This window comes from Oryzias latipes, chromosome 13, assembly GCF_002234675.1.
Source record: "Oryzias latipes chromosome 13, ASM223467v1".
NCBI classification, from domain to species: Eukaryota; Metazoa; Chordata; class Actinopteri; order Beloniformes; family Adrianichthyidae; genus Oryzias; species Oryzias latipes.
This window is the reverse complement of record NC_019871.2, coordinates 14,391,143-14,452,090: the sequence shown is the minus strand read 5'-3', so window position 1 is coordinate 14,452,090 and position 60,948 is coordinate 14,391,143. Positions and strand designations below refer to the sequence as shown.

Genomic DNA, 60,948 nt, shown 5'->3' with positions numbered 1-60,948 from the left:
AGTTCTCACATTTCGTGCCCTTGGACGCCTGCAGGCACATGTCTGTTAAAAAGAGAGGGCTTGTGGGTGTCATGGGACCAGACTAAAAGTATGTGTAATTATCAAATAAATCTGTGTGGGTGAATGAAAAGTCATTTAATGCAAGACATTTCTCAACAGATGAATTATTAGGGTTAAACTTTTGAAAAGACGTTAACAGGAGTGGGATTTATGTGGGTTGATGGTGTGAATGGAAACTGCACTGACATCTAGCAAATCCGTATGGATATGCCAAAAAGACACCTCCACCCCCCAAAACGAAATACCACTTTTTTGACTTTTAGACAGCTATCCAGACATAAACAGACATTGAGCTTCCCATCTGGAATGTTGTGGGTTGAAGTGTCTGTGGGTGTAAGTAGTTTAGGAAAGCATTTGGAAACATCCTGTAAATTAACATAGTTATTATTTTTTTTTTTGGTCAAAGAAGCAAACCCTGAAGCCATAAAGGCCGGCTGTGAGTCACTGGACCTGGCTGACAGATGTACTGAAGCAGAGTCCCAAGAGGTTTGTGGCGTACTTGTGCCCTAGTCTAACATCTAAGCAGAAGAAATACCGGACATATAAAATTATTAATAGCCTTTTTGCAGCTGTCTGGAAACTGCAAAAATGAAACAAAAAAAAAAAAGAGTTCTTATTTCACACAACAAACCATAGAGAGATTGACAGAATGATGTGACTAATTTTGCTGCGGTGAAAAGCACGTCTCTCCCGTACCTTTTGGTCACTTGGCAATTGAGATGCTGTTTTGTGTTTTAGGCTTAGCTTTCAGTATTGAATGTCATCAAAACTGGGGTTTTCTGTGGCAGAAAGTGGACACTCCTTTTTGGTTCTTCTCTATGAATGTGCAGAATGAAAAATAGACAGCAGACAGAGCATGAAGTTTGCCTATTTTATTTTATTTTATTATCTCGCAGTATATTATAAAAATGTAGCATGCACCAAAAACTGGAGTACAATCAATGTCAAATGTAGAGTAGGCAAAAGTATGTCTGCCAACAGTGCAAAAGTAAATGATAAAGCAAATTCAGACACCTGAGTGTATATGAATACATTCTAAATATAATAACACTCTCAACAGCATAGACTTCTGACACAAAAATGTCAAAGTTGAGCATTTGATTTGCTGAGAATTGTGTTTTTAATGTTAATGAATAAATTTTAGATAAATAATTTACATGCACACATTCAATAGCTTGTTATACGGATACATGAACAGTGCAAAAGTCAAACTAGCATATCTTTCAGAATTCAGGTACTCAGATACTTTGCTCACTGGTTGCAGTTTAGCTGATGAGAAACTTTAACTTCAAATATTCTCTTTGATAGAGACTTTCACAGTGGAAAATATTTTGTTTACTTTCAAACTGTCGTTCATTGCATCATTCAATTTTTCTAGCATTATTTTACTAACTGTCCCTCCTCTGAATGTGTTCCAACCATCTCAGTCAACTTCCCTGCATTTATCTCCAAAACATCTAACATAGGCTGTTTCTCTGATGTCTTGATTCCTGCTGTATCCACCCTTATCACTTCCAAAGAGAACCTCAACATCTTCAGCTCTGCTACCTGAAAAGGGCTGTGAAAATCATCATAGACTCCAGACACCCAGAATGCAGACTCTTCCCCCTCCTATCTTCTGGGAGGCGTTACAGGAGCCTCCTAGCTAAAACCATCCCCACAGCTCTCACACTCCTCAACTCTGTCTCCTGACACCTGAACCACATAACACTCATGGACTGAACACACGCACAATAGTAAAATAAAAAGCGAATATTGGACTGTTGCCTGGTGCAAACACAATAATAACGCATGGACTGAATTACCACTTACACTACCTGTATTTTATCCGTTGAATTTGAAATCTTCAATCTAATGAACACTTGTTCATATTTGGATGGATGTAAACTTTATTACGTTATACTCTTGAAATATGAAATGGCAATAAAGTTGACTCTAATTCTATTCTATTCAACTCCAGCTCTGCTTCTTGTCTCTTTCTCAGACCCACTCCCGGTCTGTAAACCTGTGTTGTGTTTGTGTTGAGAACTAACATTTTTGTTAAAAAGAGCTTCACTTATTTTAGATTTTACCAGACTCTGGTAACATCTCTGGTAACATAGAGTCTTTACCAGACTCTAAAGATTCATCATCATGTATGTTACTTACAAACACAGAACTATACAACAATATAGAGCTAAATAAAAAAAAATCCCTGTGCAAAGTGGAAAATGGATTGCAATCCTCTATCCCTTTTTTGTTGGCAAGTATACAGTGTACATTTTGAGCTGATCTTAAAACATACTGATGAGACAGAGATGGATAGAGTAGCACCACGAGGACTGTGCCAAGTGTTATGACCAATAAAGTGATGTTAGCATAGTTATCTGAGTACACAGTAGCATGTGTTTTAAAACTGAATGATCTGGTATGTTGAGACAGATCAGCAAGCAGGCGTCAGTTACTGAGAACATTTGGACAAAATGAAATAGAGAGACTGCTGCAACAACTTATGGTTGAAATCAGTGAAGACGTGGGTATTGTTCAAGAAGTACCACTTTCCTAGGGTTAATTTAAGAATGCTGCACATCTTTTCAGTTTTCATGATGTAGGGCTCCACATGATGGCGTACTGTTGCTTTCTCCCCATGGATTTCCAGCACATTGCTGAAAACTGTGCGGTTCTTGAACACACTTTGCACGGTTCCAAAGAAAACTTCAAATAAACAAATGCAGAGAAGTCATTTAGACAAACTTTAATCTGATCACATAATACATAAATCGAAGACTTACTCTGCTTGCAAAGTTGTGCTTTGTTCAGATTGTTAATCGACAGAAGGGTAGATTCTGTAAAATAATAAAATATGCATTATTGCCCAAATCAAGATAAATAACTGCAAATACTGCTAAATGAAAATGAATTAACCAAACATTCAGATATATGATATTTATTGTATTTAAATTATCTACACTCACTGGCCACTTTATTTGGCACACCTGTCCAAGTAGCTAACGCAAATTTCTAATCAGCCAATCACATGGCAGCAACTGGTCAAGACAACCTGCTGCAATTCAAACCTAGCATCAGAATGGGGGAAAAATAAGTGACTTTGAACTTGGCATAGTTGTTGGTACCAGACGGGCAGGTCTGAGTATTATCGAAACTGCTGATCTACTTGGATTTTCACCCAATACCCAATACCATCTCCAAAAGAGAACATTTCCAGTGAGCGGCAGTTCTGTGGGCAAAAAGTCCTTGTTGATGCCGGAGATCAAAGGAGAACAGCCAGACTGATTCCAGCTGATAGAAATGCAACAGCAACTCAAATGGTTACAACTGAGGTCTGCAGAAGAGCATCTCTGAATACACAACACATCCACCCTGTAAGGCAGATGGGCTACAGCAGCAGAAAACCACACCACGTTTCACTCCTGTCAGCTAAGAACAGGAATCTGAGGCTAGGATTCATACAGGTTCGCCAAAACTGAACAGTGGAATATTTGAAAAATGTTGTCTGGTCTGCTGAGTTTCCATTTCTGTGGCCACATTCAGTCAGACTTTAGCGTCAACAACATGAAAGGACGGATCCATTCCTCTCTGATGAATGTTTCCAGTAACTTGTTGAATCTATGCCACCAAGGATTAAGGTAGTTCTTCAAGGCAAAAGGGGGTCCAACCTGGTACCAGCAAGGTGAACCTAATAAAGTGGCTGATGAGTGTATGGACTTAATAAAATCTTTAACAATTATAAGAAATTCTGATAATTGAACAGATGTGAAGTAGCTGTTTATAAATTAAGTCAGTTAGGAATTTAAAAGTTAAGATAATCAAAAATATTGCTTTGAAACTTCGATTTCAGTTTTTTCTCCTTTGCAACAGATTGGATGAAAAAAAACAAGAAAAGTTCTGTAAGAGATAAATTGGGGCAATTTTAGCTGCACCTCAAACTCTGATAGACTTCCAGCATTTTTTGAAAACAATATTAAAGTGTAGTCTTGTAATAAGACCATTTTGTTTTACCACTTAAAAAAGACATTTGTCTTGACTTTACCTTCCATCTAGCATCCCTTAACAAAAAAAAACAAGATTCATGAAACTAAATGGACTTTACTGACCTGCTGAGTCAGCATGCTGACCTAGACAAAGTCTTCCCCTGCAGCATGACCAAAGAGAAGTGTTGTAATAGTGGTGACCACAGCATTTGAAATCATCTCCAGCAGAGTAAACCACCGCTTTGTATTCACTTGAGCAGCAAACCTCCTGTGTATGGAGTAAAAATCAATTGTTTAGCCTAGTACAACCGATTACGAATGTATTTATGTTGGTTGCTATTAATTTTCACACAAATATATACCTTCTGGTTTTGAAGAAGGGATCCACAGCACTGGGTGTTACTGCTTTGTTCATTTGTCAGGTTGTACAAAGTTCCTCCACAGCATTTCTTCAGTGGGTCAGAAATATTGAAGGCTTTCTTCCCACAGCAGTGAAAACCTTCTTTGGGGCAGCTGGGTAGTAAATAAACATGGACACAATAGTTATCAGCGATGTGAAGAGGTCAAGTGAGGCATAATTTTATGCGTTTACTCTTTCTGCACCAACCCTAACCATCAGAACAACATGATAGGAAGCAGATACTTTTGCTTGTAACAGTGGGTGTGTTTATATGCAATCAGGAGATTGAAAATTCCTTTTGCTGTCTTGACTTGAACCAGAAACAATACCCGTTTCATAGCCGGGGTTGGGGGTTAGGGAGTTCTGGTTTTGTGAGGCAAATTTCTGCCAGGAATATCAGTTTCTCTTTACATGAGGTTTGTTGACAAGCAGAACTCAACTTTTGAGAGAGGATTAACTGAAAGAAAAGGGCAATGGTGTCCCTCGAGTGTCTGTGTTACGTTGAATCGAGTCGAGTCGGAGCTGTGATGGTTGGTTTGTTTCTCCTTTTATCCCCTCTTGATCCTCAGCAGTCTTATACTGTTGGGTTTTGTTATTCTAGTTTGGGGTTGGACCTTGGTAGTCTTTATTTGCGGGCTCTGTTTATTTCTTTTCATTAGTTAGATTCTGTTAAGCAGTCTTAGCAGGGAGCTTCTGACTCCAACCATCAAAGTGTTTGGGTCAGTTGTCTCCCTGACTTATTTCATGTCTGGCCAAGTCTCCAATCCCTCTGTTTTGTTTTTTGTTGGAACCAGCACAGTCATTTTTTTTTCTTAAACAGGACACAGGTTCTGTCTTCCACTTCATAAAGTGTTCCTTAAGTTAGTGGTATCCATTTTTCATATGTCATAGCTCCTTTGTGCTTTATTTATTTTTTCCCCCCTAGACTGGGACAGTTTTGCCTGCCGGGGCCGTAACAGTCTGCGAGGTCATAGAGCTGTGGTGACCCGATTGCTGCTGAATACATAAACTGAGAAGATGCATACTTTCTCCAGGTTCGTCAGCTAAACTGCTAAATTGCTTATCAAACAAGCAAAGAAGTTCCCCCTTAATAAAATGTAAAATTAGTCGCTCTATTTAATAAAAACGTGTTTATAGTCTGGTTTCAAATTACTTTTTCCCCCTCTGTGACAAGAAATACTATCTATAACTACACAGAGAGCAAGCAATTTAGAATTTTGAGTAACTGAGTTTTACTTTGTAGTTGAAGTATTTCAATTTAGCTTTCTAAATGCCAAGGATAGGGTCTTGATTGACAGATAACTGATGTCAGGCTGAATTTTTTTCTTTTTTTTCTTTTCGCTTTCCCCAGCTTTTCAAGAAAAGTCATCATAGAGCTGAATAAGTGGCTTCAAATTGGCCCAACGCCATTCAACTGGTCGTGTGTCCTCATAGTTTATTTTAACACAGCCGATGGTGTGAACCTATAAACTGGAACTATCAACTGAACTAATTACTATTTTACTTGGTTATTTTTGAATGTAAATTTAAAAATAATACCCCCCCCCCCCACTTCTTTTTTCCTGCAACTGTTTCTTAAACGTATATTTCAATTTGTTGACATGGATGTTTCTTGTGTGGACGGAACTTTTGAGCCTAGAGAGTTTATCTGAAGAAAACAGTTTCATTGGGCTTTACTGAAATAGAAACGTTTTACAGTGTGATCCTGATCCACCCCCACTTCATATTTTTTCCTGGTTTAGTCTCTCACCAGTGATTAAGTTCCACCTTTTACACCACTGAGCACAGTATGATTTTGTTTCTTCTTTAATGATCCCCCATTAAAGAGTCAGCTTCCAAGATGGATTAATTTTTTTCTGAGTTTTACTGCTTCTTCCTTTTCTGAAATTCTGTTTCCTATGCCAATAGCTGCTGCCCTCTGTTGGTCAAAGTGATTCCCTGAGGCAGGACTGACCAACCCTGGTCTTCAAGATCTAGCCCCTTCCTGTTTTACAGCTCTCCCTGTACTTCCTACTGGTTACCTGGGTCAGGTGTATTCAAAGAATCTGGTTGATAAAACACCTGATTCCGGTAATGATAATAATAAATTGAAATTAAAATAATTTAAAAATTATTTGTATGGCACATTTGGAGATAAAAATCACAAAGTACTTCACAGTAAAACACTATAATGCACAGTGAAACTTGGTAATCATTATAAGGAGCAACACAGAAAAAAGCAATAAAAGAATCTTAAAAAAGTAGAAAGATCCTTGTTTCAGGAAAAAAAAATGTCTTAGTTTCTGTTTTGCAAGAAAAATAATCTTATCAAGAAAGGTTTTTCAATTTCTCAATCCTCTACATCCCTTTCAGGGTATCAGTGTTGCTGGAGCCTGTCTCGGTTACTGTTGGGCTAAGGCGGGGTACCTGAACAGGTCACCAATGCGTCTTAGGGTGCACAAGCACTCCCACATGCACACCTGGGGGCAATAAGGTAACCAATCAACCAACAAAGCATTGCTTTGGACTGTGTGAGGAAGCTGGAATGCCCGGAGAAATCCCATGCATGCATGGGGAGAACATGCAAACTTCAAACAGAAAGATCCCTGCTGGGATTTGAAACAGGGCCTTCTCGCTGTGAGGTGCCACAAAAGCAAAATAATATAAAACTTTTTTTCTTAAAATTAAGAGTTCTATTAAGAGTTTTATTTTCCCACTGGTAGAGATTTTTTGCTTATCAAAAGAAAAACTAATGAAGGGAAGGGAGAACTATAGAAAATATGCAGTATGGTAGATCTTGGGGACCATAATTGGCAACCCTGCTCTGGCTTGCTTGTCCTCAAAGAAGCTCCAATACAATTATTAGTTTTTATAAATCACATAAGGGCCTTTTAACAAATTCTGTCTCAGTCTATTGAGGTTTTCAGTAAAAAAAAAAAATTATTTCAGCAACATATTTCTAACCTTCCTTTTGAATGGAGATGTTGATGACTTGCTAATGCTACCAAAAAGTTGTTCCTGTTTTTAAAAATACAGACCTATCCATCCAGCATGCACTTCATCGGTGCAAGACTCAAACGGCAGAAATGTGTTGGGGCAAGTGAAAAATAAAAAAACATGGACTGTCTAGAAAATAAAGCCTTAGGGAAATCACGTGTGCAGACTATTCCACAGAGCCAACAGATGTGACTCCACGCTCTGGCTACATTGATGAACTTTTTGTATTGTTCGATGGTCTGGATGATGCCTTGACAAATCTGTTATGTGGCATACATGAGCTCATCTGGAGCCAATACCAATAAATATTCATTTTGCCCAATCGCTTCCACTGTAACTGACTGGCTGCACTAATGTTTACATAAATGCTTTGTTATATTACTTCTTTAAAGAGCACAAGTGCATTCTGTGTTTTTGGAAATTTAATTGTCTTTGTTTGTTGACCTGACACCTAACAGGGTCCTAATTCAATATTCTAACAGTGCATTAATGTTAAGGAAAAAATGCAGATTCCAAGGCAATCTGCAAAACAACCTCAAGGAATCAACATCAACGTTGACAAAAATCCTCCATAGTAAAATCCCCCAAAGTCAAAGCTGTAAAAACAGTTACACAATATTGCAAAGTAGTTGATACTGTTTTTTTCCTGGCAACCTTACCAATAGAAGTTTAGCTTGGGAAAAGACAATAAAGCTGATATTGTACAAAACAGTAACTTTTCTTACACAGCTATTGAAATCAAGTTTAAAAAGTCAGTATTTCAACAACTTAGTGCTTTAAAGGTCCAAATAAACAACAATAACCTGACTTGAGCCTCAGACAACATGTTAACACATGAAGAGAGAATGTTTCTTTCAAGGGTTCAGCCAAATAGGTCTTGGCACAGTTATTGGGTGTTTCAGAAAAAGAGAGAAAAGGAAAGCTTTTCCAGATGCTTGCGTGGGTTCTTTCCCAATTGCTTTTGTGTTCTCTGCTTCTATATGAAGGTATTAATGTTCCAAAATGGACGAGCTTGTAGATTTGATTTGAGAACTTGTAATACAGAATGTGAATACTTGTGCAAAAAAAATCTGCATCTGTGTGTAAAAATCTTCTGCTGTGAACTGACAAATTTCCATTTGCATGTGTTCATTTAGAGTTACAACTTCAAATCTGTGATTACAACTGCTCAAATGTGCTTCTGCGTGTGCTCGAATCTGCTGGCGCAAATCTGTATTACAAGTTCTCAAATCAAATCTACAAGCTCGTCCATTTTGGAACATTAATACCTTCATACTTCTACTCTCCAAGGGGAATATGTGAGCAGAAAGCTTGACGTCACCAAAGGGTCATGTGATGTGATCCACCCTGGGACCTGACATGGGTAAAATAATAAATATTCCGTTCCCACAAAATAAAAAAATTTGTGGATGGATGGATGGATGGATAAATTGATAAATTAATGGATGGATGAATGGATAGATGGATGGTAATGAAAATTAAATAACTTTGTTAACTTACCGTCTGAGGTGGTTCTGTTGGTTAACGACAAAATACAAAATTATGAAATTACATAAATAATATTTCAAAACAAGCAAAAGGTATATTAAATTAGACCTGTTCAATACGTCAATGCATATATATGGCATCATCTTTGTTTGATAGAACTTGTAATTAAAGAGAAATATGCTAAGTCAACAATCAAATCGTTACTTTAAAGAAGGTTTCTTACCTTGAGTGACCCACCTATGAACATACAGATGAACAGTTTTAGGTGAAAAGGCAATTTATGCACAAGTGCACAAAATAGGGGTTGACTGGATATATACAGAGGCCTATTTTCACATGAACAGTCCACCCCCATAACTAAGTAGGGACATTCTCTTGAATTCCTGCAGCTCTGCAGAAACTATGTCCTAGATAACGACACAGGTTTTTTGCTTTTGGCTAAAAACAGCATAATCAAAATTAAAAGACCACTAGGAACTCTTTTGCAAGAGATCAAAAGTTGATTGGAGTGGGACTTTAAAAACACCAAAAACATATATTTCGGTCTGGGTCTATAATCAGGTTGCTGGGGGTTTTAAAATTCAACTCAGTTTTTTAATGCAGTTGATTTTCATAGTGACAAACAGATTCACTTCACTCACCACATGGTTCAGTCTTGGAATTACTCCCTATAGGCACAGAAATGTTTACAACAAAGTCAATATTCTTTCATAACTTATCTGTTGTCAATACAATAGTCTGTTGACACACAATCTTGGGGCTGACCTGTAATATTTTGCACTTGAAGGTCTTCGGAGCATCTCTGAGTCCTTTTGTTGTACTGAGTGCGACCACAACACAAGTGGTCTTCAGACATTTTTTTCAGAATTGTCTTGTTACTAGTCGGACCACAGCACAGCTCCGTTGTCTTATTATACAGACCTGTGGAAAAGAGGGAACTCTTAAAGCCACAAGTGTAAGTGACCACGCAACCACCGCTCTAATCATATTTTTTATCTATTGTAAAAGCGTTCCCAGTGGTCTTTAAATATGCCGTATTTTGCCCAAAAACTTAAGCAATATTGGAGCTATCCAGCCATACAGCTTTGAGCCACATGTCAGCTCAGACGAGGAAAACAAAGACCTGCAGTACATGAATCTATTTGTCTGCAAGTGGATGCATCTGAACAGAGAGGAGCAGGAAACTTGTGGCCCACCAACTGTAGCACTTGTGTCACTGCTACAGGCTTTTTCCATCTAGAATTCTTCGTCTGCTGGTGATTCACAATGATTTCAAAATAAAAATTCTTTAAAAAAAACGCAATTTATCCTTTATTTCTTTTTACATACGTCTGTCATCATAGGAAAAATGCCACAAGAACATGTTAAGAACACACTCCAAGGAAAATTGTGTTTTGGTGTTTTTAACATGTTCTTCTAGCATTTTTCTCATGATAAAGGACACATAAAATAATTTAAGATTAAAACTGCATTTATGAGTATTTCCTAATTTTAAATCATGATGGATCAGGAGCAGAGGGAAACCTGTGGTTTGAAAAAGCTCAGGTTTATGATGCAGCAGCTAAATGGGCGGGCCAACGTCTCCCTGCTCCGCTCCATTCTGATGCATCTTGCAGACAAACAGATCTATGAATGTCTTTGTTTTCGTCGTCCGAGCTGACATCAGGCTCAAAACTGTAAGGCTGGATAGCTCCAATATTGCTCAGCATTTTGTTGAACTGGTAATGTTAGCTTGGGGTTGTATGGGGCTGTAAGATAGCAGGAGAGAGTGTAAACAAAGGATTGACTGGATATATACAGAGGCCTACTTTTACATGAACAGTCCACCCCCACAACTCAGAGGGCAACTTCTCATGAACTCCCGCAGCTCTGCAGAAACTATGTCCTAGATAACGACACAGGTTTTTTGCTTTTGGCTAAAAACAGCATAATCAAAATTAAAAGACCACTAGGAACTCTTTTGCAAGAGATCAAAAGTTGATCGGAGTGGGACTTTAAAAACACCAAAAACATATATTTCGGTCTGGGCCTATAAGCAGGCTGCTGGGGTTTTTGAAATTTAACTCAGTTTTTTAATGCAGTTGATTTTCATAGTGACAAACAGATTCACTTCACTCACCACATGGTTCAGTCTCGGAATTACTCCCTATAGGCACAGAAATATTTACAACAAAGTCAATATTCTTTCATAACTTATCTGTTGTCAATACAATAGTCTGTTGACACACAATTTTGGGGCTGACCTGTAATATTTTGCACTTGAAGGTCTTCGGAGCATCTCTGAGTCCTTTTGTGGTACTGATTGCGACCACAACACAAGTGGTCTTCAGACATTTTTTTCAGAATTGTCTTGTTACTAGTCGGACCACAGCACAGCTCCGTTGTCTTATTATACACACCTGTGGAAAAGAGGGAACTCTTAAAGCCACAAGTGTAAGTGACCACGCAACCACCGCTCTAATCATATTTTTTATCTATTGTAAAAGCGTTCCCAGTGGTCTTTAAATATGCCGTATTTTGCCCAAAAACCTAAGCAATATTGGAGCTATCCAGCCGTACAGCTTTGAGCCACATGTCAGCTCAGACGAGGAAAACAAAGACCTGCAGTACGTGAATCTATTTGTCTGCAAGTGGATGCATCTGAATAGAGAGGAGCAGGAAACTTGTGGCCCACCAACTGTAGCACTTGTGTCACTGCTACAGGCTTTTTCCATCTAGAATTCTTCGTCTGCTGGTGATTCACAATGATTTCAAAATAAAAATTCTTTAAAAAAAACGCAATTTATCCTTTATTTCTTTTTACATACGTCTGTCATCATAGGAAAAATGCCACAAGAACATGTTAAGAACACACTCCAAGGAAAATTGTGTTTTGGTGTTTTTAACATGTTCTTCTAGCATTTTTCTCATGATAAAGGACACATAAAATAATTTAAGATTAAAACTGCATTCATGAGTATTTCTTATTTTTAAATCATGATGGATCAGGAGCAGAGGGAAACCTGTGGTTTGAAAAAGCTCAGGTTTATGATGCAGCAGCTAAATGGGCGGGCCAACGTCTCCCTGCTCCGCTCCATTCTGATGCATCTACCTGCAGACAAACAGATCTATGAATGTCTTTGTTTTCGTCGTCCGAGCTGACATCAGGCTCAAAACTGTAAGGCTGGATAGCTCCAATATTGCTCAGCATTTTGTTGAACTGGTAATGTTAGCTTGGGGTTGTATGGGGCTGTAAGATAGCAGGAGAGAGTGTAAACAAAGGATTGACTGGATATATACAGAGGCCTACTTTTACATGAACAGTCCACCCCCACAACTCAGAGGGCAACTTCTCATGAACTCCCGCAGCTCTGCAGAAACTATGTCCTAGATAACGACACAGGTTTTTTGCTTTTGGCTAAAAACAGCATAATCAAAATTAAAAGACCACTAGGAACTCTTTTGCAAGAGATCAAAAGTTGATCGGAGTGGGACTTTAAAAACACCAAAAACATATATTTCGGTCTGGGCCTATAAGCAGGCTGCTGGGGTTTTTGAAATTTAACTCAGTTTTTTAATGCAGTTGATTTTCATAGTGACAAACAGATTCACTTCACTCACCACATGGTTCAGTCTCGGAATTACTCCCTATAGGCACAGAAATATTTACAACAAAGTCAATATTCTTTCATAACTTATCTGTTGTCAATACAATAGTCTGTTGACACACAATTTTGGGGCTGACCTGTAATATTTTGCACTTGAAGGTCTTCGGAGCATCTCTGAGTCCTTTTGTGGTACTGATTGCGACCACAACACAAGTGGTCTTCAGACATTTTTTTCAGAATTGTCTTGTTACTAGTCGGACCACAGCACAGCTCCGTTGTCTTATTATACACACCTGTGGAAAAGAGGGAACTCTTAAAGCCACAAGTGTAAGTGACCACGCAACCACCGCTCTAATCATATTTTTTATCTATTGTAAAAGCGTTCCCAGTGGTCTTTAAATATGCCGTATTTTGCCCAAAAACCTAAGCAATATTGGAGCTATCCAGCCGTACAGCTTTGAGCCACATGTCAGCTCAGACGAGGAAAACAAAGACCTGCAGTACGTGAATCTATTTGTCTGCAAGTGGATGCATCTGAATAGAGAGGAGCAGGAAACTTGTGGCCCACCAACTGTAGCACTTGTGTCACTGCTACAGGCTTTTTCCATCTAGAATTCTTCGTCTGCTGGTGATTCACAATGATTTCAAAATAAAAATTCTTTAAAAAAAACGCAATTTATCCTTTATTTCTTTTTACATACGTCTGTCATCATAGGAAAAATGCCACAAGAACATGTTAAGAACACACTCCAAGGAAAATTGTGTTTTGGTGTTTTTAACATGTTCTTCTAGCATTTTTCTCATGATAAAGGACACATAAAATAATTTAAGATTAAAACTGCATTCATGAGTATTTCTTATTTTTAAATCATGATGGATCAGGAGCAGAGGGAAACCTGTGGTTTGAAAAAGCTCAGGTTTATGATGCAGCAGCTAAATGGGCGGGCCAACGTCTCCCTGCTCCGCTCCATTCTGATGCATCTACCTGCAGACAAACAGATCTATGAATGTCTTTGTTTTCGTCGTCCGAGCTGACATCAGGCTCAAAACTGTAAGGCTGGATAGCTCCAATATTGCTCAGCATTTTGTTGAACTGGTAATGTTAGCTTGGGGTTGTATGGGGCTGTAAGATAGCAGGAGAGAGTGTAAACAAAGGATTGACTGGATATATACAGAGGCCTACTTTTACATGAACAGTCCACCCCCACAACTCAGAGGGCAACTTCTCATGAACTCCCGCAGCTCTGCAGAAACTATGTCCTAGATAACGACACAGGTTTTTTGCTTTTGGCTAAAAACAGCATAATCAAAATTAAAAGACCACTAGGAACTCTTTTGCAAGAGATCAAAAGTTGATCGGAGTGGGACTTTAAAAACACCAAAAACATATATTTCGGTCTGGGCCTATAAGCAGGCTGCTGGGGTTTTTGAAATTTAACTCAGTTTTTTAATGCAGTTGATTTTCATAGTGACAAACAGATTCACTTCACTCACCACATGGTTCAGTCTCGGAATTACTCCCTATAGGCACAGAAATATTTACAACAAAGTCAATATTCTTTCATAACTTATCTGTTGTCAATACAATAGTCTGTTGACACACAATTTTGGGGCTGACCTGTAATATTTTGCACTTGAAGGTCTTCGGAGCATCTCTGAGTCCTTTTGTGGTACTGATTGCGACCACAACACAAGTGGTCTTCAGACATTTTTTTCAGAATTGTCTTGTTACTAGTCGGACCACAGCACAGCTCCGTTGTCTTATTATACACACCTGTGGAAAAGAGGGAACTCTTAAAGCCACAAGTGTAAGTGACCACGCAACCACCGCTCTAATCATATTTTTTATCTATTGTAAAAGCGTTCCCAGTGGTCTTTAAATATGCCGTATTTTGCCCAAAAACCTAAGCAATATTGGAGCTATCCAGCCGTACAGCTTTGAGCCACATGTCAGCTCAGACGAGGAAAACAAAGACCTGCAGTACGTGAATCTATTTGTCTGCAAGTGGATGCATCTGAATAGAGAGGAGCAGGAAACTTGTGGCCCACCAACTGTAGCACTTGTGTCACTGCTACAGGCTTTTTCCATCTAGAATTCTTCGTCTGCTGGTGATTCACAATGATTTCAAAATAAAAATTCTTTAAAAAAAACGCAATTTATCCTTTATTTCTTTTTACATACGTCTGTCATCATAGGAAAAATGCCACAAGAACATGTTAAGAACACACTCCAAGGAAAATTGTGTTTTGGTGTTTTTAACATGTTCTTCTAGCATTTTTCTCATGATAAAGGACACATAAAATAATTTAAGATTAAAACTGCATTTATGAGTATTTCCTAATTTTAAATCATGATGGATCAGGAGCAGAGGGAAACCTGTGGTTTGAAAAAGCTCAGGTTTATGATAAAGCAGCTAAATGGGCGGGCCAACGTCTCCCTGCTCCGCTCCATTCTGATGCATCTACCTGCAGACAAACAGATCTATGAATGTCTTTGTTTTCGTCGTCCGAGCTGACATCAGGCTCAAAACTGTAAGGCTGGATAGCTCCAATATTGCTCAGCATTTTGTTGAACTGGTAATGTTAGCTTGGGGTTGTATGGGGCTGTAAGATAGCAGGAGAGAGTGTAAACAAAGGATTGACTGGATATATACAGAGGCCTACTTTTACATGAACAGTCCACCCCCACAACTCAGAGGGCAACTTCTCATGAACTCCCGCAGCTCTGCAGAAACTATGTCCTAGATAACGACACAGGTTTTTTGCTTTTGGCTAAAAACAGCATAATCAAAATTAAAAGACCACTAGGAACTCTTTTGCAAGAGATCAAAAGTTGATCGGAGTGGGACTTTAAAAACACCAAAAACATATATTTCGGTCTGGGCCTATAAGCAGGCTGCTGGGGTTTTTGAAATTTAACTCAGTTTTTTAATGCAGTTGATTTTCATAGTGACAAACAGATTCACTTCACTCACCACATGGTTCAGTCTCGGAATTACTCCCTATAGGCACAGAAATATTTACAACAAAGTCAATATTCTTTCATAACTTATCTGTTGTCAATACAATAGTCTGTTGACACACAATTTTGGGGCTGACCTGTAATATTTTGCACTTGAAGGTCTTCGGAGCATCTCTGAGTCCTTTTGTGGTACTGATTGCGACCACAACACAAGTGGTCTTCAGACATTTTTTTCAGAATTGTCTTGTTACTAGTCGGACCACAGCACAGCTCCGTTGTCTTATTATACACACCTGTGGAAAAGAGGGAACTCTTAAAGCCACAAGTGTAAGTGACCACGCAACCACCGCTCTAATCATATTTTTTATCTATTGTAAAAGCGTTCCCAGTGGTCTTTAAATATGCCGTATTTTGCCCAAAAACCTAAGCAATATTGGAGCTATCCAGCCGTACAGCTTTGAGCCACATGTCAGCTCAGACGAGGAAAACAAAGACCTGCAGTACGTGAATCTATTTGTCTGCAAGTGGATGCATCTGAATAGAGAGGAGCAGGAAACTTGTGGCCCACCAACTGTAGCACTTGTGTCACTGCTACAGGCTTTTTCCATCTAGAATTCTTCGTCTGCTGGTGATTCACAATGATTTCAAAATAAAAATTCTTTAAAAAAAACGCAATTTATCCTTTATTTCTTTTTACATACGTCTGTCATCATAGGAAAAATGCCACAAGAACATGTTAAGAACACACTCCAAGGAAAATTGTGTTTTGGTGTTTTTAACATGTTCTTCTAGCATTTTTCTCATGATAAAGGACACATAAAATAATTTAAGATTAAAACTGCATTCATGAGTATTTCTTATTTTTAAATCATGATGGATCAGGAGCAGAGGGAAACCTGTGGTTTGAAAAAGCTCAGGTTTATGATGCAGCAGCTAAATGGGCGGGCCAACGTCTCCCTGCTCCGCTCCATTCTGATGCATCTACCTGCAGACAAACAGATCTATGAATGTCTTTGTTTTCGTCGTCCGAGCTGACATCAGGCTCAAAACTGTAAGGCTGGATAGCTCCAATATTGCTCAGCATTTTGTTGAACTGGTAATGTTAGCTTGGGGTTGTATGGGGCTGTAAGATAGCAGGAGAGAGTGTAAACAAAGGATTGACTGGATATATACAGAGGCCTACTTTTACATGAACAGTCCACCCCCACAACTCAGAGGGCAACTTCTCATGAACTCCCGCAGCTCTGCAGAAACTATGTCCTAGATAACGACACAGGTTTTTTGCTTTTGGCTAAAAACAGCATAATCAAAATTAAAAGACCACTAGGAACTCTTTTGCAAGAGATCAAAAGTTGATCGGAGTGGGACTTTAAAAACACCAAAAACATATATTTCGGTCTGGGCCTATAAGCAGGCTGCTGGGGTTTTTGAAATTTAACTCAGTTTTTTAATGCAGTTGATTTTCATAGTGACAAACAGATTCACTTCACTCACCACATGGTTCAGTCTCGGAATTACTCCCTATAGGCACAGAAATATTTACAACAAAGTCAATATTCTTTCATAACTTATCTGTTGTCAATACAATAGTCTGTTGACACACAATTTTGGGGCTGACCTGTAATATTTTGCACTTGAAGGTCTTCGGAGCATCTCTGAGTCCTTTTGTGGTACTGATTGCGACCACAACACAAGTGGTCTTCAGACATTTTTTTCAGAATTGTCTTGTTACTAGTCGGACCACAGCACAGCTCCGTTGTCTTATTATACACACCTGTGGAAAAGAGGGAACTCTTAAAGCCACAAGTGTAAGTGACCACGCAACCACCGCTCTAATCATATTTTTTATCTATTGTAAAAGCGTTCCCAGTGGTCTTTAAATATGCCGTATTTTGCCCAAAAACCTAAGCAATATTGGAGCTATCCAGCCGTACAGCTTTGAGCCACATGTCAGCTCAGACGAGGAAAACAAAGACCTGCAGTACGTGAATCTATTTGTCTGCAAGTGGATGCATCTGAATAGAGAGGAGCAGGAAACTTGTGGCCCACCAACTGTAGCACTTGTGTCACTGCTACAGGCTTTTTCCATCTAGAATTCTTCGTCTGCTGGTGATTCACAATGATTTCAAAATAAAAATTCTTTAAAAAAAACGCAATTTATCCTTTATTTCTTTTTACATACGTCTGTCATCATAGGAAAAATGCCACAAGAACATGTTAAGAACACACTCCAAGGAAAATTGTGTTTTGGTGTTTTTAACATGTTCTTCTAGCATTTTTCTCATGATAAAGGACACATAAAATAATTTAAGATTAAAACTGCATTTATGAGTATTTCCTAATTTTAAATCATGATGGATCAGGAGCAGAGGGAAACCTGTGGTTTGAAAAAGCTCAGGTTTATGATAAAGCAGCTAAATGGGCGGGCCAACGTCTCCCTGCTCCGCTCCATTCTGATGCATCTACCTGCAGACAAACAGATCTATGAATGTCTTTGTTTTCGTCGTCCGAGCTGACATCAGGCTCAAAACTGTAAGGCTGGATAGCTCCAATATTGCTCAGCATTTTGTTGAACTGGTAATGTTAGCTTGGGGTTGTATGGGGCTGTAAGATAGCAGGAGAGAGTGTAAACAAAGGATTGACTGGATATATACAGAGGCCTACTTTTACATGAACAGTCCACCCCCACAACTCAGAGGGCAACTTCTCATGAACTCCCGCAGCTCTGCAGAAACTATGTCCTAGATAACGACACAGGTTTTTTGCTTTTGGCTAAAAACAGCATAATCAAAATTAAAAGACCACTAGGAACTCTTTTGCAAGAGATCAAAAGTTGATCGGAGTGGGACTTTAAAAACACCAAAAACATATATTTCGGTCTGGGCCTATAAGCAGGCTGCTGGGGTTTTTGAAATTTAACTCAGTTTTTTAATGCAGTTGATTTTCATAGTGACAAACAGATTCACTTCACTCACCACATGGTTCAGTCTCGGAATTACTCCCTATAGGCACAGAAATATTTACAACAAAGTCAATATTCTTTCATAACTTATCTGTTGTCAATACAATAGTCTGTTGACACACAATTTTGGGGCTGACCTGTAATATTTTGCACTTGAAGGTCTTCGGAGCATCTCTGAGTCCTTTTGTGGTACTGATTGCGACCACAACACAAGTGGTCTTCAGACATTTTTTTCAGAATTGTCTTGTTACTAGTCGGACCACAGCACAGCTCCGTTGTCTTATTATACACACCTGTGGAAAAGAGGGAACTCTTAAAGCCACAAGTGTAAGTGACCACGCAACCACCGCTCTAATCATATTTTTTATCTATTGTAAAAGCGTTCCCAGTGGTCTTTAAATATGCCGTATTTTGCCCAAAAACTTAAGCAATATTGGAGCTATCCAGCCATACAGCTTTGAGCCACATGTCAGCTCAGACGAGGAAAACAAAGACCTGCAGTACGTGAATCTATTTGTCTGCAAGTGGATGCATCTGAATAGAGAGGAGCAGGAAACTTGTGGCCCACCAACTGTAGCACTTGTGTCACTGCTACAGGCTTTTTCCATCTAGAATTCTTCGTCTGCTGGTGATTCACAATGATTTCAAAATAAAAATTCTTTAAAAAAAACGCAATTTATCCTTTATTTCTTTTTACATACGTCTGTCATCATAGGAAAAATGCCACAAGAACATGTTAAGAACACACTCCAAGGAAAATTGTGTTTTGGTGTTTTTAACATGTTCTTCTAGCATTTTTCTCATGATAAAGGACACATAAAATAATTTAAGATTAAAACTGCATTCATGAGTATTTCTTATTTTTAAATCATGATGGATCAGGAGCAGAGGGAAACCTGTGGTTTGAAAAAGCTCAGGTTTATGATGCAGCAGCTAAATGGGCGGGCCAACGTCTCCCTGCTCCGCTCCATTCTGATGCATCTTGCAGACAAACAGATCTATGAATGTCTTTGTTTTCGTCGTCCGAGCTGACATCAGGCTCAAAACTGTAAGGCTGGATAGCTCCAATATTGCTCAGCATTTTGTTGAACTGGTAATGTTAGCTTGGGGTTGTATGGGGCTGTAAGATAGCAGGAGTGAGTGTAAACAAAGGATTGACTGGATATATACAGAGGCCTACTTTTACATGAACAGTCCACCCCCACAACTCAGAGGGCAACTTCTCATGAACTCCCGCAGCTCTGCAGAAACTATGTCCTAGATAACGACACAGGTTTTTTGCTTTTGGCTAAAAACAGCATAATCAAAATTAAAAGACCACTAGGAACTCTTTTGCAAGAGATCAAAAGTTGATCGGAGTGGGACTTTAAAAACACCAAAAACATATATTTCGGTCTGGGCCTATAAGCAGGCTGCTGGGGTTTTTGAAATTTAACTCAGTTTTTTAATGCAGTTGATTTTCATAGTGACAAACAGATTCACTTCACTCACCACATGGTTCAGTCTCGGAATTACTCCCTATAGGCACAGAAATATTTACAACAAAGTCAATATTCTTTCATAACTTATCTGTTGTCAATACAATAGTCTGTTGACACACAATTTTGGGGCTGACCTGTAATATTTTGCACTTGAAGGTCTTCGGAGCATCTCTGAGTCCTTTTGTGGTACTGATTGCGACCACAACACAAGTGGTCTTCAGACATTTTTTTCAGAATTGTCTTGTTACTAGTCGGACCACAGCACAGCTCCGTTGTCTTATTATACACACCTGTGGAAAAGAGGGAACTCTTAAAGCCACAAGTGTAAGTGACCACGCAACCACCGCTCTAATCATATTTTTTATCTATTGTAAAAGCGTTCCCAGTGGTCTTTAAATATGCCGTATTTTGCCCAAAAACCTAAGCAATATTGGAGCTATCCAGCCGTACAGCTTTGAGCCACATGTCAGCTCAGACGAGGAAAACAAAGACCTGCAGTACGTGAATCTATTTGTCTGCAAGTGGATGCATCTGAATAGAGAGGAGCAGGAAACTTGTGGCCCACCAACTGTAGCACTTGTGTCACTGCTACAGGCTTTTTCCATCTAGAATTCTTCGTCTGCTGGTGATTCACAATGATTTCAAAATAAAAATTCTTTAAAAAAAACGCAATTTATCCTTTATTTCTTTTTACATACGTCTGTCATCATAGGAAAAATGCCACAAGAACATGTTAAGAACACACTCCAAGGAAAATTGTGTTTTGGTGTTTTTAACATGTTCTTCTAGCATTTTTCTCATGATAAAGGACACATAAAATAATTTAAGATTAAAACTGCATTTATGAGTATTTCCTAATTTTAAATCATGATGGATCAGGAGCAGAGGGAAACCTGTGGTTTGAAAAAGCTCAGGTTTATGATGCAGCAGCTAAATGGGCGGGCCAACGTCTCCCTGCTCCGCTCCATTCTGATGCATCTACCTGCAGACAAACAGATCTATGAATGTCTTTGTTTTCGTCGTCCGAGCTGACATCAGGCTCAAAACTGTAAGGCTGGATAGCTCCAATATTGCTCAGCATTTTGTTGAACTGGTAATGTTAGCTTGGGGTTGTATGGGGCTGTAAGATAGCAGGAGAGAGTGTAAACAAAGGATTGACTGGATATATACAGAGGCCTACTTTTACATGAACAGTCCACCCCCACAACTCAGAGGGCAACTTCTCATGAACTCCCGCAGCTCTGCAGAAACTATGTCCTAGATAACGACACAGGTTTTTTGCTTTTGGCTAAAAACAGCATAATCAAAATTAAAAGACCACTAGGAACTCTTTTGCAAGAGATCAAAAGTTGATCGGAGTGGGACTTTAAAAACACCAAAAACATATATTTCGGTCTGGGCCTATAAGCAGGCTGCTGGGGGTTTTAAAATTCAACTCAGTTTTTTAATGCAGTTGATTTTCATAGTGACAAACAGATTCACTTCACTCACCACATGGTTCAGTCTCGGAATTACTCCCTATAGGCACAGAAATATTTACAACAAAGTCAATATTCTTTCATAACTTATCTGCTGTCAATACAATAGTCTGTTGACACACAATTTTGGGGCTGACCTGTAATATTTTGCACTTGAAGGTCTTCGGAGCATCTCTGAGTCCTTTTGTGGTACTGATTGCGACCACAACACAAGTGGTCTTCAGACATTTTTTTCAGAATTGTCTTGTTACTAGTCGGACCACAGCACAGCTCCGTTGTCTTATTATACACACCTGTGGAAAAGAGGAAAACTCTTAAAGCCACAAGTGTAAGTGACCACGCAACCAGTTTATCCATCCATCTATAAAGCTTCGTACACACCAGGCAATTAATGTGCCATTAAGAACATGCCAAAATGCACATTCTTGATTGCATCTTTAGCCGATGGCTTCTTCTTCTTGTGCGTTATTTATTGTCCACCACCTGCAGTTGGTAGAGGCTTAGTGCAAAATGTTGTAGCGGTACAAATCACATGAATCCTACCCCAGGCTTTTTCTTTCAGAGCTCTACATAAGGCTTGGTGTCATGTTAATACCGAACAGGAAAAAACCGGAAATTATTTATTTCTCCTCTGTATTTGCTTTTCACACGGATGGCACTTCAGTGAATTAAAAGAGACGCCATCCATAACTCACTTCCGAATCCAAATCCCTGATTGGTTACAGTTTGACCTGGTTTAACTTGCAATGCCCTTGTGCATTTTGTATGTAGGGGCCTGAAAACTGTCATAACAACATGCATAGCTACGTGTGAGCTCAGGAGTTTTGAAATCACACGTTTATACGCGTTAACGTTGACATTTCATTAAAAGTGGCCGCCTGCTGAGGGTGGTGTGAACATAGCTTGATACTTCAGAAATGCTTGTCTTGTGATTCACTTCACTCACCACTGCCACATTTTCCAATCTCTGCCGTTCTTTCTATAGGCACAAAAATGTTTACAACAAAGTTGATATTCTTTCATAACTTATCTGCTGCCAATTAAATAGCATGTTGACACAAAATCTTGGGGCTGACCTGTATTCTTGTTGTCATTGTTTGTTAGATTTTCCACTTGGAGGTTGTCGGAGCAGCTCTGAGTCTGACTGTTGAACTGTTTGTGACCACAACATAAGTGGTTTTTGAACTTCTTTTCTAGGATGTTTTTGTCAATTTCTGGACCACACCAACGCTGACTGTTTGGATCAAATGTATCTGAAAGACAAATCATAAAGAGGTAGTTATAGATGCTAAATGATGCAAACTCCAGGAGAACACAACCAGGATTGGACGATTTCAGGGTAAGTCTGCTGTGTATGTTTGGATTCCTCCTTAAATCTACATTCTCAAGCTTTGTGCATGAAAGGAAAGCATGAAATAATGAACATAAATATCTGAAACCAGTTTCCTTTTGAGAAGGAATCCTGAAATCTAAGTGGATGGAAGCTAAGTTGATCCGAGGTGATTTATTAAAAATAAGGGGGGGGGGGGTACTTTTAGACTTAAGTAAAGAAAGTTAAAAAAAATTTACATTAAATAGTGTCCATGTTTGAGGATTTACAATGTTTCCATAATATGACTTTATAAATAAAATAAATCTTCTCCTCCTTGATGGTAAAAGTGTGAATGGTGTATACTAATACATCACTTTACTACCTTCTTTGAAGACACAAAGTGCTTTACATTAATTTAAGTCACCTTTCTCCTTTAAAATGTCCAAAGTAAAATATCATCATATCATATTGTATCATACCTTTGACCTTTAGTCAAATATCTATTCAAAACAAGACTGTTGACTGTTGATCTGCTACTATTTCCTGAAAACCACTAAAGTTTTTAAAGACTTTGACAGTGACCTGCAAAGCCTCCATTAATGCAAGCATGGTTCAGAAAATAGGAAAAGAAGAAAATAGAAAAATGTGGTATGTGGTTAGAGTGCAATCTAATTTTTTATGTTCCTCATAAGCATGTATACAATAGAATTACCTTTTCCGCAACATTTAGCCATGGCTGCAAGCTTGATCTTTATCATGCTGCTACAGCATATTTCTTTGCGTGGGTTGTACGCCTATCGCTTACAGTATGCAAACACCTAACTCTCACAGAGAGAAATAACCTATGGAGGTGCATGGATGACTTAATTTGTACTTCTCTTTCATCTGTTTATTGGTCATCATGTTGAAATCCAATAAACTTGATTCTAGAGCCTGAAGGCTGTTACTCCTTAAAGTGGATCAGCTTAAAGAAACACGGATCATTTATCCTGACTGCAATGGGAGCCAAGAATTCTGTGCTGATATTGGACTAGAGTAGAGAAATAGATTGTGTTAATAAAGTAACTTCCTTGTGAGTATTCATGAATATCAGTCATCAGAATCAGAAATGTGTTTGCTCTGAAACAAATAAATGTTGATCATTTTGGTTTATGAATATTTCTTTTTTTTTCTCTCTCTAATACACCTTACATTTTGTTTTAATCATATACTCTACATCAAATGCATTACCTCTGAAAAATGAATGGTTTATTTTCTCTGAACCATTCATTCAGTGGTTTGTTTTTCATGGCACAGCTGCTTGTTCTGTCAGAAATGAGAGCATTATGTCCAAAGGGGAACTTACTTGCAGGATCGTTGTTATGTTTTTCCATTTGTCTGTAAGGAAAAAAAAAACATGATCCTAAACCCTGGTCATCACCAATATCAAAGATTTTATTTATTCGTCAAGAAATAAGCTGACTCAACTCATCCTTTTGCACATTTCTGTCTGTTATTATAGTGCCCTCTGATGGACTAAAGTGTAACAACACTTAAATTGGACTTATCTGTTTAATGGAAAGGATTTGAATTGGAACTAAGCAGGAAGCACAAATGGATAAATATAAATAAATGAATAAAGGTTTGATTACAAAATATTTGCAATTTGTAATTTATGTGCAACGTTTGGTCTTCAGAATTATCTAATTGTCCAAATGTTTTTAAACCAGTCCTCAAAGTTATAGAGTAAGTTATTTCAATTAGCACAACCTCACAGTCTTTGTTAAAATAAGATTTAAAAAAAAACTAAGTAACATTGATAAATATTTCTAAGACACTAAAATTGACATTGAAATAAGATTAACATATACTCTCTTATAGTGTAGCATTGTCTTAGTCCGTCCAGATCCAAATCTTAAAACCAGTTTATAAATTGCATGAATTAGTAATCTGCATGGCTAGATATAAAGAAGGTTCAAATTTGAGGTTTAAAATGTAAAAAAAAAAAGGGAACAAGAAACCAAACCTTTTGAGCAGGCACTTTCTCTAAAACAACAATTTCAACTAAATGGACTCTTCATCAGCTTATGAAAAGTTTAGGACCATCACACAAACATTGGTATTTCTTCCTCTACTATGCCATGTAGAAAACATTTCAGGTGGGAACACTTTGTCATGCCACTAACATTGGAAGCTATCCGGACAACCAAGGTAGTTTTTTTTCTCATCAAAGAAGATAACTTTCTTCCACTTTTAAATGTCCCATCCTTGGTGTTTCCTTGCAAAGTCCAATGGGGAAGCTCCTGGTGTTGATACCAACACCAGTGATGGTCTTAATTTGCGTCAAGGACCATAATGTACGTATCTTGCCAGACGGTCCTGTGGATCATCTGGTGAATTTTTTCAAGAGAGGACCAGATCAAAAGTCCTCGACCATAACCGGACGTCCCCCTTTCTTGCTTGAAAAAAACTTTACTTTTACTGGTGACCCTGGCAGTTACATTTTTCTCATTTTAAGCTTTTATATAAGTTTTTTTTTTACTATTCTGAACACTTTTGGGTTAGTTTTAGGGTAACTTCTATAATTTCCGCTTCTGGCTGATGATGTCAGGTGCCATCTTGTCTGCAGCCAGGTCCCTCTGAATTTCTATGGGGTCTGCCACTTGACTTTCTTGATCTGTAACCCTCAGGAACATTTAAATAAATCCAAACGACTGTGTTACTGCGCCCAACTTCAGCAGCGATGGCAAGTTGTGAGAGGCTTTACTTATGAAGCTCAACAATCCTGTCAGATTCACAGAAATTGAGCATTTTTGCCTTTGACATCAAAAACCCTTGACAGGAAGATTACTTTTTAGAAAATGACAGAATGAAATTTACTGTGCAAATTGTGTAATTTAAATGCTGTGGTCTATCACCCCATGAATAGTCCTTTTTATTTAAATTGTTTGTTTTATAATAAATTGTCAGCAAAAAAATATTTGTTGTCTTGCTCGCCTTTCTTCTTTTTGCATTTTGAAGCTAGATTTAGATTCTTGTCATGGTCCATTTGTACAAAATGCAAATTCTTGCATTTTTTTAACTGGTCTTAAGATTTTGACAAGGAGTATATGAAATATATAGATTTGCGGCCAAACCACTCATATACATTTTTTTAAGGAGACATAACTAGCCGTTATGCAGACTTCAATGTTTCGATATATATTTCGAGAAAAATGATGGAGTTGTTGAACAGTCCTCTGAATTATCCAAACCTCCTTATTTTCTGATGTTTGCCTTCAGTGTCACCAGGTTGCCATGTCTAGATGGGCATCCGGTTGAAAAAGACATATAGACAAAAAAAAACTAGCAAACGTTAAGAATGAGCATGTATGGCCCTGGCCTGGGTGGCGGTCTTGGTCGCCCGGGGGGCGGTTGTTCCCTGCCTGTTCCCGGTGGCGCTGGGGGAATTCCGGCTGCCGCTGCTGCTGCGGCGGGGGTATGGGTGTGGGGGTGGCTGGGCGCTCCTCCTCCTTCTTTTCACATTCCACCATCCATTTTAGAAGAACATAAACACTCACCTGAGCACAGGTGTTAGCTCACCTTTGCACTAATAGTTTGCATGATTGAATGAATGAAAGATTTCACACTAGTTGGTTTAAAGGCATAGGTATGCGTTCGTGAACACTATCTGTTTTGTGTGCATGTTGACATGTGGACATTTCTGCGGCTAGCAGGTGTGTTGATAATATTTGAGTGTGTGTGAACAGGCCCCGCCCTTTTTGTACTACATTTGAACCGTACCGTAACGATAAACAACCAGTAAACCTGTCTGCTCTATGCTGCTTCATGGTCTTACCCCCCTTCCCCTCCTATTATCACCCTCCTACCCCCCCCTCTCTCTTGTTCCCCTCTTTCCTTTTCCGTCCGGTCCAACACCAAAGATTTTCAAACATGATTGAAATTAATAAAGTTTGGCCTCAATTACAAAAGGGGTTTATTCAGACATACCTTTGGTTTGTCTGAAGATGAATAACCCCTCTTGTTAGAATAAAATATGTCCAACACAAGAGGCCCTCAGCTCTCATCTGTTTGCCTAGCTGTTGGACAGGACAAGTTAAAAAAAAAAAAAAAAAAAAAAAAAAAAAAAAAAAAAAAAAAAAAAAAAAAAAAAAAAAAAAAAGAATGAGCATGTATGAGCAATCAACTATGGAAACCTTCACTATTGCCATTGTAGATATTTTGTTGACCAGTGAAGTTGCTCATTAACAAATAATATCCAACTGTCTGTTGCCTGCATTTATTAGATGTTTCATTTGCCATGTGAGCCTGCGTCTCGCCCACACACACAGAATGCATTCCTTCCACTTCCTCCTCATCTGCAGCTGCCCTCTGTCAAATCTTTTTTTTCTGAAAAGTGGTGCTTCTTTTGCAATCCTTACTTTGCCTCTGCATTTTACATGACGGGAAAGCGGGTGACCACATAAAAGTGCCCAATTGAGTATAAAGAGATTGGCAGCTGGTACACATTTCACCAAAATATCTATTATCTATTACTGTAAGGTTTTTGTTTGCACAGAAAGTTGGCTGCTTCGAGTGAATAATTCAATATTGAACATACGCTTTGGTTCCCATCCCAGCCACAGGTTTTTCTGCTTTTCCTAGCTGCCTTTATACACATTTAGAAAAAGAGGATGAATGGAGAAACTCACGTTTTAGCTTTGTTTCCAGGGGCGTGTGCTTCCAAGATGAGGTCTGCCAACAAAAACATTTTGCAAGTTTGTTAAATGACTCAACTTCTGAACTAAGTTTTTATACAGTTTTGCATTAAATACAGGATGATGGCAAATGGCCTAAATGTGTCAAGAATGTGCACTGGTCACAACTTCTTCATTCAGGATGCAGTCCAAGTCTGTGTAACCAGAAACATAAAAAATCTGTGGAACAAGTTTTCAGTCGTTTTTGATCCCAGAGATGCACCTTTACAACCTAAAGTTTGCTCAAGAATTACAACACCCACACACAGTACAATACTTTTTATATGTAAAATAAAATAGCTGTCACCCTGGGACTAATTTGCTGAAGCAACGAAATGATGATGAAATAGGAAAAGAGTTACTGACGATGTTTAGCTACAAGGAAACAGGAGGAGAAATTTAAGTCAGTAATTTTGATGCAGTAGTTGACTCAGATCTGAGCTGTTCCAACAAAGCCTCAAACTTTGTTCTGCCAAATTGCCGGTTTTCATCCATCCACCTTCTTAACCCAATAAATCCCTTTCGGGCTCACGGGGTAGCGGGAGCCTGTCCTGGCTACTGTTGAGCGAAAGTGGAATACACCCTGGAGCAACAAAGAAATGAGTACAAAAAAACACTGACATGCAATTGACTCCTTACAAAAAGACCATTATTGTCCACAAAAGATGTGACTTACTTTTATTTTTAAAACTGAATTAAGAAGCTAAACTGGTTAACATGGACAGGCTTGGACGACCCAACATACAGTTTAACTGTAATCTGACCTACTCATATTCCAGTGACGTGCGGTGAGGTTGATGGCTGGTGAGGCACTGGGTATTCTACAGTTAGATTTACAATTGTGCAATATGCACAAAATTGTGCAAATATGTGCAAATACAAAAAAATACAGAATGTCAGCATTTATAAATCTGCATACTTTGACAATACGTTTTGTTATTCATTTGTATGTTGTTTGGAAATGAAAATTACATGTATATATGTACATATACACTTGGGTAGGGCACTGGACTCTGATGGTGGGAAAGTAAGGGCTTAGGGTAAAGGGGGGTGAGAGTTTATAAGATTTTTCTTCTTCTCACTCCCTTTTGGACTGGTGTTTATATCATTTTGTTTTGTTTTGTTTTGTATAATTTACTTGTCTTTTTCTTGTTTTTGTAAGTTTTGTCTCGTTCTTGTCTTATTCTGTTATTTTACATTTGTTTCACTAGTCCAAAATAAAAAAAGACTACTACTACTACTACTACAATTGCAACAACTGAATATTTCACCATTCACCAACAGCTGGTAACAGCAAGATAAACACAAGAACAAATGTGTCCTACAGATAATATTTGTTTTATAGACATGGATAGAACACTCTTCTACTGTATAATTTTGTTCGGCACACATTTAATTTTGACCCTCAATAACTATTTCTGGTATTTTTCCAACTTCAAATTCTGGTGCTTTAAACAGTGTTATCAAATGTTGTCTGTGAAAATGATAATATATATAAATATTTTAGGCTTAAAATTTTGTTTTCTGGTACTCAGATTTTTTCGACCTACTCCCATTTTCTTAAAAAAAATAAAATAAAATTGAAAACCATGTTTGGCCTTACTTTTTGAGTCCATGTGCTGATCCTTCTGCACAAAATGCTCTATGACCCTGTTGTAAAATCATCCTTATTTTCCTTTAGTTTAATGAGTCTCTCCCTCTCAATGGGGATTATGGCCAATGAAGAAAGACGTCCTTGATCTGTTCTGTTTCTACTGTTGGTTTTTATTCTTTGTAATAAGGGGAATGACCTCACCACTGATGCTGTTGTAGCTGGTAGAGTGAGAGCCAGCTGGAGTAACTGTGTTGCCTCTGGACCAGTCTGGATTAGCTTCCAGCAGCTTGAACTGCTTCTGGTAATGCACAAGTACGGCTACAAAGCAGCTGTCAGCTCACGTCTGCCCCCTAGCAAGGCTCGCCTAACCAGCAGCCTTTTCTTTGCACTCACAGTCAGCGCTCTGACCGCACTTTTGGGTCTAACTGGCTACAGCAGACATTACATCCCCAACTACACAGGATTGACCCAACCACTCCATGGCATGGTCAAACAACAAGGCATGAGGAACCTCAAAGCAAACCTGCACTGGACCACAGAGGCAGAAACTGCTTTAAACTAAAACAGGCCTTGGATCCAGCCTCTGAGCTGGCCACTCCAGACTATAATAGCATGTTCTTTCTTGATGTTTGCACCTTTTGCGACATCTTCTTTTCCAGAGAAAAGTGGGAAGTAGAGTGGTACTTTTATACCTAAGCGTTAAGTTAGACAACGTGGAAAAGAGACATCACAAATGCACCAAACTCGCAAGCTACTCCAGGATTTTTGTGTTTGTAACACATATGTTTCGCATGCGTTGTGTCTCATTTCCTTTTTCCCTATCAGTTATTGACATAGCTGTCAATAAATCAGCCTGCTGATTGCTCTAGATCAGGGGTGTCAAACGTACGGCCCGCGGCCCGTATCCGGCCCGAAATGTGCTTTACTCTGGCCCAGACATGAAGAGTAAAAATCAAAAGGATGTTTAAAAAAGAAAGCACGTTTCTAGTCCATTCCTGTGGCGAGTTGTGATTTTTTAAAGAAATAACCGAAATGCGCAATTTCGCCACTAGGAGGAGCAAAGGAAAAGCAAAACAGGAGAAACAGCATATTGCTGCATGTGCCAAAAGCAAAGTCTAACAGCTCTGCGTCTGAGTAGTCAATAGTTTGGTTCCCTTTGAGCCTCATCAATGTCACGTTGCTATAAGAAAGATCAGTAGTGACACAATAAACACCAAAATGTTGGCCAAAAGAAATAAAGGTTGTAGTGAAGTCCTGAGCTTTTCAGGCAAAAATGGCAGTTGTATTTGTTCACAGAGCTGAATTCAAAACCTGCATGCTTGGTATGTCATCAACAGGTCCCAGTGCTCAGAGAATATAACATTCAGCACCCTATGAGACTCGCCGTGAAGAAAAGTTTCACCATTTGCAGTTAAGAAAAAATAAGATTTATCAACTTTTAGGTGGACTGATAAATAACTGTCTGCATTTACTGCAGCCGGGATGTCAGTGATGGAGCAGTGACACCTAGCTACCTTATTGCAAAAAAGTTGGTGCAAACATCCAAACCATTTTTAGATGGTGAACTTATTGAAAAATGCTGAAGGCTACAGAAAGGTTGTATCCCAAAAAGCAGTCGACCTTTGCTGGCATGAGTCAGTCAAAGATTACGATTACAGATACAAAATCTCTGAGGAGACTTGGGCGCCAAATGAAGGAATCCAGTCATTTGTTGCATTTTCTGTCGCTATTGATGAAAGCACCGACATCACAAATATATACAGCTGTGCATATTTATTAGATGTGTTGAAGAGACGGTCACAGCGGAGTTTCTGTAGTTGTTGGACACAACAACAGCTGATGACATTGTCAGCTCTCTAGTTACTGTGCTGGACAATGTTGGAGTTAACTGGTCACGTGACATCAGTTTGGTCACTGATGGCGTCCCATTAAAGGTCAGGATGTAGGCAGGTGTTGCCACTGTGTTTTGCACACTTGAATGACAGTAAATGTGTTGCTGCACAGGATTTGAATCCTGATATTGATGGCTGCGTGAAGTTTCAGGAGAGAAAGGGAGGTTAACTCCAAACTCTTATGTTCACAAAAGTTTGCAAGTTTAATTTAGTTTAATTTTTTAATGGTTTGAACATTTACATTTTAGGCAGGTGTTTCATTTTTTTCCGTAGCCCCTCTTGAGTTTATTATAGGGATTGCTTCAGTGTCATATGTAAAATATGTAGTCTGTATAAAATTGAATAGACCTTTTTTTGAAGTGAAATTAATTTTATTTAAGATCCAGTGGCCTCTGTGAATGAATGTGTAATAAGAAATGATTAGGCTACCATGTTGGTTGAGGCATGTTTTCCAATTAAATAAAAAAAACTAAAACAAAGCTGTTATTTTGCCTTTACGTTACTGGTGCGGCCCACTTGAGATCAGAGGGTTGAATGTGTCCCCCTAACCAAAATGAGTTTGACACCCGTGCTCTAGATTCTAACCAATCAAGTCACCACATTTATCTGACATGGTGTCTGCTACCGAGTCTCTATGGCTGAAGAAAATTTCCTTTTTAATGTTATTAAAAATAATTCATACTTTTCTCATTTTTTACCATAGATTGTTTTTATTTAGTCAGATTTGTGAATTTATGGCTGAGGATCTCCTGTAACAGTAAAATAAACTGTAAAGTTTATCTGCTGACATTACGCTTAATCAACACACCTGTGTGTGTAATTTATTTATCCTCTGGAGCAAAATATTGGTAAAAGTTTGATTTTCTTTAAGATCTGTTTGTTAAAGCAAACAGTAAGCCACTTCACTATCTTTATGTATTTGGTCTGAACATTTAGGGAGATGCAATGCAGGTAAGTTTTTATTTATGGAACCTAATAGGAGAAACCTGACGGAAAGCAGCAGCTGAAGCAAGCAAGCTGAGCCGAACTCCACCCCAGACACATCCTCCTCCAAGCATGCTTCGAGTTGCTCCCATTTCAACAACCTTCCTCTGCTCCCCGCCTGTCACTGATCGCTGCACGCTCACTCAGCGTTTCAGTAGGTGCTTCAGCATCCATTTAGACGCAGATTATGCAATGCCTCTTTTTTAACGTTTTAAGAGATACACTTACAGACCCTTTTATTTCACCAACAATTAAGATCAACTTTACGCATCATCAATCAGCACGTTAAGACAGATCACACCATGCACGGCAGCAAAAACAGAAAGTTCCTCCTCATCTGCACTTTTCGTAATTATGTCAGTTCAAATTTAATCTGTCTGTCTGTCTGTCTGTCTGTCTGTCTGTCTGTCTGTCTGTCTGTCTGTCTGTCTGTCTGTCTGTCTGTCTGTCTGTCTGTCTGTCTGTCTATCTATCTATCTGTCTATCTGTCTGTCTGTCTGTCTGTCGAACGCAGCATTAAACATTCTGTATATCTGCAATATGTTCAACTGATCATCCCAATATTCATCCCTCTGGAATGGCCCTCTCTGGAAAACCAAAAGGTCTACTTACCACAAAATATGAGGAAGCAGCAAACCCGCCACACTAGACATTGTAAAAAAAACTTTAATTTGTTTGAATAAAAGATTTATTCTTTTTTCATATTTTTTTCAGAATTCTTTAAGAGTTTAAAAGCACTTACGCATCCACCGATCTCTGATCATTTTTGCGCGCATCTCCTTTGCCTTTGAGACATGTGCAGACAAACATCCCCGGCAATATATTTTTCTCCCCCCAAAAAAAAGCGAGAGGAAAAAAAAAGTCCCACCTCCCACGTGACAGGACCTTGCATTTCATTGTTTAACTATACGCGTGGCGTGCGTAAAAAATGTCCATCACGTCAGGGAGATTCTTCATGACTCAAGTCTTTTTATGTCAGTGTTCTCTGGACATCTTTACTGTAAAAAGGAGTCTTTGTGCTGCTCATGTTGTTGCAATATGGTGGTAATTTTGGCCCCAGGTGTCTAAACTGGTATGACGGTTTAGAAATTAGTTCATGAACTTGTTTGTGCCTTGGTGGGGGAAGGGGGGGGGGTGCATGAGTGCGAATTGGGGTTATAAATTTCTTTCAAAACTGGATCCACAAGTGCAAAAATTGATTCACTTTCACCTCCCGTTGCCCGATGTTGATTTACAACCAGTCTCTCTGGCGTAATAGAAAAGTGTATTTCTTGCAACTTTTACGTCATGTATGCATCCTAATGTCAAAGCAATGTGCTCGGACCATGTTTTCTGTAAGGCACTACAAACTGAAAGTCCATTATGCAAAAACACAAGCACCATTAGATATTTGTTGATTCTGCGTGTCAAAGTCTTTGGTAGGTCAATTATTTTTTTATGTTTTACATTTTTATTTTTTTCCCTTAGTGCAGGTGTGGGTACCGGATCGAGAACATCCGGTACCCACACAGGAGTTCACTCATATCAGGTGAAGAAAATAACTTGACCGACAACTCTTAAAGATGCGCAGAAGACTGTCTACTCATGCAATTTAGAAGAATGATAACTTTGTTGGGGTTTGTTCTTTTTAAAGTGTAGCCTTTATTTGCACGATCTGCTTAATTCTGACAGTTTGTTTTGTAAAGTCCTCTGCTGAACAAGTTTCCACCTCAAGCTGTCTCCTGAAAGAGCTGGAAACCTTCTGATGGCTATCTTTTTTTTTAGTTTGGAGAATACTCTTTTAAAAAATGAGAAGTGTCTAGACGCAGCACGTTCCAAAGCGTCCTCCGCCTTTGTTGTCTCTGAGAACTACTGCGCTCAGCCGTCTAGACAGAAACCTGGAGACGGTTTTGTTGAGTCAAGCGTACCTGGACAACCAGGCAGCCTGACCTTCGCACGACACCTGCCATCATTGAAGGGGCTAAAAAAATTAGGATGGCCCAACACTTCTGCGCTCAGCAAGAAGCAACAAACAGACCAGACTTGTGGGTTTATGGATTTATTGACATTTATGGTTAATATAATCACTTCAGAAACATGTCAAATCTTTCAACGTTGATCACACGTTAAGATTGACTCAGTCTGAAAAAAGTGAGACTTTATATCATTTTCTTGGTATTACAAACATTTTTATTGGTGGTGCTGAAAGTTAGTGTTTTAATCTGTATCATAAAGTTGAATGGAGCGTTCGGAAAGTCAGAGCAGAAACAAGGGCGGAGTTGGTCGTTATTGGTCGCTCGCTGGAGCGCGTCATTGGTTACGCGCGTCTATTTTCGTCTGGATTTAAAAGCTCAGGCTAACTTGCGGGGCAAGTCTCTCCTTCTTGGAAGGGGTCAAGTGAGATCGCATTTGACCCGCAGGGCTTTCACGCAGACGGCGCTGTGTCTGCTTGGTGCGAACTTTGCCAAAGGAGGTGAATTTAAAAAGGCACTGGCTTAGTTCGACGGGATGGCGCCGTGACCACCTCCAAGCCAAGCCATTAATTTTTCCAAATTAGCATTTCAATATATAATTCGCGTAACATGGGAGTTTCCACTGTATTTTAGTCTGATTTGTAAATACAATTAATGAAGGATCCCAGAGGGGGTTTGAACCAGAGTTGGAGGGGGGAGTTGCCCATTTATGTTGACAAAGGTTTAAAATGGAAACCAGCAATGCCTGACTTCTGCTATTATTTAACAAAAAGTGTTGCTGTGAAAATTGAGTTACAAAAAACAAAACCATGATTGGATGTGTATATAGGAAACCAGGCTCAAAAATTGAAACTTTTAAGAACAATTTAGAGAGTATGTTACGTGGCTGAGAATGAGGAAAGCAGCCAGGCGCAGAGAGGAGGAGGCAGGAGTTCCAGGTGAACAAGGCTTTAATTACATAACCTAACTAAAAACCAAAACCCTGCAATGCAGGAAAAACAAACTAAGAAACTCGAAACCTTCACTACACAGGCAAACAGCATAATAAACTATGGACCAGCACAGGAGGAAGGGAATGACAGGACTTAAATGCATACAGGACTGACGAGACACAGGTGAACACTATCAGGACTGATGAGGAAAGGTAAAACTCGAAACCAACAACAAAACAGGAAATACTACAAAATAAAACAGGAAGTAACTCAAACCAAGACCAAAGCAAAGAAACTAATACCGTGACAGTATGTAAAGCAATCTAAACCATCATAAACAATTAATAATTGTTGGAGACCTCAATATAGATCTCATAAAGCTTGATTCACATTTGCAAACATCAGATTTTTTCGATTCATTATTTAGTAAAGGACTTTATCTTTTGATTACAAAGCCTAGTAGAATGACAACAACAATAGTGCAACTTAAATAGACAATATTTTTACCAATATTGTGGAAAGTCAAAGAGATTGTGGGTTAGTAATTCATGACATAAGCGATCACTTGCCTATATTTGCTATATTTGACTTTAAATTGCCAAAAATATCAGCAGAAATCCACCAAATAAATAAAAGAATAAGAAATAATGAAACTGTGAAAGCTTTCAGAAATGCTCTCATAAATCAAGTCTTTACAATAGACATTGTCCAGAAGTTTTAATTAGACCTAAATCTAAACTAGTCACAAAAAAATCCTGGATAACAAAGGGTTTACAAAAAATGCATTTAAAAAGAAAAATTAACTTTATAAGGACTTTTTAAACTTAAGAACAGCAACAGCTAAAAAACGTTATAAGGTTTACAAAAACAAGTTAACAAATGTATTGAGACAAGCTGAGAAGAAATATTATCATAGGATTCTGTATGAAAATAATCACAACATAAAGGCTACGTGGAATATTCTGAATAAGGTCAGAGGACATAAGTCAGGATCAGAAGAACTAATTAAAAATCAAGAAGACATAGCAAATGAATATAATTTTTTTTTGTAAATAAAATATAGGACCCAACCTAGCAGAAAAGATTACATGCAGTATACAATCAAGATGTTAGTAAAAAATAAAATTTGATTTCCCAATCTATGTATCTCTCTGATGTGACTGAAAAGGACATTTTGACTACAGTACGTAAACTGAAAAACAAGAATTCAAAGGACAGTGATGGTATTGACAGGAAAATAATAAAAATGAAAATATTGCATTGTCAAACCACTACATTATATCTTTAATCTTTCACTTAAATTGGGAATATATCCTGATAGGATGAAAATAGCTAAAGTTATTTTTTATTTTTTAATGAAGACAGAGATACTTTTAATAATTGCAGACCAGTATCATTACTGTCCCAATTTTCATATGTGTTAGAAAAGTTGTTTGTTAACAAACTAGACAGCTTTATTTAAAAAAAAAATTGGTAAGTGAGAATCAGTATGGGTTTCGATCGAATAGGTCTACAGGTTTGGCTATAATGAAAATAGTTGAAAAAAATTCAACAACAATTGACAAAAAGAAATACACAAAATGAGTTTTCATTGATTTAAAGAATACTTTTGACACCATAGATCGTTCTATCTTGATTTATAAATTATATGCATAGTGTAAAGTTAATGTGTTGTGTGTAAAGTTAATGTGTTGTGACCCTTCTGGGCCACCGTACACATGGGGTTAGAAGAATCGCCCTGAACTGGCTCACCAGTTATTTACAAAACAGACAACAATATGTGCAGTTTGGAGGTAATAAGGGGGATCTCATGAATATTATTTGTGGACTTCCACACAGTTCAATTATAGGACCTGAGCTCTTTATTATATACATAAATGATATTTGTGATATTTCTAAGTTGTTACAGTTTGTTTTATTTGCCGATGATAACTTTTTCTGTTCTGGGGATAATCTGAAAACCTTAGCTAAAAGTATTGAAATGGAAATTATGAAACTCAAAATGTGGTTTGATTACAATAAAGTATCGTTGAATCTGACAAAAACATAGTTTATGGTGTTTGGTAATAAAGAAAAAAACAGAAGGGACTTTATCCATTAACAACAGAAACATAGAACAGGTGTCTGAATTTAAATTTTTAGCGGTTATGTTGGATGACAACTTAACATGGACATCTCATATATTTTATGTAAAAAATAAATTAGCCAAGAGCCTTTTTGTTCTGAACAAATCTAAATATATTTTACCATGTCATATTATAAACATGTTATATTGCTCTTTGGTTTTACCTTATTTTACATATTGTATTGAAATGTGGGGAAATAGATATGAAACTATTATAATGCCCTTAAGCAGAGTGGGAGGCTGAGTTGGCTTCCTATTCACAGCTTCCGATTCGTGAGAGCACTAGAGGAAAGTTCAACGGCATTTTTCATACTAAGACAACCCGACCGGGTCCTGTTCAAAACCACAGGACCTCATACTCAATCCCATTTCACATTTTCACAAACCAGATAAAGGTTTTACAAATCAGAAACCATGTTCAATGTATTCTTTACTATGTAAACATACTTTAATCCAGGTTTGAGCAGTCCAGGATGTGTTTCTGGTACCTGCTCCTTTTCTCCACCTCCTCCTGCACATGTGCAGGTATTTGGAAATCAGATGACAGAGGTAAAAGATCTATAAGAGCTCTTTGGGTGTGCTCTCCTTCTGGTCTCCTTGCCGAGTCCGGGTCTTTGCTGCACCGCATGCTCCAAATCATCAGGCTTCTCATTCCCTCCCCTGCATGCTCTTCAGTTTGGTCCCACTGGTTTGGTTAGCGCTCCATCTGCAAACATACACTCATGCAGCACCCCACCCCATTATCTTTGCTCTTATTAAACAAATGTGTGCTAAAATCTGGTTAATCTCCCTCCTTCATTGATATAGTTTGGAGCAAACCACAACAAGTGTGTGTGTGGGCCTTCACCCTACAGTAGCTGGGACGAGCTCCAGCAACCCGTGAAAACAAAGGGGATTCAGTTGTGTCAGATGGATGGAGTAGACTAACATATCTATGGATAGACAAATCCCCTTTTGGTAAACATAAAATTGACCAGGGTTGATTCAACACCACTCGAGTCATTTCTAATACTTAAAACGTGTTTATGAGTCCACCCCACAAAGTGGCAAAGTTACTCTTGAGTGTTGAGCATTTGACTATAAGATTGAATTGTTTTTTTGACTGTGTTTAAAATCCAACACTTACCAACTCTGTTCATTCATTCATTCATTCATTTTCTACCCTTTGTTCCCTTTCGGGGTCACGGGGCTGCCGGAGCCTATCCCAGCCAATTGTGGGCGAAGGCAGGGGACACCCTGGACAGTTCGCCATTCACTCTCACACTCACACCGAGGGACAATTAAGAGTTGACAAGTGAAATATGAAGCATGTTTTTGGACAAATCTCACACTGAGTTTTTTTCAACACCTAAAATTAGTTGTCAATTAAAGTCATTTTGGGGAGTTGCATTTATTTTTGAAGTTTATGTTCTTATCCGGAAGTAAGATGTCTCGAGGCACTGACGTCAACCTAGAGCCGGCCTCAGCAGCGTGTCTTTTTTTCTCTCACGAAAACAAACATCTGAGTTTTTGCAAAGATGGATGTACATATTGTGCCTATAAAATGAAAGCGTGTAGCCGATCACACCTAGCTCCACGGAGGAGGTGAGAGTGTTTGTGTTAGTCTGGGGGCTGTGCTGGCAACGCAGGCTTCCTGGAAGGGCCGGTTCTTCATTGGTCTACGTCACAATGTGAGAACCCACTCGTTTCCGTGGATTGGAAGGGGCTGGTGCTCAGGGCGTAGGTTGAATGGATCAAAATACCACTTTGGGGTTGTTTATAGTGAGGAATAAACATTGAAATACTCTTGGAAGCTCAAAAAGTTGATTAACAAAATGGAACACACCATTATCACTAAATTTAAATTTCAAAATAAAGATAATTGTGATACAAATTATTATCAAAGACTTATCTGTTACACCATGATTAGTCCTCTGACTTAAAGACAACCTTAAACCTTAAAAACAAAGGAATTTCAGCAGTGTTGTGAGCATCTTTCTGCTGAGACATTTTTTGGCACTAGCAAGCAACAGGAGTCATAGACTGTCCTGGCTAGTTTGACGCCCTGGGCGAACCAGCCCCCCCCCACCCCCACCCCACCCCACCCCCCATACTCCACAGATGGAATACACTTACATCAATCATTATTATTATGCTTTGTACTACCACAGTAATTCTTCTGGCTTTAAGTACCCAGGGACCAACAGTCCAAATATTTCAGCAGGGTGTTGTTAAGCAATTTCGTCATCCCTGTCTTTGGATATTTCCAACACTTGGTGTGGGAAAATCCACGGAATTTCTTTTGGTGGAGCATGTAACATCTGCACAACTTATCTGAGAAAATTACATAATGTGGGTTTTGCACATGACTTGCTATAAAATCTCAGATTAAGTAAACAGATTAAGTTTGGAAAATGTTTTTTTTTTGATGAGCAGGAAGACCATGCAGGCAACAAAGGCCAAACATCTGTGGATGTCTTTTGCAGTACTTTGTTGAAAATAGCTGCATCACCTCATGTTTCTGCATGAAGAAATTCCAGGTAGTGGAAAAGAATTTAATCACTGCACATCTATCAATTAAAAAAAAAAAACAAGGTAAACAGGGAAAACTAAATGAAGTCATGACAAAATGCATTAACAGCCCTCATGTTCTGTCTGCTACTAAAAATAGATGAAAAAAGAATAAAAACTTCTTGGCTGCTTGCCTTTCGAAGTCATTACTACATTAAATTCCAGTCATTCAGAGATCGTTTTCCATGACCGGAATTAGGGTTTTGAACTTTAAATGAACTCCTCAATGCTGGTAACAATCCTGAGCCCAGGGAGACGCTTAAAACAGGAATGTTTTACATGACAAGGTTGCTAGAATTCACTTACATGCCAAACATCACATTCTCCAAGGGCTCTGAAAGTGCTCTCATCCAGTCTCTCCAAAAGGTGGTTAATTTTTAAGCTGCACTTCTAAACACCTATTGGCTGTATTCACATCAAAGTTTATATTGATTTGAATATTTTTGGAATATTTAAAGTATTCAAAGTTTAGATTAGAAAAGTTGTTAGCCAACAGTTCGCTGACATTTACCTGGTGAGCAGTTGCTTAGATAATTTTCAGTCAAGTTTTGGGATCCACGTAAAACTGAGACTGCTCCTGTCAATGTAAAATGTCAATGCAAGATGCGGACTAAATCTCTTAAACTTCATTCACACTGAACAAGATTTGCATGGCAGGGGTGTCCATATTCAACGTTAAGTCACAGTGTTGATCAGAGATACTGTGCAATTTGAGCATTCGGTGCGGTGGTCTGGCAGTGGCCTGATAACACGGTGCACTGTGCGAGTTCAAATGTCTGAACTTTGGTGAAGACTTTACTTCACGTAAAGGCCCATGTTGATGATATGATCAGTGGCTGGAGTTCAAAATCACTATGGAGGAGAATCTGATCCTTCTCCTTCTGAAATTTATTATTTTTTACTTATTTTCATCAAGACTATAATAAAAAGGTCCTCTACACTCTAAAAAGAGTGTTTGGGCTGTAGTTGGAAAGACAAACCTTTTTACATTGATCTTACTTAATTATTTAGTTTGGTGAAAATAAATCATTTTTTTGAGTTCATTCAACTTAAAAATAACACGTAGTTGTCTGACATAGCTATTTTACTTTCAATCAACTTAATTCAATTAAGTTGGTGTAACTTTGGTGTGAAGTTGTCAACAACTCATGACGGCAAAACGTAAGGCAGTGCAAGGAATGGTGGGATACCATTTTCTTTGCCTATCTTGGCAGATTGGGGTTTAAGTGTGAGTTTTTGTCCATGTGTCTTGTTGTCTCGCTGTTTTACTCTGTTTTAACTATTAATTTAAACCGTTATGTTTATTTCTTTCTGCACATGTTCTAGTATTAAAAACAAAGTTCACGACACGTGAACTCCTGCCTTGTAATGTGACACATTGCTGGGTCACTCATGTCTTTGATTTGGTAATTACAAGACCCATTGGTTGAAACTTTAGAAAAAATGTGTCAATTTAAGTTGTATAAACAAAATTGAAAGAAAAAATGTATATTTAAGTTAAAAAAACATATTAAATTGAGTTGGCTAGACATAAAAAATTAATTTGAATAAACTTAATTCAATTACTTGTTATCATTTGAAGTGATTCATTTCAGTTGGATCAACTTTTTTCTTTTTAGAGTGTAATTTTGTTCTGACTAATGCTCTCAATGATCTCACAAACTCAGACATGGAGATATGGTCACCGATGCTTTTAAAGAGTTCTTTTCAGTAAATAAACCATCAACCGTCTATGAGATATATACGGTAGATATGAACTCAATGCTTCCATGTAGTGATGAGGCTGGAAACTTTGGACCATAGCCCCTCCCACACATGGCAGAAGCGTCTGATTTATGAACACCTTTTTGTGTAAGCGTAGATTGGTGAATTAGCTGTGTGTCTAAACAGAGAAAGAGGACGCAAATTTGCTGCATATGATTCGTTCGGGGTGAGAACAGCTTTAGTGTTGTTTTTATCTGAACAAGGCAGTCTCTTTTTAGCTCTAAACCGAACCACCCTGCTGCCCAGCACAGGGGTTGGCAACCTGGGGCAATTTGGAATTGCAGATTCGGACAGCACTACAAAATGGCGAACACACCACTGTATATAGTGCACTATGTAGTTAATAGCCTAGAGGCGTGCCTCAGTGTGGGCGGGGTTAAACCTGTTGAGGCACGCCCACTGTATGTGATTTCTCGTCACGCAGCCACAGGTACAGTGGTGGAAAAAATTGCTGGTACCCCTCAGTTTAAGACAGAAAGTCCACAATGCTCACTTAAATGACTTGAAACATTCAAAAGTAACAATAAATTAAAATTTATTGAAAATTAAATAATCAAAATCAGCCATTACTTTTGAGTTGTTGATTAACAGAATTATTTAAAAAAAACTAATGAAATGGGGCTGGACAAAAATGATGGTACCCATGACTTAATATTTTGTTCCACAACCTTTTGAGGCAATCACTGCAATTAAACGGTTTCTGTATTTGTCAATGAGCCTTCTGCACCTGTCCACAGGTGTTTTGGCCCACTCCTCATGAGCAAATTGCTCCAGTTGTCTCAGGTTTGACGGGTGTCTTCTCCAAATGGCATGTTTCAGCTCCTTCCACAGATGCGATTCAGATCTGGGCTCATAGAAGGCCACTTCAGAATAGTCCAACGCTTTTCTCTTAGCCATTTTGGGGTTTTTTTGGCTGTGTGTTTTGGATCGTTGTCCTGTTGGAAGACCCATGACCTGCGACTGAGACCAAGCTTTCTGACACTAGGCAGCACTTTCTATCCAGAATGCCTCGATAATCTTGAGATTTTATTTTACCTTGCACAACTTCAAGACACCCTGTGCCAGATGCAGCAAAGCAGCCCCAAAACAGAACTGAGCCTCCTCCATGTTTCACAGTAGGGACAGTGTTCTTTTCGTTGTATGCTTAATTTTTGAGTCTACGAACATAGAGCTGATGTTCCTTACCAAAAAGCTCCAGTTTTGTCTCATCTGTCCAAAGGAAATTTTCCCAGAAGGTTTGTGGCTTGTCAACATTCTTTATTGCAAATTCCAGTCTGGCTTGTTTATTATTTCCTTTCAACAGTGGTGTCCTCCTTGGTCTTTTCCCATGAAGTCCACTCTGGCTCAAACAACGACAAGTGCTGCGATCTGACACTGAAGAACCTTGATCTAGGAGTTCACCTTTAATGTCTTTGGAGGTTGTTCTGGGCTCTTTGGATACAGTTCCAACTATCCGTCTCCTCAATTTGTCATCAATTTTCCTCCTCCAGCAACGTCCAGGGAGGTTTGCTACTGTCCCGTGGGTCTTAAACTTCTGAATAATATGTGCCACTGTGGTTACAGGAACTTCAAGCGGCTTAGAGATGGTTTTATAGCCTCAACTTTTGTGATGTTTGTCTATAATTTTGTTTCTAATGTCCTGGGACAATTCTTTCCTTGGCTTTCTGTTGTCCATGTTCAGTGTGGTACACACCTTTTCACCAAACAGCAATGTGACTATTTGTCTCCATTTAAATAGGTAGACTGACTGATTATGGGTTTGAAAACAGCTGTGATGTCAATGAAAGGACATACTTGAGTTCATCATGACCCCCTGGGCAATTAGTTCTCAGTCTTTTATGGAGGTACCATCATTTTTGTCCAGCCCCATTTCATTAGTTTTTTTTTTAATAATTCTGTTAATCAACAACTCAAAAGTGTTGGCTGATTTTGGTTATTTAATTTTTAATAAAATTTAATTTATTGTTACTTTTGAATGTTTCAAGTCATTTCAGTGAGCATTGTGGGCTTTCTGTCTTTAACTGAGGGGTACCAACAATTTTGTCCACCACTGTAGTTGGGAAGAAGACAGCAGCGTGTCTCCAGCTGTAAACTCAGCATTCAGAACCTCTCAGGGTCGTCTGTCGACCAGCTGTTGTATTTTTGCAAACGAGTCGGAACCAGGCGAGCTGCTCATCCCTGGAGCAGCTCCCCTGTCCTGACGACTACGGTCGGCAAGCAGTAAAAAGGAAAGGTTTATAAAAATAATTTTAAGAAACAAAACAGAAAACTAACAGGCGACGTATCAGTTTTTTTATCTAAATGTAGACATTTTCTAAGTAAAGTTCTATGTGACTACCGACCTGCATCACCGCATGACTCCCACCGGTGTGTTCTCCATCGTTGTCCTACCCAAGTAAAACTTTGAGAAAACTGAAGTTCCTGAAGAAAACGGTACGTTTAATGGCACCTGGACAGATTTGTTTGCTTTCAACAACTTTATCTGTATGATTAATGTGTAATGTAGAATTAGGAAACAACAAAGTCTCAAATGTGGCAAGACATTCCAGAATAAACACGCAGCTTTTGCCCAAAACATCCTGATCCAGATGAGAAAAAAAGTTTGTTGTTGACAAAATTCTAACGGAGAAGTGGAGTAACTGCTGGTTAATTATGACATATTTGCTAGTTTTGCTGCCTTTCTGGAAATAGTTCTCATTAAATGACTGGATATCAAAAATGAACATCTCTTCAGGAATTTCAAAAAATTAGTGAAGTTATGCAGATGACTGGAAACACCGGGTTTCCAAAGGGTGTTGTCGCTCCATGTGTTTGAATTCCTGTGGGAAGCTGGTCCAAAGCGCTCTTTGTAACTGTCACCAACCCCTGGCCTAGCAGCTTGGAATTTGAAATCCAAAGTCATGATCACCGAAGGCGGAATGAAATGCCTTTCAATGCAACAAGTGGCTACAAAACAGTAAACACTGAGGTTTTTGCAATAACCACCTGTCACTCAGAAAAATCCTTTTAAAGCACCTTTGTTTGTACGTCACTCCATGGCACAGTGTCAAAAGACATATTCCTACATGTCCTCCAAATTCACAGAAGCTTAGGGCTGGTCGGTGGGTTGATTATTCCATGAAATGTGGAACAGTTTTTCATGATGATGCATGTTTCTAATTAACAGTTTATGAACCGTCTTCTTGATGATCTACGTAAAGCTTCCTCTCTGTGAATGCTCAAGTCCAGTCCAGCATTAAAATTCTTCTGTTTAAATCAGTGTATGACAGCTGAAAGTCCTTAATATGTCTTTTTTTTAACCCTGTGTGGATGTGATTTATGTAACTATAATTTATAATTTTGATTGTTTGTTGTTCTTCTTTTATTAAACATTAAACGCTTCAAATAAAATTTATTTTATTTTAATCATTTACGCAAATTCTACAAAGATCATTTTATTTTTCTTTCATTCTGTGGATTTCTGTCAGTGGTTACTAGTTAAAGCTAAAGTGTTTAAATCTATCTATTTATACCTGCAGATAAGATTCTAGGTTTTTACTTTTGTTTAAGTAATTTAATTATAAAGTCTGATTGTGTCAAATGAAATTCCTGGAATGTAAGTTAGAAATGAGACAACACCTCATTCATCTGACCTCACCACTCAAATTCTTTTATGATTTTGGTTTTCAAAGCTTTTGTGGCATAAAGGTACACCACAAATCTATACTTTTACCTCAAGACTCTCCTGATTTTGAACTAATCTAGCTTGGCGTAGCTCTGTCATCAGCCAGCTTCATTGTATAATTCATACTTCACATGTTACAGGTTAAAGGGAAACTGTCTAGATCTTTGAGGGGTGTAGAGTCTTTGAGGGGGGTAGAGTCTGATAAGACTACATAGCAACAAAACAACATCATTTTTTTTTCACTTGCTAATTGTAAACTTTGATAGTGTATCTATAGTTACTGTTGAGTGGAAAAATAAAGTCTTGTTTTTGTGTTTGGCAGAATGAGGTTCAGCACATCCTGTTGATAAAATATGCCCAAACTCTTCAAATGCAAGATAGCGATACATTTGTGCTACTATGCAATATTTCATCCCATGGCAACTGATTAGGCAGATAGTCATCATGGTGTTTTTATTTTTACCAACAGGCTCTGCTACTTGTTGTCGGAGAAAGTATTTTTGGTCACAAACTGAAACGTTTGACTGTAGATCATGAACAGTGCAAAGATGTGGGGTAGTACATATCTTCATGAATGAAAGGTAGATGAGCTCAGAGGGGATACATTACCATTTAGTCACAGGAAACCATTAAAAAAACTCTACTTCCTGTTTGGAATGCAAGAGGGGGGAGGGACTGCTCAGTCCAATTCCCATAAACAGTCAATGGGCTTCAAAGCGTGTGTCGACAATGAGAGGGGACGTTTCCATGGTGCTCACAGAGGCTTGCTTCATTTAGAGGAGAAGCTGAAAATGATGATGTCGTGAACTTTGCTGCCTGGCTCTACCACATGACTAATTCATGAAGTGGTTTGGATTGTGTCCATAGACATAAGATTGATATGAGAACTGGAGAAAGCGATCCCTCTCCCCTCGTGTTTCAAGTAGGAAGTACCCACTGGCTCCAATAAGCCAAAATACCATAAATTTCTACAGAGAAATAAACAGCTATTACCATTAGATTTGTTGGAGTAACCATTCTTGCTCTGATAACTTTTTTAACATGCTCTTGCTAATCTTAATTTTTTTTTCATGATATATTTTTTTTCATCACAACTTATTCAAGTTATAAACTGACCAATCAGATGCCTCAGTAAAAAAGACTGTAGTGGCCGCTGGCCCCACCTCGAGCGATTGACAAATCGACAGATTCTCCCGGGCCACTTTCAGTGAAAGGGCTGTGAATTTTAAACATGCTCACTCCTGATTGGCGACAGTAGTTGCCTTAGACATGTTGACTCATACCATAGGACCAATCACTGTTGTCTGGCTCCAACATGGCGATGTGCGTATCGCGGAAAAATGGCGACAGAACCGGCTTCATAATGCTGGAGCCGGAAGTAAGGAGCATCTTCTATGGCAGACGTCACAGGCGCCCCATCCAGTTCTCTCTATACAGTCAAAGGTCCGAATGCAGAAGTTAAGGGAACTAAAGGAAAGGAAAGGAAAATACGCGTTTACTCTGATTATGTGAAGATGGAGATGCAGAGCTGGATAAAATTGAGCATCTTAGACACATTTATGCAGTCTCCTTTCACTCCGTGACACTACTTTGTCACACTTAAAGGTTTTTGGAGAAAATTAGCCTGTTTTTTTTTGTTTTTGTTTTTTGTTTTGTTTTTTGTGAAGCACAGGTTCGAGCACTGTTTAGAGACCTGAAACGTTTTAACCAATCATCAATCTTTATTTATATAGCACTGTTCCTAGGTGACAAAAGACGTTCTGTACACTAAGATAAATAACACAAAACAAGCAAATGTTTGTTTATCTAATGTTATTTTTTAAAATAACCAATTAAAAAATAGTTACAACCGGTTTTAACACCAACAAACTGTAACTATACAAATACATTGAAAATAATAAACTAATACTTGAAATAAATCTATGTGGTTCGGGATAAGTTGGTCTCTTCCCAAAAGCTTTACACTGAAAAAGCAGTTTCCTGTTTATGTGCTGCATTTTCCCGTTTGCCCATCAGGCGGCGACAACGCGTCTTTCCTGGACACAAATCCACCAAAGAAGAAGACAAACCGGACTTTTGCTGTGAGAAAGGAACTGTGTTGGTAAAAAGTAAAATGTTTGAACTGTTTTGTTTTGTTACTCACAAGAACATAAAGTATACTGAAAGCTGTTCAATTTCGATTAAGTGCTGAGTGCAGTGATGGCTAATAGAAGAAAGACGACCTTGTTTTACGTTTATACCGTTAGCCTAGCTAGCAACAACTACAATTGTTTTTCCACGAAATCCCCAAACTCACACTACAAACCCATTCTTTCTTTCTTTATCACTTTTTCTAATGCATTTAAAGAGCTAACGAGCGGTCAGTGTGCCAACTTTCTGCAGAATCAGTAACAACAGACTTTGAAGGTTCATGTGGTCTTTAGATCAGGAACGCAGAATAAACGCTTAGGGTTCTGCCTGCAATGCATTTAAACCATGCATCAATCTGCAGTTGTACATAACACTCAATCATTAGACTTTAAAAGGACAAATCAAACCATATGGTAATCTAATGGCTCCTCCATCGGGTTTGGCAGTTGTCATGAGTGGTTGTGAAGTTTAGAGCACCAGAGGAGGGCTAAGCAAAGCCTTTATGCACCCAGATGATAGATATTATATCCCTTTTTAAATGATCACCCTTAAAATAGCAGGCATCGATTTAACTAAAAACAAATGCTAACATTTCTGTTAGTTCCTTTTCAGAGCATTTGTTTTAGCTCCAACCTCATTTTGATGCCGTGTGTGTTGTTCCCACTTATTTATGATAATGTGATTCATACAAGTCAGTCTGTTTTTCATTTTTACTCTCATTTGTGTCTGTTTAAAGCACAATTTGTTTTAAGTGCATCTCGTCCTGCCCATCTAAAAGATTGCTGTTTTTCTTTCTCATAAGGAAAAAGCAACACATGGCGACGCCGGTGCCTGTTCTCCGCCTTCCTAAAGGCCCTGACCCAAACAGCCGGGGATTTGACCCTAATTCGCCTCGCTACATTGCTCTCTGCCGCACCACTGTTGCCACCACAGAAGCGGCGGGTGGAGACGAAGAGGAGCTGCAGCAGGAGCAGCACGCCCGCTCGGTGCTGAGGGAGCGTTTCCTGCGGTGTCTGCTTGCTATGAACAACAAGAAGGTTCGCTTCAACATGCACGAAAATGTGACTGTCGAGGCCACGTTTGGTTCATCGGACATTGATGTACTGAACTTCCAGGTGTCTGATCTGCACACGCCGATTGGAGTTCAAAAGGAGGCGTTGATCAGGTCTCAGGATGTGATTTCATTCACCTTTGATGCATAAAAACTAGAATTCAAGAACAAAAGCACTCAGGAGTTTGTTGTCAATATATTTTTACATTATGACGATGTTTACATAAGTGATGTTCTTCATGTGCTTCGATTTGTTCAACCTGTCTTAACACATCAACCGTAGACTAAACTGATGTCTCAAAAAACAAAACCCTCAAACGAACCTGTGCCTTTTCACCACAAGAGGGCAGCATTTGCCCAAATTCAAAGAAAGCATCCCATGCAAAGAAGTTCTGACTTGTTTTCTTTGAGTTTAATTTGTCTTCTGCTTGTCTGAAAGGAGCTGAAGCAGATTGAAGGATTGTAAGTTTATTTTTTCCCCCATTTAAGTTTATAAAGATGTGAACACTGATAATGCTGCTTTCATCTTTCTATGAAACAATCTGTCTTCATTTATTTATTCTATTTTGTTTTCTGATAGACTAAAAACTTTGTTAAAGTAGTTTGTTTTGTACTAAAAAAAAATGTAAAATGTATTTTCATTTTTTTTCTAATTACATTAAAAATGAGTTGAATAATCTTTACTGTTTTGCTATACATTTTTTGCTTTCATCTGGGGTTAGGGTTAGGCATTTTGCTTATTTGTCTGCATGTTATCCCTAAAAGTCACTGAATTTGTTTTTTGAATAGATATATTTTAAGCAAAAATTACAAAAGTAAACTCAAAATGTTCTTTTCAAGTAAATTTTTTCATTAAGGGACAATAAATATAATGTTAAGAGCTATAGAGGAAACATAACTGCCCCATAAAATTACAGTATCAGCATTTTCAGTCAAGGGATAACTGACCATATTTTTAGAAAAAAGTTGAGTGGAGAAACTTTAGGCAGCTAATTTTTGCAGAATTCTTGATATTTCTTAAAGAAATTTTTAAATGAACCTGAATACTTTAAACGTCCTGCTAAAGTATCACATTTAGCATTTGGATTGACATTTGTACTTTAAGGTTTATCCAAAATCTTTACTCAGTCCAAAAACCATTCAGAGATGGACCCAGTGATGAACTTTAGATTGGTATCTTGCAGAACTCATGAGCGTTTTAAGCTTGAGGTTTAGAACAGATGAAAGACATTCACATTTTTTTTTTCCAGCATACCATGGCACTCATGGCTGAATTTACCCTGGCAACTCCTCTTGGTCCTGAAGCAATAAAATAGCCCCAGACCATCACACCGCCACCACCATCTGTGTCCGTGGATGTTCTTTCTAAGCAATGCTGGGAATTTTAAACTTTCAGTTTTGCTCCTCATGCATTTTGACACATTTTTCAGAAGATGTCACCCTGGTCACGTCCAATATCATCTGAGTTTTGGAAGCTAAGCGCGGTTGGATGGGATGGGAAACCATCTGCATCCACATGGTGGAGACCTTCCAGTGTCAAGTCAATGTACATGCAAAGGATCAGGAAGGGCATCTGCTAAAAAAATACTCAAATTCACATTGATGAATTGTGGAGTGATTTGTTGTGGTGAATGCTGAAGGGGAAAAAAATCAAAGTTTTAACGTTTTTCTTTTTTGGTCATTAAGATGTTTGTAAATAAATAAATATTTGATAATACATGAAAACATTTATGTTCTGTATTCTTCTTGGTTCTGCCGTGCGGGCTGTTTCTGCTTGGTCTCAGATCAATTGTGCCTGTGCTCTCAGGTGAAGTTTGGTCAGGCAGTCACTTGTTGTTATTGTGAGTAACTGTGGCTTGCTGGAGCTCCATAATCTGGATTTTCACAACCTTTTCTAGACTGATAGATCTCAATTTTTTCATTGATCATTTCCTGAGTTTCTTTGGATCACAGTGTGGTGTCTGTCTTTGCTCTATCGTGCAGGTCCTGTTGCGGTTCTGGTTGAGAACAGGTGTGACAGCTGTCAGGTCTCAGTGTGGATAGCAACACTCAACTTTTAGGGATTCAACGACTTACCGTACATTTGGTGGCTTTTGTTTCAACTTTCTATTTTCAAAATCTATTCATCCAATAAGAACACTTCGTTCACAAAATGCAGGACTGCTTGTGGTTCCTAGAATTAGTAAAAGTACGGTTGGAGGTAGAGCGTTTAGTCACCAAGCCCCTGTCTTATGGAATAAACTACCAGCTCATGTAAGAGAGGCCGACTCAGTTTCTACATTCAAAGTTAGACTTAAAACATTCCTCTTTGGACAGGCTTATTGTCAGACTACTTAGTATTCAGAGATTATTTAACTTAATGTTAATTTGTTTAAATTAAACTTAATAACTATTTCTTTTAAAAGGCTGCTAGAAGTTGAAGCTGGGGTAACTATGGTGCTCCGGGGTTCTGTCCTCTTTTCTCTTCTACTTCTACCCTTCCTCTCCTCTATTCTTCACCATAATTTATCATTTAGTTCTCCATGCCTCTGTTTGGTGCAGTGCGATTCATGTATTGTCCCTCTTTTCCTCTCCCCTCCTGGGGAGTGGGAGTGCTTCCAGACTCCAGTTGGTTCATCCGTGCTCCAGTTCCTGACCGTCTACCTCGCCTTTGCTCGCGCTCCTACACCTGGCTGTGGATCCTGCCTCTGGCTCGACTCGCGCCTTTGACTGTCCCCACAACCATGGCTGGATGAAGCTCGTCTGCTGGTCTTTAAATGTGTGGTTGTAGATTTAGATAAGTTAATTATTTTCTTTGAGTTCTGGTAAATCGCCTGTCCGTCCTGGGGGAGGATCCCTCATTCATGTGGGCACCCCTGAGGTTTCTTCATTTTTTCCGGAATCCGTTTTTTTTGGGAGTTTTTCCTTACCGCGAAGGGGGGTCTAAGGGCAGGGATGCCAGTATAGCTTAGTCAGTTTGTTAGTTCATTTTAGTATTTTTCTATTGAACTCTTTGTATTCGTGATCCTTTTGATTTCATGTTTTACTTCGAAGCCCATCGAGACGACTGTTGTTGTGATTTTGGGCTATACAAATAAAATTGAATTGAATTGAAAATTGAATTGAGATTTTTAAGCTTTTGGTTTGAAGTATGTCCTTTCTGGGGGATTTTAGAATAATTTTAAATCAGGTCTTTGTTTTTGTTTTTTTTCAACTTTGGATGACATTTCAGAAAAAGAAAAAAACTTTAAATTAAACAAAAAAAAAAAACTTATCATTTAAACTAACTCATAGTTTGTCATACTGACCTCACTTTTCATTCAAATCCCCCCAAAAATAAGTTCTTGGTTGGATAACGTCACAAGATTTTGCAAGAATCTTCCAGAGAGAACACATGACAATCTTGAAAGCTTTTGCAATTCACTCCAATCATTGATGGAATTCAGAAGAACAGGATTAATCTCTGCTTAGCACCAGAGACATTGTTTGGAGGTAAAGTGGGGCCATCTATACTATTTAATCTTCTTAAAAGGTGTATTTTGCGAGTTCCCAATAAGTCATTTTATTTGAGTGCCATTAGGCGGTCATGTTGTGCCTGCGTCTTTTTTTGTACCTGAATTATCTGCCCACTCAGTGGAGGCAGTCATCAGAGAGGCAGTGACTCATCCCCCCTGTTTTCTCCCTCTCACTCGTACCCTCCCTCATTCAAAATATGACTTAAACTTCGAGTGACGTCATCGAGTCGATGTGATTCAATCAGGAAGCCCTCAAGGACAACCAATGTTAATTTCATATCTACAACAAGCATGCTGCTGCAGGAACACATACAAAACTCACTTTTTCTTATGAATGAAACTTAAAAAAAAAATCAAACTTCAACAGAAAACTCAGCTTTTTGTGTATAATTATGAAATAAAAATCAGACCAAACAGAAGCGGTATATACACATATATATACACACACACACACTTCTCAGAAAGAAAAAGGGAACACCACAAAAAATATTATTATTCTAAACTAATATTCTTTAAAATGCTTTTTTTATGCATGTGCTGACAACACAACCACACAAAATTATTAATGGACATTAAGTGTATCAGCCTATGGAGGTTTAGCAGTGGAATCATACTCATATTCAAAGTGGAAAAACACACTTCAGGCTGATCAAACTGCAATCTAACGTCTTTATAACCAGTCAAAATGAGGCTCGGTAGTGGGTGTGGCCTCCCGTATGACTTCCCTGGAACACCTGGGGATGCTTCTGATGAGGCGGCGGTTGATCTCCAGGGGGATCTTCCTCCCACACCTGGACCAAAGCATCCGCCAACTCCTGGACAGTCTGTGGTATAACCTGTCGTTGGTGGATGAACCAAGACATGATGTCCCAAATGAGCTTGATTGGATTCATGTTTTGAGAGTTTTATGTTGAACCATTGTTTTTATTTACCTAACTGTATTTGCTATTTTTACAACTTCCCTGAGATTCTCCCCTGTATTTACTTTACTTTACTTTCGTCGGCACATAAAAGGTATTTCACACCATCTGTATGTCATTTAGATATAGGATGAACACTGTTTGACCCTTGTGGTACTCCACAGGTTACATTTAGGAGGGATGATTTCAAATGTTCCAGTTGTACACACTGTTGCCTGTTTTTATTGTAACTGTTTAACCAATAGAATGCCAGTCCTCCCTCAATAGTTTTAGCTTAAAGATTTAGGGTTAACTGAGCGTGAACAAGATAACTGGTCCTTTGATCACTTGCTTAGAGCCATTTATCTAATGGATATATTTTCTATTTTCCATTTTTTCCTAATTCCGGCTTTGTTTTATACTCCCCCCATGCTCTTCCTGCTAATCCAAAAGAGATCTTCCTTCAGGTTTTGTGAAGAAACCTTCCTTTTCTTTCTTCCTTTTTGTAACATGCTTTTGCAGAGCATTAATGAGTACTAAGCTTCACCTAGTGGCAAACACTTGGAAGCAGAGTACAGCGCCTGGTGTGGGGGGAGCAACATTCAAAATGGTCTGAAATGTTGAAAAAGGCCGCTTCGGCAGAGCACAGAGACAGTTTAATGAGAATGAGCCGTTCATCACACAGCAATTAACTATAATGGTTTCCTCCAAACAACTGAAGCTGCATTTGTGCGTCTGTATTTCCACCAGCAAACAGGGACACGCTGTCTCAATATTATCTTCTCCTGCCGCTTGTCTCTCCTGATAGTGTGTGGAAAAACATCCCCAGCTCCTAATACATATGTCTCCATGTGTGTGTGTGTGTGTGCTGTTGTGTCACTGCTTCAGTCATGATGGTACGTGGAATCTGGCCTGTGTAACACCACCGGCCAACAGGAAGCACATTCCTCTCCTTCCTGTTTGCAGCTCTCCCTCGCTTCCTGGCAAGTGTCTGATAACTTACAAGAAGACCAATCAATCAGTCTTTCGCCCTCCTGCCAGCAGACTAAAAATATTTGGGCAGATGACTTCACGTGTTTATTTTTAGCTTGTAGCATTAGGGACATTGAAAAAGTTGATAATTAAAACTTTAAGTGTACTGAAACAAGATTTCCACTCAGTCTTTAAGCTTAACTGGAAATCATGCAGGAAAACTGATTAACACAACTACACTGAACAAAAAATATAAACACAACACTCTTGTTTTTGCTCCCATTTGTCAAACGTTTTCGAAAAACACAAAATAACATTTTTTTTTCAAATAACATTTTTTCTCAAATATTGTTCACAAATGTGTCTAAATCTGTTTCAATGAGCCCCTCTCCTTTGCTGAGGTAATCCATCCCACCTCAAAGGTGTGCCATATCAAGATGCTGATTAGACAGCTGATTATTGCACAGGTGTGCCTAAAGTGGCCACAATAAAAGGCCACTCTGAAACGTGCCATTTAACTGTACTGGGGGGAGAGACCTGGGGACTCAGAAAACCGGTCATTGGTATGGCGCCAGTTGCCTCATGAGGAACATATCTCCTTTGCATTATTCTTATAATTTTGTAAAAAGGCAGAAAAACTAAAGTTTCAGGGATGATAGACACATGCTGGCCCAGTTTAACAGTAATTGTAAAACTGATGTGGATTTGGGTTTCAAAACCTGAAATCAAACCTTCTAAAATGTGTCATTGTGACTCGATCTATGGCTACTGTCAGGCTTTTATCTTTTTGCGCGCTTGTTGAGGAAAAAAAATAAGCAGATGATTTTATCTAAAATGAAAATAAAGAAAATGGTTTTTTTAAGCAATCACAATGGCTCTGAATCTGAGAAAATTGGGGAAAAACTGGGAATATTGCTTCAGTTTTGAGGTGCCACCACCTGTGTATAGAAATGTCAGCATTTTATTTCTGTTCTAAACTAGAACAGAATTAAAAGTAACAATGACTTAATTTGTTAAAAGGATTCATAATGAATTGGGTTTAATCAAAATTTCTTCAACTAACTTTAGTTATTTTTATATTTTTCCATGTAATGAACTTTAGATGACTTGTTAACAAATCATTTCAGGTAAACTAAAGTTGAGTTGATAGATATAATAGAAATGAAGCAAGACATTTATGAAATAGTCCAATTTGATGATCTGAAAGTTGAATGAATCAAATCCACTTGAGTTAAAACTGACTTTTTCTTAAATTGCTTTTATATCACATACTGAGAAGCTGCATGAGAAAAATCAACATATTTCATGCTTGAAAAGCAGCAACTGATGAATTCATCATTGAAGTCAAAACAGGGGGTAGTTTGTCAAGTGTGTCCTAGAGGTGTTGTCCAAGCATCCAGACAAGCAGACTGAAGGAATGGCTGAGTCACACTCTGTCCCCAGGTTTGTTTGAATTGCCTCTGAAGGGAATGTTGGAGGAGATCCAGCGATTGTGAGGGCCAGGCACTGTGTGGTAGCCTCACTTCCCCTCCTCAAGTGGCCAAAGAGATAAAGAGACCAGCAGCCTGCAAGCTGGACTTCACTCTTTGATCACATGTACCCTAAAAATATACATATTAAAAACATATATAGAAATGTGGGGGTCTTTTAGCTCAATTTTGGTTGAGGGTCTTGATACCTAGTTTCTTCAAATGAAAGCCTAACAGGAAAAGTCAGGAAACTTAAGTGTTTTTTATGAAAATACAACACCTGAAACTTGCAAAGTCTATCAACTTCACTTCAACTCGGTCTTCAACTTTATTCTGTCAGAACTTTGAATGAACCATTGTGATACCTTAATTTAGTTCTGGCACCATTCCATGCATGCATGTGCCCGTCGAAATCCAGGTAAAAGCAGAGGAGTTTTGTCTGGAAGAGCATCCACCATATGGAATGGAACAGCACCAATGGAGGAATGAAAGTGCATAGAAAAGTAAAGGGACTCTAAGGGGCATGACTTGAAATCAGTTTTTAATTGGATAAATAAAAATCTGTGGCACACAAAGACTGGAAACACCATTTTTCTTGAGGTTGGGGCCCTACATGCTTAATTGTATCCTGCCTAAACCGTACACTAAATTACTGACTAACGGCAAAATAATAAATCAAATCATATTCAGAATGGTGGAGAGAGGGACTTAATGTCTGCAGTCTCTTGTATGTCCTCTACATACAAGAGACTGCAGTGAGAACTGTGGTGAGAACTGTGATGAAGCGATATATAACTCCTGAAGTGGCAGAACATTTTATTGACATTTTAAAACAAACTCCTGCTCAGATTTTACCTTTGTCCTGCGATTCTCTGACTGATGATTTTAACGACAGACTTAAGTCTGCCATTGATTCAGCCGCTCCAATGAAAACAAAAATCTTGACACATAAACCGAAGATGCCTTGGAGAAACGGTGATATTTTAAATCTGAAGAGGGTAGGAGAGCAGAGAGAAAATTTAGAAAAACTAATTTAACAGTCGACTATGACTTTTTAAAAGATCAACTAAAAACCTACAACCACGCTGTTAAACAGGCAAGGACACTTTATTTTTCAAATCTCATCTCAAACAATAAACACAACCCCCGGTTTCTTTTTAAGACTATTGATTTTTTATTAAACAAAGATTTTAATAAATCTATCATGCCTCACTCACAAACTGCATGTGAGGACTTTGCTGACCACTTCAGGAGTAAAGTCAATGCTATTAGATCAGACCTGTATCCAACTTACCATTTTTAGGAAAACTTATTGAAAAACTTGTTTTTATTCAATTACATGATTTTTTAAGTGAACATAATGTTCTTGAAAAGTGTCAATCTGGTTTTAGGACAAATCACAGTACTGAGACGGCCCTTTTAAAAATTTTAAATGATCTCAGACATAATTATGACTCGCAGAAACTTTCTGTTCTGGTGCTGCTGGATCTGAGTGCCGCCTTTGATACAGTGGATCACCAGATTTTAATTGACAGACTTAGGAGTCGGGTCGGCCTCTCAGGAACTGCTCTTAATTGGTTTCGCTCCTATCTCACAGATAGACACTTTTTTGTAAATATGGATACTCGTTCCTCAGGAGTCCATGAAATAAGTTGTGGGGTTCCCCAGGGTTCAATCTTGGGTCCAATACTTTTTAACTTGTATATGTTGCCTCTTGGGGATGTCATCAGGAGACACGGCGTTGACTTTCACAGCTATGCTGATGATACACAGCTTTACATCGCCGTGTCTCCTGATGACCTTGAACCTGTCAACACTCTTTTAAACTGCATTTTAGATATAAAGCTGTGGATGGCAGAAAACTTCTTGCAGCTCAACCAGGACAAAACTGAAGTTTTAATCATTGGTCCTGAAGACAAGAGAGAGATGATTTTACCCAAACTTAGGAATTTTAAATCTTCTCAGTGTGTGAGAAACCTGGGCGTTCTTTTTGACTCTGAGCTGAATTTTACTCCTCACATCAGAAACATTGTGAAAATAGGATTTTATCATCTCAAAAACATTGCCAGAGTCCGCCCGTTCCTCTCTCTTGCCAGCACAGAGGTGCTAATGCATGCTTTTATTTTTAGTCGTTTAGATTACTGTAATGCCCTGCTCTCTGGTTTACCCCAAAAGTCGATCTCAAATCTACAACTTCTACAGAACTCAGCGGCATGAGTTCTGACGAGGACCAGGGGGCGGGAACACATTACACCGGTTTTAAAATCGCTGCATTGGCTCCCTGTGCGTTTCAGGATTGATTTTAAAGTTCTTTTAATGGTTTATAAATGTTTTTATGGTCTTGGGCCCTCTTATTTAAATGATATTATTTTAAAATACGAACCCTCGCGGACCCTGAGGTCCTCTGGCACTGGCCTCTTAGTTGTCCCTAAGGTAAGGACCAAGACACATGGTGAGGCTTCATTCTGCCATTATGGTCCTCGCCTGTGGAACAGCCTGCCGGAGAGCCTCAGGGCCGCAGAGACTGTAGAGGTTTTTAAGAAGAGGCTCTAGACCCACCTTTTTAGTCTGGCTTTTATATGACTTTGATCATTCCTTATGTCTTTTATTATTCATCTATTTATTAATTGAGGTATTTATTTACATATTTAATTATTTATTTTCTTGTAAGGACTATTATTATCTTTGTTTCTAATATGCATTTCTTTTTATTGTTATTTTACCAATGATTCTTAGGTTATGTTTTAATCACTGACGTTTTTATTTTTTTTATTTTTTTATTACTAACATTCTTATATCTTATTTTATTTTTTATCTTTTTCTATTTTTATTGTTGTTATTCTATGATCATTTTTATTTTTTATTCTGATGTTTTTTTACTCCAGTGTTTCCTCTTGGGGATCCATCGTTCTTGGGCACCACCAGCTTGACCTGTAGGGCATGCCGTTGCTGTGGTGCCCGTTCTGGTTGGGCGGGCTGGGGTCCCACTCTGTGGTCTAATAGCCATGGATGGGGCCCTGGGCTGCCCTGTGTTGGGCGGGCGCTGCGGTAATGGCCCCTGTGGTCCGGCTGGGCCTTGGAATGAATGGATCCCCATGATATCGTTTCCTCGCAGCAGTACCAAGCCAGACCTTCTTCAACTGCAGTTCTTTTCTGTTCACGGTTCTACTGGGGTAACTGGGTGGGTGGGGATGGGGGCGGGGGGTGGTGAGGGAGGGGTACCTTCTTTGTGTGATTGTCCTTTGTTTTCTGTTTTTAATAACTTTCACTTTTTATGACTGTTTTATCTGTTTTTATGTTAAGCGCTTTGTGTTTTTAACCAAAATGAAAGGCGCTATATAAATAAATAAAGTTTGAGTTTGAGTTTGAGTTTGAGGTGGCCAGAAGGAGCTCCATTTTGTTTTTGAGGACCTTAAGAAAGCATAGGATACAGAGAGAGGAGCTGTGGTCTGCATAAGGAAGTTTGTGTCAGAGTGCAGGACGTTGGTGAAAAGATGCTGAAGTTGGAGCTACCAAAAAAGGGGCTTAGAAGAAGAACAAGAAGTAGGTTCATGCATCTTGTGAGGGTGGTTGGCATGAATGAGAAGGAACTCTAGAGGAGGGGGTTAGAAGGGGGCAGAAGACTCAGTGAGGTGATCCTGAAAAGACACAGTCAAAGAAGATCCAGTCTGCTGTTGATTTGTTAGTGGCCTTTCTATCTTTTCCCATTTATGACAAGCTACAGCAGTCAGACTCACAGCCACACTGGAATAACTAATGTTGTAGTAACTTAAAAAATATTTGGTACCTTCAGGAGTGAGCAGTGAGTGCTCGAGTCCAGTGGATGAAGACAGTTTTAAAATCAACCCACTTACATACAATTTTGCAACTGAAAGGTTTGTGCTGTGCCAACAGCCTGTGTTTTAGCAAATATTGTGAAATCCAAAACAAAATGAATTTTTTTACCCTTAATTACAAGGAACATTTACTTTTTATGTTTTGTGTGAATCATTGTAGTCACTGTTGAATAATCATATTTATGTTGTGGGATTCATAGTTTTGCTAGACTTGAGACTGGACTGCAGACCACAATCCCAAGTATAGTGTAAATCTCTAAGTAATTAAGCAAAGTAAACATGGGAACGTATATAATATAAGTAATATAACATAGATATTAAGATATTAGATATTAAATATGTAGTTAAAATACTAAAGGTAAATAAATGTTCTGTATATACAGTAGATCACAGCTTTAGATGTAATCCTTTAGTTTACAATAACAGTGATTCAAATAAATTCATGGATCAAAATCACAAGATTTCTGATATTTAAAGCAACTATAAATAAATGAATAAAAGACCATTTTTACATACATATGCACATTACTGTTCTCCCACATGGAGTGAAAAGAGCTAATAATTGTGCTATAGTCAGGGTGACTTCACTTCATTAAAGTTTTAAGTAAAAGATTAAAGTCCTAAAAAGATAACTATAGTGAAAGAGCCACCATATTTTCAAGATTATAAGTCGCAGGAGCCAAAAAAATGCATAACAGAGAAGACAGAACTGCAGTTGCTCCTTCATGAGTTGCACCCCTGGCCAAACTATGTAAAAAATTAAACACGAATTATATTCCTAAAAATATGGTACTCAAGTACGAGAAATCGTCTCAATGTGGAAGCCTTTGAATTAAAAAACCTTTCGTTTGTTCATTCAGCTCTATTTCACAAGTGATGCAAGGGTTAAGGTCTAAGAAATACATAAGAAATTTAAGCTCAAAGCCAAAAAAAAACCCCAGTTGTTATCACTTTTATTTAAAATAAATGTGCCCATGAAAAAATAATGCCAACCAAAAAGAAATAATAAAATTTATTTAAAGATTTAAAGAGGAGCATCACCATGTTTACTGTCTTTGAAGACTGTAAGGCTAGAGATGTTTTATTTGGAGAAAGAAAGGATACACTGTACAAGAAAACATCCCCATTTGTATGAGTACCATTTTATAACATAAATTTTATTTAAGCAAAATTGTGTGGGAGGGATAAGTGGAATAGGACCCAAAATGCAGGAATGGAAGTGCCAGTAAAGCTGGCAGAAACGTATGACAAACTATAACATCTGAACTATGAAAAGAGGGTAAAAGAGCAGAATTTTTGCAAAACCTCTGCACATGTGCTTTACTGCTGCTCTATTATTGCTTTATTGCTGCCCTTTTCCCATGACTGCTACCAACAGAGATGGACACAAGAGGTGATCATGTGATCAACTTGACAGCAGAGCATCACATGGGAAAGAGGACACTTACAGTGCCCAGCAGAAGTCTAGACAGGAAGACATTTGAGGATTTGGGAGGAGAAGGGAAGTGCTAATTAAAAAAAAGATTAAAGTTATCTTCTTTAATGTGTAAGCTTTTGGACTCCATTATGGTCCACTCCCTTTCCTGAAGGAATAAACACAGGAAGATGCGACTAATTATTGTCTATGAGCCACAGGGCAGCCTGATATTTGGTCCTGCTTGGACAGATTCATCAGAGGTAGCCAATCATTGGTACCAAGCAGATGTGTCCACTTGAGGACTTTGTTCCTGACTAACAATAGTTCTCACCAAAAATGTTTAGCAGCTGTGGGTAATATCCACATCTGTCTTGGTACAAGTCTGTTATAACCTTCTTCCTCTTTACTGGTGTCGGTAAACCAAATAATTAGTTTGTTTGACTGACTGCATCTTGTGAAAACCACATAAAAGCTGCCTGGTGTGGCCTTCATGGACCTTCTTTTCTCACTGCAGGAAGCTCAACGTGTTTTGTTTTTGTTGTGGTTTGGTTTGTGGAGTTCTACAAGATCTATGCTTTCATGTCTCTTGTAGGATGATGCCCATTCAGGGCCATGACAATATATTTGAGTGCGGCTACTTTAACTTAAAAATGCATACAGTTTAATTGGTTGCAGGAAGGTCAAACAGGAAGACAAGATCCTAGTTGGCATCTTGTCTGAATTGAAGCTTAACTAAACCCTCATCTTGTTCAAAATGGGTAAATATGAGGAACAAACAAGCTAAACATCACTGTGCTGGGAATTTCACAGCCAGTTGTCATTGAACACACA

At 38.5% G+C, this 60,948-nt stretch overlaps 2 protein-coding genes across 7 annotated transcripts; one reads left to right on the top strand and one right to left on the bottom strand.

Annotated features, from left to right (window-relative positions):
- Positions 1-917: 917 nt before the first annotated feature.
- Positions 918-32,699, bottom strand: LOC105355423. Of its 3 annotated transcripts, XM_023961804.1 has the most exons (30): positions 32,605-32,699; positions 32,475-32,507; positions 27,348-27,390; positions 24,023-24,054; positions 22,442-22,618; positions 22,312-22,344; positions 21,503-21,658; positions 21,379-21,405; positions 20,022-20,177; positions 19,898-19,924; positions 18,544-18,699; positions 18,420-18,446; positions 17,063-17,218; positions 16,939-16,965; positions 15,582-15,737; positions 15,458-15,484; positions 14,101-14,256; positions 13,977-14,003; positions 12,620-12,775; positions 12,496-12,522; positions 11,139-11,294; positions 11,015-11,041; positions 9,661-9,816; positions 9,537-9,563; positions 9,119-9,132; positions 8,908-8,921; positions 4,394-4,544; positions 4,155-4,299; positions 2,832-2,885; positions 918-2,754 (listed from the first exon to the last, which is right to left on the bottom strand). In XM_023961804.1, exons 1-30 carry the CDS (start codon positions 32,636-32,638, stop codon positions 2,501-2,503), a joined length of 2,631 nt encoding a protein of 876 aa, XP_023817572.1. In that variant the 5' UTR covers positions 32,639-32,699; the 3' UTR covers positions 918-2,500. The 3 variants fall into 3 exon arrangements, with proteins under 3 accessions (XP_023817572.1, XP_023817574.1, XP_023817575.1); XM_023961806.1 differs by lacking the exons at positions 9,537-9,563; positions 9,661-9,816 and having other exon boundaries at positions 32,605-32,698; XM_023961807.1 differs by lacking the exons at positions 24,023-24,054; positions 27,348-27,390; positions 32,475-32,507; positions 32,605-32,699 and adding an exon at positions 21,747-21,848 and having other exon boundaries at positions 22,442-22,483.
- A 14,085-nt stretch (positions 32,700-46,784) lies between these two features.
- gemin7 (gem nuclear organelle associated protein 7) lies at positions 46,785-48,713 on the top strand. Of its 4 annotated transcripts, none has more exons than XM_011482545.3 (2): positions 46,785-46,946; positions 47,782-48,713. In XM_011482545.3, exon 2 carries the CDS (start codon positions 47,795-47,797, stop codon positions 48,179-48,181), a length of 387 nt encoding a protein of 128 aa, XP_011480847.1. In that variant the 5' UTR covers positions 46,785-46,946; positions 47,782-47,794; the 3' UTR covers positions 48,182-48,713. The 4 variants fall into 4 exon arrangements, with proteins under 4 accessions (XP_011480847.1, XP_004075442.2, XP_011480846.1 ...); XM_004075394.4 differs by having other exon boundaries at positions 46,787-46,930; XM_011482544.3 differs by having other exon boundaries at positions 46,788-46,957.
- Positions 48,714-60,948: the final 12,235 nt, after the last annotated feature.

Excerpts from the sequence above, each read along its gene's own strand:
- LOC105355423 (XM_023961804.1), bottom strand. The coding sequence starts at position 32,638 with ATGCGCGCAAAAATGATCAGAGATCGGTGGATGC. Across the intron at positions 14,257-15,457 it reads TTCCGAGACTGAACCATGTG|GTGTGTATAATAAGACAACG; the intron begins GTGAGTGAAGTG and ends TCTTTTCCACAG. Across the intron at positions 2,755-2,831 it reads AGCACAACTTTGCAAGCAGA|TTTTCTTTGGAACCGTGCAA; the intron begins GTAAGTCTTCGA and ends GTTTATTTGAAG.
- gemin7 (XM_004075394.4), top strand. The coding sequence starts at position 46,836 with ATGTGCTGCATTTTCCCGTTTGCCCATCAGGCGGCGACAACGCGTCTT. Across the intron at positions 46,931-47,781 it reads AGACAAACCGGACTTTTGCT|GAAAAAGCAACACATGGCGA; the intron begins GTGAGAAAGGAA and ends CTTTCTCATAAG.